General features: G+C 52.7%; 2 protein-coding genes and 1 long non-coding RNA gene across 5 annotated transcripts; 1 reads left to right on the top strand and 2 right to left on the bottom strand.

Annotated features, from left to right (window-relative positions):
• Window positions 1–30,057: 30,057 nt before the first annotated feature.
• On the bottom strand, window positions 30,058–39,006 carry LOC308217133. 3 transcript variants are annotated; one of them, XR_013956187.1, is made up of 7 exons: window positions 37,967–39,006; window positions 37,671–37,863; window positions 37,505–37,579; window positions 36,537–36,686; window positions 34,362–35,817; window positions 33,169–33,999; window positions 30,058–33,056 (listed from the first exon to the last, which is right to left on the bottom strand). It is a non-coding gene; the product is annotated as an uncharacterized lncRNA (long non-coding RNA). The 3 variants fall into 3 exon arrangements; XR_013956188.1 differs by having other exon boundaries at window positions 38,147–39,006; XR_013956186.1 differs by having other exon boundaries at window positions 37,671–39,006.
• Window positions 39,007–39,012: 6 nt separating this feature from the next.
• On the top strand, window positions 39,013–40,502 carry LOC308217847 (G-protein coupled receptor 35-like; the record flags this gene model as incomplete). Its single annotated transcript, XM_080611227.1, is given in 2 exon segments — window positions 39,013–39,487; window positions 39,490–40,502. Coding segments are annotated over 2 exon segments (978 nt in total), but the record flags the coding sequence as incomplete, so codon positions are not given.
• On the bottom strand, window positions 39,177–66,205 carry LOC308217846 (uncharacterized protein; the record flags this gene model as incomplete). Its single annotated transcript, XM_080611226.1, has 9 exons — window positions 39,177–39,203; window positions 42,095–42,226; window positions 42,335–42,428; window positions 42,516–42,944; window positions 43,046–44,261; window positions 45,049–45,166; window positions 45,266–45,335; window positions 64,430–64,611; window positions 66,021–66,205. 5 exons carry the CDS (start codon window positions 66,203–66,205, stop codon window positions 44,139–44,141), a joined length of 678 nt encoding a protein of 225 aa, XP_080467352.1. The 3' UTR covers window positions 39,177–39,203; window positions 42,095–42,226; window positions 42,335–42,428; window positions 42,516–42,944; window positions 43,046–44,138.
• Between the last annotated feature and the right edge of the window lie 2,216 nt (window positions 66,206–68,421).

The following is a 68,421-nucleotide window of genomic DNA, read 5'->3' as shown; positions in this document are numbered from 1 at the left end:
CGGGAAAAAAAGGGAAGGGGGGTCGGGAAAAAAAGGGAAGGGGGGTCGGGAAAAAAAGGGAAGGGGGGTCGGGAAAAAAAGGGAAGGGGGGTCGGGAAAAAAAGACAAGGGGGGCCGGGAAAAAAAGACAAGGGGGGCCGGGAAAAAAAGGGAAGGGAGGTCGGGAAAAAAAGAGAAGGGGGGTCGGGAAAAAAAGGGAAGGGGGGCCGGGGAAAAAAAGGGAAGGGGGGCCGGGGAAAAAAAGGGATGGGGGTCCGGGGAAAAAAAGGGAAGGGGGGTCGGGAAAAAAAGGGAAGGGGGGTCGGGAAAAAAAGGGAAGGGGGGTCGGGAAAAAAAGGGAAGGGGGGCCGGAGAAAAAAAGGGAAGGGGGGTCGGGGAAAAAAAGGGAAGGGGGGTCGGGGAAAAAAAGGGAAGGGGGGCCGGGGAAAAAAAGGGAAGGGGGGCCGGGGAAAAAAAGGGATGGGGGTCCGGGGAAAAAAAGGGAAGGGGGGTCGGGAAAAAAAGGGAAGGGGGGCCGGGAAAAAAGAGAAGGGGGGCCGCGAAAAAAAGGGAAGGGGGGTCGGGAAATAAAGGGAACGGGGGTCGGGAAAAAAAGGGAAGGGGGGTCGGGAAAAAAAGGGAGGGGGGGTCGGGAAAAAAAGGGGAAGAGGGTCGGGAAAAAAAGGGGAAGGGGGTCGGGAAAAAAAGGGGAAGGGGGTCGGGAAAAAAAGAGAAGACTTTAGGGGAGAAAAAGGGAATGGGGGTCGGGAAAAAAAGGGAAGGGGGGTCGGGAAAAAAAGGGAAGGGGGGTCGGGAAAAAAAGGGAAGGGGGGTCGGGAAAAAAAGGGAAGGGGGGCCGGGAAAAAAAGGGAAGGGGGGTCGGGAAAAAAAGGGAAGGGGGGCCGGGGAAAAAAGGGAAGGGGGGTCGGGAAAAAAAGGGAAGGGGGGTCGGGAAAAAAAGGGAAGGGGGGTCGGGAAAAAAAAGGAAGGGGGGTCGGGAAAAAAAGGGAAGGGGGGCCGAGGAAAAAAAGGGAAGGGGGGTCGGGAAAAAAAGGGAAGGGGGGTCGGGAAAAAAAGGGAAGGGGGGCAGGGAAAAAAAGGGAACGGGGATAGGGAAAAAAAGGGAAGGGGGATCGGGAAAATAAGGGAAGGGGGGTCGGGAAAAAAAAGGAAGGGGGGTCGGGAAAAAAAGGGAAGGGGGGCCGAGGAAAAAAAGGGAAGGGGGGTCGGGAAAAAAAGGGAAGGGGGGTCGGGAAAAAAAGGGAAGGGGGGTCGGGAAAAAAAGGGAAGGGGGGTTGGGAAAAAAAGGAAAGGGGGGTCGGGAAAATAAGGGAAGGGGGGTCGGGAAAATAAGGGAAGGGGGGTCGGGAAAAAAAGGGAAGGGGGGCCGGGAAAAAAAGAAAAGGGGGGTCGGGAAAAAAAGGGAAGGGGGGCCGGGAAAAAAAGGGAAGGGGGGCTGGGAAAAAAAGGGAAGGGGGGCCGGGAAAAAAAGGGAAGGGGGGCCGGGGAAAAAAAGGGAAGGGGGGCCGGGGAAAAAAAGGGAAGGGGGGCCGGGGAAAAAAAGGGAAGGAGGGCCGGGGAAAAAAAGGGAAGGGGGGCCGGGGAATAAAGTGAAGGGGTGTCGGGAAAAAAAGGGAAGGGGGGTGGGGAAAAAAAGGGAAGGGGGGTCGGGAAAAAAATGGAAGGGGGGTCGGGAAAAAAAGGGAAGGGGGTCGGGAAAAAAAGGGAAGGGGGTCGGGAAAAAAAGGGAAGGGGGTCGGGAAAAAAAGGGGAAGGGGGTCGGGAAAAAAAGAGAAGACTTTAGGGGAGAAAAAGGGAAGGGGGGTCGGGAAAAAAAGGGAAGGGGGGTCGGGAAAAAAAGGGGAAGGGGGTCGGGAAAAAAAGAGAAGACTTTAGGGGAGAAAAAGGGAAGGGGGGTCGGGAAAAAAAGGGAAGGGGGGCCGGGAAAAAAAGGGAAGGGGGGCCGGGAAAAAAAGGGAAGGGGGGCCGGGAAAAAAAGGGAAGGGGGACCGGGAAAAAAAGGGAAGGGGGGTCGGGAAAAAAAGGGAAGGGGGGTCGGGAAAAAAAGGGAAGGGGGGCCGGGGAAAAAAAGGGAAGGGGGGTCGGGAAAAAAAGGGAAGGGGGGCCGGGGAAAAAAAGGGAAGGGGGGTCGGGAAAAAAAGGGAAGGGGGGCCGGGAAAAAAAGGGAAGGGGGGCCGGGGAAAAAAGGGAAGGGGGGCCGGGAAAAAAAGGGAAGGGGGGCCGGGAAAAAAAGGGAAGGGGGGCCGGGAAAAAAAGGGAAGGGAGGTCGGGAAAAAAAGGGAAGGGGGGTCGGGAAAAAAAGGGAAGGGGGGTCGGGAAAAAAAGGGGAAGGGGGTCGGGAAAAAAAGGGGAAGGGGGTCGGGAAAAAAAGGGGAAGGGGGTCGGGAAAAAAAGGGGAAGGGGGTCGGGAAAAAAAGGGGAAGGGGGTCGGGAAAAAAAGGGGAAGGGGGTCGGGAAAAAAAGGGGAAGGGGGTCGGGAAAAAAAGGGGAAGGGGGTCGGGAAAAAAAGGGGAAGGGGGTCGGGAAAAAAAGAGAAGAGTTTAGGGGAGAAAAAGGGAAGGGGTGTCGGGAAAAAAAGGGTAGGGGGGCCGGGAAAAAAAGGGAAGGGGGGCCGGGAAAAAAAGGGAAGGGGGGCCGGGAAAAAAAGGGAAGGGGGGCCGGGAAAAAAAGGGAAGGGGGGCCGGGAAAAAAAGGGAAGGGGGGCCGGGAAAAAAAGGGAAGGGGGGTCGGGAAAAAAAGGGAAGGGGGGTCGGGAAAAAAAGGGAAGGGGGGTCAGGAAAAAAAGGGAAGGGGGGTCAGGAAAAAAAGGGAAGGGGGGTCGAGAAACAAAGGGAAGGGGGGTCGGGAAAAAAAGGGAAGGGGGGTCGGGAAAAAAAGGGAAGGGGGGTCGGGAAAAAAAGGGAAGGGGGGTCGGGAAAAAAAGGGAAGGGGGGTCGGGAAAAAAAGGGAAGGGGGGTCGGGAAAAAAAGGGGAAGAGGGTCGGGAAAAAAAGGGAAGGGGGGTCGGGAAAAAAAGGGAAGGGGGGTCGGGAAAAAAAGGGAAGGGGGGTCGGGAAAAAAAGGGAAGGAGGGTCGGGAAAAAAAGGGAAGGGGGGTCGGGAAAAAAAGGGAAGGGGGGTCGGGAAAAAAAGGGAAGGGGGTTCGGGAAAAAAAGGGAAGGGGGGTCTGGAAAAAAAGGGAAGGGGGGCCGGGGAAAAAAAGGGAAGGGGGGTCGGGAAAAAAAGGGAAGGGGGGTCGGGGAAAAAAAGGGAAGGAGGGCCGGGGAAAAAAAGGGAAGGGGGGCCGGGGAAAAAAAGGGAAGGGGTGTCGGGAAAAAAAGGGAAGGGGGGTCGGGAAAAAAAGGGAAGGGGGGTCGGGAAAAAAAGGGAAGGGGGGTCGGGAAAAAAAGGGAAGGGGTGTCGGGAAAAAAAGGGAAGGGGGTCGGGAAAAAAAGGGAAGGGGGGTCGGGAAAAAAAGGGAAGGGGGTCGGGAAAAAAAGGGGAAGGGGGTCGGGAAAAAAAGAGAAGGGGGGTCGGGAAAAAAAGGGAAGGGGGGCCGGGGAAAAAAAGGGAAGGGGGGCCGGGGAAAAAAAGGGAAGGGGGGTCGGGAAAAAAAGGGAAGGGGGGCCGGAGAAAAAAAGGGAAGGGGGGTCGGGGAAAAAAAGGGAAGGGGGGCCGGGGAAAAAAAAGGGAAGGGGGGCAGGGGAAAAAAAAGGGAAGGGGGGCAGGGGAAAAAAAAGGGAAGGGGTGTCGGGAAAAAAAGGGAAGGGGGGTCGGGAAAAAAAGGGAAGGGGGGTCGGGAAAAAAAGGGAAGGGGGGTCGGGAAAAAAAGGGAAGGGGGGTCGGGAAAAAAAGGGAAGGGGGGCCGGGAAAAAAAGGGAAGGGGGGCCGTGAATAAAAGGGAAGTGGGGTCGGGAAAAAAAGGGAAGGGGGGTCGGGAAAAAAAGGGAAGGGGGGCCGGGAAAAAAAGAGAAGGGGGGCCGCGAAAAAAAGGGAAGGGGGGTCGGGAAAAAAAGGGAACGGGGGTCGGGAAAAAAAGGGAAGGGGGGTCGGGAAAAAAAGGGAAGGGGGGTCGGGAAAAAAAGGGAAGGGGGGTCGGGAAAAAAAGGGGAAGAGGGTCGGGAAAAAAAGGGGAAGGGGGTCGGGAAAAAAAGGGGAAGGGGGTCGGGAAAAAAAGAGAAGACTTTAGGGGAGAAAAAGGGAATGGGGGTCGGGAAAAAAAGGGAAGGGGGGTCGGGAAAAAAAGGGAAGGGGGGCCGGGAAAAAAAGGGAAGGGGGGCCGGGAAAAAAAGGGAAGGGGGGTCGGGAAAAAAAGGGAAGGGGGGCCGGGGAAAAAAGGGAAGGGGGGTCGGGAAAAAAAGGGAAGGGGGGTCGGGAAAAAAAGGGAAGGGGGGTCGGGAAAAAAAGGGAAGGGGGGTCGGGAAAAAAAGGGAAGGGGGGTCGGGAAAAAAAGGGAAGGGGGGCAGGGAAAAAAAGGGAAGGGGGATAGGGAAAAAAAGGGAAGGGGGGTCGGGAAAATAAGGGAAGGGGGGTCGGGAAAAAAAAGGAAGGGGGGTCGGGAAAAAAGGGAAGGGGGGCCGAGGAAAAAAAGGGAAGGGGTCCGGGAAAAAAAGGGAAGGGGGGTCGGGAAAAAAAGGGAAGGGGGGTCGGGAAAAAAAGGGAAGGGGGGTTGGGAAAAAAAGGGAAGGGGGGTTGGGAAAAAAAGGAAAGGGAGGTCGGGAAAAAAAGGGAAGGGGGGTCGGGAAAATAAGGGAAGGGGGGTCGGGAAAATAAGGGAAGGGGGGCCGGGAAAAAAAGACAAGGGGGGTCGGGAAAAAAAGGGAAGGGGGGCCGGGAAAAAAAGGGAAGGGGGGCCGGGAAAAAAAGGGAAGGGGGGCCGGGAAAAAAAGGGAAGGGGGGCCGGGGAAAAAAAGGGAAGGGGGGCCGGGGAAAAAAAGGGAAGGGGGGCCGGGGAAAAAAAGGGAAGGGGGGCCGGGGAAAAAAAGGGAAGGAGGGCCGGGGAAAAAAAGGGAAGGGGGGCCGGGGAATAAAGGGAAGGGGTGTCGGGAAAAAAAGGGAAGGGGGGTGGGGAAAAAAAGGGAAGGGGGGTCGGGAAAAAAATGGAAGGGAGGTCGGGAAAAAAAGGGAAGGGGGTCGGGAAAAAAAGGGAAGGGGGTCGGGAAAAAAAGGGAAGGGGGTCGGGAAAAAAAGGGAAGGGGGTCGGGAAAAAAAGGGGAAGGGGGTCGGGAAAAAAAGAGAAGACTTTAGGGGAGAAAAAGGGAAGGGGGGTGCGGAAAAAAAGGGAAGATGGGTCGGGAAAAAAAGGGGAAGGGGGTCGGGAAAAAATGAGAAGACTTTAGGGGAGAAAAAGGGAAGGGGGGTCGGGAAAAAAAGGGAAGGGGGGTCGGGAAAAAAAGGGAAGGGGGGTCGGGAAAAAAAGGGAAGGGGGGCCGGGAAAAAAAGGGAAGGGGGGCCGGGAAAAAAAGGGAAGGGGGGCCGGGAAAAAAAGGGAAGGGGGGCCGGGAAAAAAAGGGAAGGGGGGTCGGGAAAAAAAGGGAAGGGGGGCCGGGGAAAAAAAGGGAAGGGGGGCCGGGGAAAAAAAGGGAAGGGGGGTCGGGGAAAAAAAGGGAAGGGGGGCCGGGGAAAAAAAGGGAAGGGGGGCCGGGGAAAAAAAGGGAAGGGGGGCAGGGGAAAAAAAGGGAAGGGGTGTCTGGAAAAAAAGGGAAGGGGGGTCGGGAAAAAAAGGGAAGGGGGGTCGGGAAAAAAAGGGAAGGGGGGTCGGGAAAAAAAGGGAAGGGGGGTCGGGAAAAAAAGGGAAGGGGGGCCGGGAAAAAAAGGGAAGGGGGGCCGGGAATAAAAGGGAAGGGGGGGCCGGGAAAAAAAGGGAAGGGGGGTCGGGAAAAAAAGGGAAGGGGGGCCGGGAAAAAAAGAGAAGGGGGGCCGCGAAAAAAAGGGAAGGGAGGTCGGGAAAAAAAGGGAACGGGGGTCGGGAAAAAAAGGGAAGGGGGGTCGGGAAAAAAAGGGAAGGGGGGTCGGGAAAAAAAGGGGAAGAGGGTCGGGAAAAAAAGGGGAAGGGGGTGGGGAAAAAAAGGGGAAGGGGGTCGGGAAAAAAAGAGAAGACTTTAGGGGAGAAAAAGGGAATGGGGGTCGGGAAAAAAAGGGAAGGGGGGTCGGGAAAAAAAGGGAAGGGGGGCCGGGAAAAAAAGGGAAGGGGGGCCGGGAAAAAAAGGGAAGGGGGGCCGGGAAAAAAAGGGAAGGGGGGCCGGGAAAAAAAGGGAAGGGGGGCCGGGAAAAAAAGGGAAGGGGGGCCGGGAAAAAAAGGGAAGGGGGGCCGGGAAAAAAAGGGAAGGGGGGCCGGGGTAAAAAGGGAAGGGAGGTCGGGAAAAAAAGGGAAGGGGGGTCGGGAAAAAAAGGGAAGGGGGGTCGGGAAAAAAAGGGAAGGGGGGTCGGGAAAAAAAGGGAAGGGGGGCCGGGGAAAAAAAGGGAAGGGGGGCCGGGGAAAAAAGGGAAGGGGGGCCGGGGAAAAAAGGGAAGGGGGGCCGGGGAAAAAAGGGAAGGGGGGTCGGGAAAAAAAGGGAAGGGGGGTCGGGAAAAAAAGGGAAGGGGGGTCGGGAAAAAAAGGGAAGGGGGGCCGGGGAAAAAAAGGGAAATGGGGGTCGGGAAAAAAAGGGAAGGGGGGCCGGGAAAAAAAGGGAAGGGGGGCCGGGAAAAAAAGGGAAGGGAGGTCGGGAAAAAAAGAGAAGGGGGGTCGGGAAAAAAAGGGAAGGGGGGCCGGGGAAAAAAAGGGAAGGGGGGCCGGGGAAAAAAAGGGAAGGGGGGTCGGGGAAAAAAAGGGAAGGGGGGTCGGGAAAAAAAGGGAAGGGGGGCCGGGGAAAAAAAAGGGAAGGGGGGTCGGGGAAAAAAAGGGAAGGGGGGTCGGGGAAAAAAAGGGAAGGGGGGCCGGGGAAAAAAAAGGGAAGGGGGGCAGGGGAAAAAAAAGGGAAGGGGTGTCGGGAAAAAAAGGGAAGGGGGGTCGGGAAAAAAAGGGAAGGGGGGTCGGGAAAAAAAGGGAAGGGGGGTCGGGAAAAAAAGGGAAGGGGGGTCGGGAAAAAAAGGGAAGGGGGGCCGGGAAAAAAAGGGAAGGGGGGCCGGGAAAAAAAGGGAAGGGGGGCCGGGAAAAAAAGGGAAGGGGGGCCGGGAAAAAAAGGGAAGGGGGGTCGGGAAAAAAAGGGAAGGGGGGTCGGGAAAAAAAGGGAAGGGGGGCCGGGAAAAAAAGAGAAGGGGGGCCGAGAAAAAAAGGGAAGGGAGGTCGGGAAAAAAAGGGAACGGGGGTCGGGAAAAAAAGGGAAGGGGGGTCGGGAAAAAAAGGGAAGGGGGGTCGGGAAAAAAAGGGGAAGAGGGTCGGGAAAAAAAGGGGAAGGGGGTCGGGAAAAAAGGGGAAGGGGGTCGGGAAAAAAAGAGAAGACTTTAGGGGAGAAAAAGGGAATGGGGGTCGGGAAAAAAAGGGAAGGGGGGTCGGGAAAAAAAGGGAAGGGGGGCCGGGAAAAAAAGGGAAGGGGGGCCGGGAAAAAAAGGGAAGGGGGGCCGGGAAAAAAAGGGAAGGGGGGCCGGGAAAAAAAGGGAAGGGGGGTCGGGAAAAAAAGGGAAGGGGGGCCGGGGAAAAAAGGGAAGGGGGATCGGGAAAAAAAGGGAAGGGGGGTCGGGAAAAAAAGGGAAGGGGTGTCGGGAAAAAAAGGGCAGGGGGGTCGGGAAAAAAAGGGAAGGGGGGCCGGGAAAAAAAGGGAAGGGGGATAGGGAAAAAAAGGGAAGGGGGGTCGGGAAAATAAGGGAAGGGGGGTCGGGAAAATAAGGGAAGGGGGGTCGGGAAAAAAAAGGAAGGGGGGTCGGGAAAAAAAGGGAAGGGGGGTCGGGGAAAAAAAGGGAAGGGGGGCCGGGGAAAAAAAGGGAAGGGGGGCCGGGGAAAAAAAGGGAAGGGGGGCCGGGGAAAAAAAGGGAAGGGGGGTCGGGGAAAAAAAGGGAAGGGGGGTCGGGGAAAAAAAGGGAAGGGGGGCCGGGGAAAAAAAGGGAAGGGGGGCAGGGGAAAAAAAGGGAAGGGGTGTCGGGAAAAAAAGGGAAGGGGGGTCGGGAAAAAAAGGGAAGGGGGGTCGGGAAAAAAAGGGAAGGGGGGTCGGGAAAAAAAGGGAAGGGGGGCCGGGAAAAAAAGGGAAGGGGGGCCGGGAATAAAAGGGAAGGGGGGCCGGGAATAAAAGGGAAGGGGGGTCGGGAAAAAAAGGGAAGGGGGGTCGGGAAAAAAAGGGAAGGGGGGTCGGGAAAAAAAGGGAAGGGGGGTCGGGAAAAAAAGGGAAGGGGGGCCGGGGAAAAAAAGGGAAGGGGGGCCGGGGAAAAAAGGGAAGGGGGGCCGGGGAAAAAAGGGAAGGGGGGCCGGGGAAAAAAGGGAAGGGGGGTCGGGAAAAAAAGGGAAGGGGGGTCGGGAAAAAAAGGGAAGGGGGGTCTGGAAAAAAAGGGAAGGGGGGCCGGGGAAAAAAAGGGAAATGGGGGTCGGGAAAAAAAGGGAAGGGGGGCCGGGAAAAAAAGGGAAGGGGGGCCGGGAAAAAAAGGGAAGGGAGGTCGGGAAAAAAAGAGAAGGGGGGTCGGGAAAAAAAGGGAAGGGGGGCCGGGGAAAAAAAGGGAAGGGGGGCCGGGGAAAAAAAGGGAAGGGGGGTCGGGAAAAAAAGGGAAGGGGGGCCGGGGAAAAAAAAGGGAAGGGGGGTCGGGGAAAAAAAGGGAAGGGGGGTCGGGGAAAAAAAGGGAAGGGGGGCCGGGGAAAAAAAAGGGAAGGGGGGCAGGGGAAAAAAAAGGGAAGGGGTGTCGGGAAAAAAAGGGAAGGGGGGTCGGGAAAAAAAGGGAAGGGGGGTCGGGAAAAAAAGGGAAGGGGGGTCGGGAAAAAAAGGGAAGGGGGGTCGGGAAAAAAAGGGAAGGGGGGCCGGGAAAAAAAGGGAAGGGGGGCCGGGAAAAAAAGGGAAGGGGGGCCGGGAAAAAAAGGGAAGGGGGGCCGGGAAAAAAAGGGAAGGGGGGTCGGGAAAAAAAGGGAAGGGGGGTCGGGAAAAAAAGGGAAGGGGGGCCGGGAAAAAAAGAGAAGGGGGGCCGCGAAAAAAAGGGAAGGGAGGTCGGGAAAAAAAGGGAACGGGGGTCGGGAAAAAAAGGGAAGGGGGGTCGGGAAAAAAAGGGAAGGGGGGTCGGGAAAAAAAGGGGAAGAGGGTCGGGAAAAAAAGGGGAAGGGGGTCGGGAAAAAAGGGGAAGGGGGTCGGGAAAAAAAGAGAAGACTTTAGGGGAGAAAAAGGGAATGGGGGTCGGGAAAAAAAGGGAAGGGGGGTCGGGAAAAAAAGGGAAGGGGGGCCGGGAAAAAAAGGGAAGGGGGGCCGGGAAAAAAAGGGAAGGGGGGCCGGGAAAAAAAGGGAAGGGGGGCCGGGAAAAAAAGGGAAGGGGGGCCGGGAAAAAAAGGGAAGGGGGGCCGGGGAAAAAAGGGAAGGGGGATCGGGAAAAAAAGGGAAGGGGGGTCGGGAAAAAAAGGGAAGGGGTGTCGGGAAAAAAAGGGCAGGGGGGTCGGGAAAAAAAGGGAAGGGGGGCCGGGAAAAAAAGGGAAGGGGGATAGGGAAAAAAAGGGAAGGGGGGTCGGGAAAATAAGGGAAGGGGGGTCGGGAAAATAAGGGAAGGGGGGTCGGGAAAAAAAAGGAAGGGGGGTCGGGAAAAAAAGGGAAGGGGGGTCGGGGAAAAAAAGGGAAGGGGGGCCGGGGAAAAAAAGGGAAGGGGGGCCGTGGAAAAAAAGGGAAGGGGGGTCGGGGAAAAAAAGGGAAGGGGGGTCGGGGAAAAAAAGGGAAGGGGGGCCGGGGAAAAAAAGGGAAGGGGGGCAGGGGAAAAAAAGGGAAGGGGTGTCGGGAAAAAAAGGGAAGGGGGGTCGGGAAAAAAAGGGAAGGGGGGTCGGGAAAAAAAGGGAAGGGGGGTCGGGAAAAAAAGGGAAGGGGGGCCGGGAAAAAAAGGGAAGGGGGGCCGGGAATAAAAGGGAAGGGGGGTCGGGAAAAAAAGGGAAGGGGGGTCGGGAAAAAAAGGGAAGGGGGGCCGGGAAAAAAAGGGAAGGGGGGCCGGGAATAAAAGGGAAGGGGGGTCGGGAAAAAAAGGGAAGGGGGGTCGGGAAAAAAAGGGAAGGGAGGTCGGGAAAAAAAGGGAACGGGGGTCGGGAAAAAAAGTGAAGGGGGGTCGGGAAAAAAAGGGAAGGGGGGTGGGGAAAAAAAGGGGAAGAGGGTCGGGAAAAAAAGGGGAAGGGGGTGGGGAAAAAAAGGGGAAGGGGGTCGGGAAAAAAAGAGAAGACTTTAGGGGAGAAAAAGGGAATGGGGGTCGGGAAAAAAAGGGAAGGGGGGTCGGGAAAAAAAGGGAAGGGGGGCCGGGAAAAAAAGGGAAGGGGGGCCGGGAAAAAAAGGGAAGGGGGGTCGGGAAAAAAAGGGAAGGGGGGCCGGGAAAAAAAGGGAAGGGGGGCCGGGGAAAAAAAGGGAAGGGGGGCCGGGGAAAAAAAGGGAAGGGGGGCCGGGGAAAAAAAGGGAAGGGGGGTCGGGAAAAAAAGGGAAGGGGGGTCGGGAAAAAAAGGGAAGGGGGGTCGGGAAAAAAAGGGAAGGGGGGTCGGGAAAAAAAGGGAAGGGGGGTCGGGAAAAAAAGGGAAGGGGGGTCGGGAAAAAAAGGGAAGGGGGGTCGGGAAAAAAAGGAAAGCGGGGCCGGGAAAAAAAGGGAAGCGGGGCCGGGAAAAAAAGAGAAGGGGGGCCGGGAAAAAAAGAGAAGGGGGGCCGGGAAAAAAAGAGAAGGGGGGCCGGGAAAAAAAGAGAAGGGGGGCCGGGAAAAAAAGGGAAGGGGATCGGGGAAAAAATGGGAAGGGGGGTCGGGAAAAAAAGGGAAGGGGGGTCGGGAAAAAAAGAGAAGGGGGGCCGGGAAAAAAGGGAAGGGGGGCCGGGAAAAAAAGGGAAGGGGGGCCGGGGAAAAAAAGGGAAGGGGGGCCGGGGAAAAAAAGGGAAGGGGGGCCGGGGAAAAAAAGGGAAGGGGGGCCGGGGAAAAAAAGGGAAGGGGGGTCGGGAAAAAAAGGGAAGGGGGGCCGGGGAAAAAAAGGGAAGGGGGGCCGGGGAAAAAAAGGGAAGGGGGGCCGGGGAAAAAAAGGGAAGGGGGGCCGGGGAAAAAAAGGGAAGGGGGGCCGGGGAAAAAAAAGGGAAGGGGGGCCGGGGAAAAAAAAGGGAAGGGGGGCCGGGGAAAAAAAAGGGAAGGGGGGCAGGGGAAAAAAAAGGGAAGGGGTGTCGGGAAAAAAAGGGAAGGGGGGTCGGGAAAAAAAGGGAAGGGGGGTCGGGAAAAAAAGGGAAGGGGGGTCGGGAAAAAAAGGGAAGGGGGGTCGGGAAAAAAAGGGAAGGGGGGTCGGGAAAAAAAGGGAAGGGGGGCCGGGAAAAAAAGGGAAGGGGGGCCGGGAAAAAAAGGGAAGGGGGGCCGGGAAAAAAAGGGAAGGGGGGCCGGGAAAAAAAGGGAAGGGGGGTCGGGAAAAAAAGGGAAGGGGGGCCGGGAAAAAAAGAGAAGGGGGGTCGGGAAAAAAAGGGAAAGGGGGTCGGGAAAAAAAGGGAAGGGGGGTCGGGAAAAAAAGGGGAAGAGGGTCGGGAAAAAAAGGGGAAGGGGGTCGGGAAAAAAAGGGGAAGGGGGTCGGGAAAAAAAGAGAAGACTTTAGGGGAGAAAAAGGGAATGGGGGTCGGGAAAAAAAGGGAAGGGGGGTCGGGAAAAAAAGGGAAGGGGGGCCGGGAAAAAAAGGGAAGGGGGGCCGGGAAAAAAAGGGAAGGGGGGCCGGGGAAAAAAGGGAAGGGGGGCCGGGGAAAAAAGGGAAGGGGGACCGGGGAAAAAAGGGAAGGGGGGTCGGGAAAAAAAGGGAAGGGGGGCAGGGAAAAAAAGGGAAGGGGGGTCGGGAAAATAAGGGAAGGGGGGTCGGGAAAATAAGGGAAGGGGGGTCGGGAAAAAAAAGGAAGGGGGGTCGGGAAAAAAAGGGAAGGGGGGCCGGGGAAAAAAAGGGAAGGGGGGCCGGGGAAAAAAAGGGAAGGGGGGCCGGGGAAAAAAAGGGAAGGGGGGCCGGGGAAAAAAAGGGAAGGGGGGCCGGGGAAAAAAAGGGAAGGGGGGCCGGGGAAAAAAAGGGAAGGGGGGTCGGGAAAAAAAGGGAAGGGGGGTCGGGAAAAAAAGGGAAGGGGGGTCGGGAAAAAAAGGGAAGGGGGGTCGGGAAAAAAAAGGAAGGGGGGTCGGGAAAAAAAGGGAAGGGGGGCCGGGAAAAAAAGGAAAGCGGGGCCGGGAAAAAAACGGAAGCGGGGCCGGGAAAAAAAGAGAAGGGGGGCCGGGAAAAAAAGAGAAAGGGGGCCGGGAAAAAAAGAGAAGGGGGGCCGGGAAAAAAAGAGAAGGGGGGCCGGGAAAAAAAGGGAAGGGGATCGGGGAAAAAAAGGGAAGGGGGGTCGGGAAAAAAAGGGAAGGGGGGTCGGGAAAAAAAGAGAAGGGGGGCCGGGAAAAAAGGGAAGGGGGGCCGGGAAAAAAAGGGAAGGGGGGCCGGGGAAAAAAAGGGAAGGGGGGCCGGGGAAAAAAAGGGAAGGGGGGCCGGGGAAAAAAAGGGAAGGGGGGCCGGGGAAAAAAAGGGAAGGGGGGTCGGGAAAAAAAGGGAAGGGGGGCCGGGGAAAAAAAGGGAAGGGGGGTCGGGAAAAAAAAGGGAAGGGGGGCCGGGGAAAAAAAGGGAAGGGGGGCCGGGGAAAAAAAGGGAAGGGGGGCCGGGGAAAAAAAAGGGAAGGGGGGCCGGGGAAAAAAAAGGGAAGGGGGGCCGGGGAAAAAAAAGGGAAGGGGGGCCGGGGAAAAAAAAGGGAAGGGGGGCCGGGGAAAAAAAAGGGAAGGGAGGTCGGGAAAAAAAGGGAAGGGGGGTCGGGAAAAAAAGGGAAGGGGGGTCGGGAAAAAAAGGGAAGGGGGGTCGGGAAAAAAAGGGAAGGGGGGTCGGGAAAAAAAGGGAAGGGGGGCCGGGAAAAAAAGGGAAGGGGGGCCGGGAAAAAAAGGGAAGGGGGGCCGGGAAAAAAAGGGAAGGGGGGCCGGGAAAAAAAGGGAAGGGGGGTCGGGAAAAAAAGGGAAGGGGGGCCGGGAAAAAAAGAGAAGGGGGGTCGGGAAAAAAAGGGAAGGGGGGTCGGGAAAAAAAGGGAAGGAGGGTCGGGAAAAAAAGGGGAAGAGGGTCGGGAAAAAAAGGGGAAGGGGGTCGGGAAAAAAAGGGGAAGGGGGTCGGGAAAAAAAGAGAAGACTTTAGGGGAGAAAAAGGGAATGGGGGTCGGGAAAAAAAGGGAAGGGGGGTCGGGAAAAAAAGGGAAGGGGGGCCGGGAAAAAAAGGGAAGGGGGGCCGGGAAAAAAAGGGAAGGGGGGCCGGGGAAAAAAGGGAAGGGGGGCCGGGGAAAAAAGGGAAGGGGGGCCGGGGAAAAAAGGGAAGGGGGGCCGGGGAAAAAAGGGAAGGGGGGCAGGGAAAAAAAGGGAAGGGGGGTCGGGAAAATAAGGGAAGGGGGGTCGGGAAAATAAGGGAAGGGGGGTCGGGAAAATAAGGGAAGGGGGGTCGGGAAAAAAAAGGAAGGGGGGTCGGGAAAAAAAGGGAAGGGGGGCCGGGGAAAAAAAGGGAAGGGGGGCCGGGGAAAAAAAGGGAAGGGGGGCCGGGGAAAAAAAGGGAAGGGGGGCCGGGGAAAAAAAGGGAAGGGGGGTCGGGGAAAAAAAGGGAAGGGGGGCCGGGGAAAAAAAGGGAAGGGGGGCCGGGGAAAAAAAGGGAAGGGGGGTCGGGAAAAAAAGGGAAGGGGGGCCGGGGAAAAAAAGGGAAGGGGGGTCGGGGAAAAAAAGGGAAGGGGGGTCGGGGAAAAAAAGGGAAGGGGGGCCGGGGAAAAAAAAGGGAAGGGGGGCAGGGGAAAAAAAAGGGAAGGGGGGCAGGGGAAAAAAAAGGGAAGGGGTGTCGGGAAAAAAAGGGAAGGGGGGTCGGGAAAAAAAGGGAAGGCGGGTCGGGAAAAAAAGGGAAGGGGGGTCGGGAAAAAAAGGGAAGGGGGGTCGGGAAAAAAAGGGAAGGGGGGTCGGGAAAAAAAGGGAAGGGGGGTCGGGAAAAAAAGGGAAGGGGGGCCGGGAAAAAAAGGGAAGGGGGGCCGGGAAAAAAAGGGAAGGGGGGCCGGGAAAAATAGGGAAGGGGGGCCGGGAAAAAAAGGGAAGGGGGGCCGGGAAAAAAAGGGAAGGGGGGTCGGGAAAAAAAGGGAAGGGGGGCCGGGAAAAAAAGAGAAGGGGGGCCGCGAAAAAAAGGGAAGGGAGGTCGGGAAAAAAAGGGAACGGGGGTCGGGAAAAAAAGGGAAGGGGGGTCGGGAAAAAAAGGGAAGGGGGGTCGGGAAAAAAAGGGGAAGAGGGTCGGGAAAAAAAGGGGAAGGGGGTCGGGAAAAAAAGGGGAAGGGGGTCGGGAAAAAAAGAGAAGACTTTAGGGGAGAAAAAGGGAATGGGGGTCGGGAAAAAAAAGGGAAGGGGGGCCGGGAAAAAAAGGGAAGGGGGGCCGGGAAAAAAAGGGAAGGGGGGCCGGGAAAAAAAGGGAAGGGGGGCCGGGAAAAAAAGGGAAGGGGGGTCGGGAAAAAAAGGGAAGGGGGGCCGGGGAAAAAAGGGAAGGGGGGTCGGGGAAAAAAGGGAAGGGGGGTCGGGAAAAAAAGGGAAGGGGGGTCGGGAAAAAAAGGGAAGGGGGGCAGGGAAAAAAAGGGAAGGGGGGTCGGGAAAATAAGGGAAGGGGGGTCGGGAAAATAAGGGAAGGGGGGCCGGGGAAAATAAGGGAAGGGGGGCCGGGGAAAAAAAGGGAAGGGGGGCCGGGGAAAAAAAGGGAAGGGGGGCCGGGGAAAAAAAGGGAAGGGGGGCCGGGGAAAAAAAGGGAAGGGGGGCCGGGGAAAAAAAGGGAAGGGGGGCAGGGGAAAAAAAGGGAAGGGGTGTCGGGAAAAAAAGGGAAGGGGGGTCGGGAACAAAAGGGAAGGGGGGTCGGGAAAAAAAGGGAAGGGGGGTCGGGAAAAAAAGGGAAGGGGGGTCGGGAAAAAAAGGGAAGGGGGGCCGGGAAAAAAAGGGAAGGGGGGCCGGGAATAAAAGGGAAGGGGGGGCCGGGAAAAAAAGGGAAGGGGGGCCGGGAAAAAAAGGGAAGGGGGGCCGGGAAAAAAAGGGAAGGGGGGCCGGGAAAAAAAGGGAAGGGGGGCCGGGGAAAAAAAGGGAAGGGGGGCCTGGGAAAAAAAGGGAAGGGGGGCCTGGGAAAAAAAGGGAAGGGGGGCCGGGGAAAAAAAGGGAAGGGGGGCCGGGGAAAAAAAGGGAAGGGGGGTCGGGGAAAAAAAGGGAAGGGGGGTCGGGGAAAAAAAGGGAAGGGGGGCCGGGGAAAAAAAGGGAAGGGGGGCCGGGGAAAAAAAGGGAAGGGGGGCCGGGGAAAAAAAGGGAAGGGGGGCCGGGGAAAAAAAGGGAAGGGGGGCCGGGGAAAAAAAGGGAAGGGGGGCCGGGGAAAAAAAGGGAAGGGGGGCCGGGGAAAAAAAGGGAAGGGGGACCGGGGAAAAAAAGGGAAGGGGGACCGGGGAAAAAAAGGGAAGGGGGACCGGGGAAAAAAAGGGAAGGGGGGCCGGGGAAAAAAAGGGAAGGGGGGCCGGGGAAAAAAAGGGAAGGGGGGCCGGGGAAAAAAAGGGAAGGGGGGCCGGGGAAAAAAAGGGAAGGGGGGCCGGGGAAAAAAAGGGAAGGGGGGCCGGGGAAAAAAAGGGAAGGGGGGCCGGGGAAAAAAAGGGAAGGGGGGTCGGGAAAAAAAGGGAAGGGGGTTGGAGAAAAAAAGGGAAGGGCGGTCGGGAAAAAAGGGGAAGGGGGGTCGGGAAAAAAAGGGAAGGGGGGTCGGGAAAAAAAGGGAAGGGGGGTCGGGAAAAAAAGGGAAGGGGGGTCGGGAAAAAAAGGGAAGGGAGGTCGGGAAAAAAAGGGAAGGGAGGTCGGGAAATAAAGGGGAAGGGGGATCGGTAAAAAAGAGAAGATTTTAGGGGAAAAAAAGGGAAGGGGGGCCGGGAAAAAAAGGGAAGGGGGGCCGGGAAAAAAAGGGAAGAGCTTAGGGGAAAAAAAGGGAAGGGGGGCCGGGGAAAAAAAGGGAAGGGGGGCCGGGGAAAAAAAGGGAAGGGGGGCCGGGGAAAAAAAGGGAAGGGGGGCCGGGGAAAAAAAGGGAAGGGGGGCCGGGGAAAAAAAGGGAAGGGGGGCCGGGGAAAAAAAGGGAAGGGGGGCCGGGGAAAAAAAGGGAAGGGGGGCCGGGGAAAAAAAGGGAAGGGGGGCCAGGAAAAAAAGGGAAGGGGGGCCGGGGAAAAAAAGGGAAGGGGGGCCGGGGAAAAAAAGGGAAGGGGGGCCGGGGAAAAAAAGGAAAGGGGGGCCGGGGAAAAAAAGGAAAGGGGGGCCGGGGAAAAAAAGGAAAGGGGGGCCGGGGAAAAAAAGGAAAGGGGGGCGGGGGAAAAAAAGGAAAGGGGGGCCGGGGAAAAAAAGGAAAGGGGGGCCGGGGAAAAAAAGGAAAGGGGGGCCGGGGAAAAAAAGGAAAGGGGGGCCGGGGAAAAAAAGGAAAGGGGGGCCGGGGAAAAAAAAGGGAAGGGGGGGCGGGGAAAAAAAGGGAAGGGGGGGCGGGGAAAAAAAGGGAAGGGGGGTCGGGAAAAAAAGGGAAGGGGGGTCGGGAAAAAAAGAGAAGAGTTTAGGGGAAAAAAAGGGAAGGGGGTTCGGGGAAAAAAGAGTAGAGTTTTGGGGAAAAATAAGGGAAGGGGGGTTGGGGAAAAAAAGGGAAAGGGGGCTGGGGAAAAAAAGGGAAGGAGGGTCGGGAAAAAAAGGGAAGGGGGGTCGGGAAAAAAAGGGAAGGGGGTCGGGGAAAAAAAAGAAGAGTTTAGGGGAAAAAAAGGGAAGGGGGGCCGGGGAAAATAAGGGAAGGGGGTCGGGGAAAAAAGGGAAGGGGGGTCGGGGAAAAAAGGGAAGGGGGGTCGGGGAAAAAAGGGAAGGGGGGTCGGGGAAAAAAGGGAAGGGGGGCCGGGAAAAAAAGGGAAGGGGGGTCGGGAAAAAAAGGGAAGGGGGGTCGGGAAAAAAAGGGAAGGGGGGTCGGGAAAAAAAGGGAAGGGGGGTCGGGAAAAAAAGGGAAGGGGGGCCGGGGAAGAAAAGGGAAGGGGGGTCGGGAAAAAAAGGGAAGGGGGGTCGGGAAAAAAAGGGAAGGGGGGCCGGGAAAAAAAGGGAAGGGGGGCCGGGAAAAAAAGGGAAGGGGGGCCGGGAAAAAAAGGGAAGGGGGGTCGGGAAAAAAAGGGAAGGGGGGCCGGGAAAAAAAGAGAAGGGGGGCCGCGAAAAAAAGGGAAGGGAGGTCGGGAAAAAAAGGGAACGGGGGTCGGGAAAAAAAGGGAAGGGGGGTCGGGAAAAAAAGGGAAGGGGGGTCGGGAAAAAAAGGGGAAGAGGGTCGGGAAAAAAAGGGGAAGGGGGTGGGGAAAAAAAGGGGAAGGGGGTCGGGAAAAAAAGAGAAGACTTTAGGGGAAAAAAAGGGAAGGGGGGTCGGGAAAAAAAGGGAAGGGGGGCGGGGAAAAAAAGGGAAGGGGGGCCGGGAAAAAAAGGGAAGGGGGGCCGGGAAAAAAAGGGAAGGGGGGCCGGGAAAAAAAGGGAAGGGGGGCCGGGAAAAAAAGGGAAGGGGGGCCGGGAAAAAAAGGGAAGGGGGGCCGGGAAAAAAAGGGAAGGGGGGCCGGGGAAAAAAGGGAAGGGGGGCCGGGGAAAAAAGGGAAGGGGGGCCGGGGAAAAAAGGGAAGGGGGGCCGGGGAAAAAAGGGAAGGGGGGTCGGGAAAAAAAGGGAAGGGGGGTCGGGAAAAAAAGGGAAGGGGGGCCGGGGAAAAAAAGGGAAGGGGGGCCGGGGAAAAAAGGGAAGGGGGGTCGGGAAAAAAAGGGAAGGGGGGTCGGGAAAAAAAGGGAAGGGGGGCCGGGGAAAAAAAGGGAAGGGGGGTCGGGAAAAAAAGGGAAGGGGGGTCGGGAAAAAAAGGGAAGGGGGGTCGGGAAAAAAAGGGAAGGGGGGCCGGGGAAAAAAAGGGAAGGGGGGCCGGGGAAAAAAGGGAAGGGGGGTCGGGAAAAAAAGGGAAGGGGGGTCGGGAAAAAAAGGGAAGGGGGGCCGGGGAAAAAAAGGGAAGGGGGGCCGGGGAAAAAAAGGGAAGGGGGGCCGGGGAAAAAAGGGAAGGGGGGCCGGGGAAAAAAGGGAAGGGGGGTCGGGAAAAAAAGGGAAGGGGGGCCGGGGAAAAAAAGGGAAGGGGGGCCGGGGAAAAAAAGGGAAGGGGGGCCGGGGAAAAAAGGGAAGGGGGGTCGGGAAAAAAAGGGAAGGGGGGCCGGGGAAAAAAGGGAAGGGGGGTCGGGAAAAAAAGGGAAGGGGGGTCGGGAAAAAAAGGGAAGGGGGGTCGGGAAAAAAAGGGAAGGGGGGTCGGGAAAAAAAGGGAAGGGGGGCCGGGAAAAAAAGGGAAGGGGGGCCGGGAAAAAAAGGGAAGGGGGGCCGGGAAAAAAAGGGAAGGGGGGCCGGGAAAAAAAGGGAAGGGGGGTCGGGAAAAAAAGGGAAGGGAGGTCGGGGAAAAAAAGGGAAGGGGGGTCGGGAAAAAAAGGGAAGGGGGGTCGGGAAAAAAAGGGGAAGAGGGTCGGGAAAAAAAGGGGAAGGGGGTCGGGAAAAAAAGGGGAAGGGGGTCGGGAAAAAAAGGGGAAGGGGGTCGGGAAAAAAAGGGGAAGGGGGTCGGGAAAAAAAGGGGAAGGGGGGCCGGGGAAAAAAAGGGAAGGGGGGCCGGGGAAAAAAAGGGAAGGGGGGCCGGGGAAAAAAAGGGAAGGGGGGCCGGGGAAAAAAAGGGAAGGGGGGCCGGGGAAAAAAAGGGAAGGGGGGCCGGGGAAAAAAAGGGAAGGGGGGCCGGGGAAAAAAAGGGAAGGGGGGTCGGGGAAAAAAAGGGAAGGGGGGTCGGGGAACTAAACGGGAAGGGGGGTCGGGGGACTAAACGGGAAGGGGGGTCGGGGGACTAAACGGGAAGGGGGGTCGGGGGACTAAACGGGAAGGGGGGTCGGGGGACTAAACGGGAAGGGGGGTCGGGGGACTAAACGGGAAGGGGGGTCGGGGGACTAAACGGGAAGGGGGGTCGGGGGACTAAACGGGAAGGGGGGTCGGGGGACTAAACGGGAAGGGGGGTCGGGGGACTAAACGGGAAGGGGGGTCGGGGGACTAAACGGGAAGGGGGGTCGGGGGACTAAACGGGAAGGGGGGTCGGGGGACTAAACGGGAAGGGGGGTCGGGGGACTAAACGGGAAGGGGGGTCGGGGGACTAAACGGGAAGGGGGGTCGGGGGACTAAACGGGAAGGGGGGTCGGGGGACTAAACGGGAAGGGGGGTCGGGGGACTAAACGGGAAGGGGGGTCGGGGGACTAAACGGGAAGGGGGGTCGGGGGACTAAACGGGAAGGGGGGTCGGGGGACAAAATAGAACACAAGTGGTAAAAAGCAGCCTCAAAGCTCCTCTTCCAGTAAAGGAAATATCCAGACCCCAATACCAAAAACAACAGAACGCACCAAGAAGCGACCTTAAAAGACCTGAACATCTCCTAGAAATAAAACACCTCCGAAAAGAAAGCCTTACAGAAACACTTGTTCATGCACACACTGGGAAACCTGGGCACGTCCCGGAGCTCTTCACACAGCTGATTCCATTGCAGCAAACATTAAAACACACCAGCACAAAGCACCACAAGCCTCCAAAGCGACAAAAGACAAAACAAACCCCAGCGAGCTCACCCAGCTGAAGCCCAAGAGCTGAAAGAGCTCCTCTCTACAGCCCTGTGCCTTTATACCCCAGGCAGCACCCACAGCCCCTCCCTCAAAGCCCAGGGGCAGCGCTTGGCTTTTGGGCTGGTGTCTGTAGCCCAGAGGGGGTCCGAGAGAGAAAAGGGTTCTTGAATAGAGCAAACCCCAGCGTGCTTTCTTGAGGAGCACATCCCTGCTCCAGGATGCCCGAGAGCAGGCACTCGAGAAGCCTTGCGCGGACGGAGCTTTAGGTGGCAAAGCGAGCGCAGGAGCTCTGTGTGTGTAGGTGATGCCTGCGAGAGAAACGCTGTTGGGTTTCCAAAACCACAAAAACTGCTCCGGCGAGCGCTTCCCGGAGGATGGAAAATGGGCGGGGAGCAGCAGTTTCGAAGCCCGTTGCCTGGGCAGCCCCGAAGAATTAAGCGTGTGCTGCCACCATGTGTCCAAACGTCGGTACTGCAGGTGGTGGGGAACGGGAGAGGGAAGCGGCTCCGGGCGCCGCTCGCTGCTGCCATCATGGGTCGGAATCACGGAGCTGATGGGAGGGGGGCGCCGCGCTATGGCCCCGGGCACCGCCCGCAGCTCCCATTCTCTGTCGAAAATGCAGCACTGCAGTGGGTGGGGATGGGGGAAAGCGGCTGGGAGCTGCTTTCCGGTGCTACCGAGTGCCCAAAACGCGGCACGGGAAGCAGGGAAACAGAAGTATGGCGGCGAGAGACGAGCGCTGCTGCCGTCTTGCGGCGAATATTCGGTACTGCAGGAGGTGCAGAAATGCGGCTGCCCGTGTGGCGCCGAACCAATCAGAGCGGAGGGAGGGCCGGGCTAGAAGTGATTGACAGGCTCAACAGCCAATGGGGAGCGAGCGGGGCGGGGCCACGGGGGACCGGAAGTCGGGGGCGGGACTTGCAGTGACTGACAGCCGCCTCAGCCAATGGGGAGCGAGCGGGGCGGGGCCACGGCGGACCGGAAGTCGGGGGCGGGGCTAGGCGTGACTGACAGCCGCCTCAGCCAATGGGGAGCGAGCGGGGCGGGGCCACGGCGGACCGGAAGTCGGGGGCGGGGCTAGGCGTGACTGACAGCCGCCTCAGCCAATGGGGAGCGAGCGGGGCGGGGCCACGGCGGACCGGAAGTCGTGGGCGGGTCTAGGCGTGACTGACAGCCGCCTCAGCCAATGGGGAGCGAGTGGGGCGGGGCCACGACGGACCGGAAGCCGGGGGCGGGGCTTGCAGTGACTGACAGCCGCCTCAGCCAATGGGGAGCGAGCGGGGCGGGGCCACGGCGGACCGGAAGTCGGGGGCGGGTCTAGGCGTGACTGACAGCCGCCTCAGCCAATGGGGAGCGAGCGGGGCGGGGCCACGGCGGACCGGAAGTCGGGGGCGGGGCTAGGCGTGACTGACAGCCGCCTCAGCCAATGGGGAGCGAGCGGGGCGGGGCCACGGCGGACCGGAAGCCGGGGGCGGGACTTGGAGTGACTGACAGCCGCCTCAGCCAATGGGGAGCGAGCGGGGCGGGGCCACGGCGGACCGGAAGTCGGGGGCGGGTCTAGGCGTGACTGACAGCCGCCTCAGCCAATGGGGAGCGAGCGGGGCGGGGCCAAGGCGGACCGGAAGTCGGGGGCGGGTCTAGGCGTGACTGACAGCCGCCTCAGCCAATGGGGAGCGAGCGGGGCGGGGCCGCGGCGGACCGGAAGTCGGGGGCGGGTCTAGGCGTGACTGACAGCGGCCTCAGCCAATGGGGAGCGAGCGGGGCGGGGCCACGGCGGACCGGAAGTCGGGGGCGGGTCTAGGCGTGACTGACAGCCGCCTCAGCCAATGGGGAGCGAGCGGGGCGGGGCCACGGCGGACCGGAAGTCGGGGGCGGGGCTTGCAGTGACTGACAGCCGCCTCAGCCAATGGGGAGCGAGCGGGGCGGGGCCACGGCGGACCGGAAGCCGGGGGCGGGGCTTGCAGTGACTGACAGCCGCCTCAGCCAATGGGGAGCGAGCGGGGCGGGGCCACGGCGGACCGGAAGCCGGGGGCGGGGCTTGCAGTGACTGACAGCCGCCTCAGCCAAAGGGGAGCGAGCGGGGCGGGGCCACGGCGGACCGGAAGTCGGGGGCGGGTCTAGGCGTGACTGACAGCCGCCTCAGCCAATGGGGAGCGAGCGGGGCGGGGCCACGGCGGACCGGAAGTCGGGGGCGGGTCTAGGCGTGACTGACAGCCGCCTCAGCCAATGGGGAGCGAGCGGGGCGGGGCCACGGCGGACCGGAAGCCGGGGGCGGGTCTAGGCGTGACTGACAGCCGCCTCAGCCAATGGGGAGCGAGCGGGGCGGGGCCACGGCGGACCGGAAGTCGGGGGCGGGGCTTGCAGTGACTGACAGCCGCCTCAGCCAATGGGGAGCGAGCGGGGCGGGGCCACGGGGGACCGGAAGTCGGGGGCGGGTCTAGGCGTGACTGACAGCCGCCTCAGCCAATGGGAAGCGAGCGGGGCGGGGCCACGGCGGACCGGAAGTCGGGGGCGGGGCTTGCAGTGACTGACAGCCGCCTCAGCCAATGGGGAGCGAGCGGGGCGGGGCCACGGCGGACCGGAAGTCGGGGGCGGGTCTAGGCGTGACTGACAGCCGCCTCAGCCAATGGGGAGCGAGCGGGGCGGGGCCGCGGCGGACCGGAAGTCGGGGGCGGGGCTTGCAGTGACTGACAGCCGCCTCAGCCAATGGGGAGCGAGCGGGGCGGGGCCACGGCGGACCGGAAGTCGGGGGCGGGTCTAGGCGTGACTGACAGCCGCCTCAGCCAATGGGGAGCGAGCGGGGCGGGGCCGCGGCGGACCGGAAGTCGGGGGCGGGTCTAGGCGTGACTGACAGCCGCCTCAGCCAATGGGGAGCGAGCGGGGCGGGGCCACGGCGGACCGGAAGTCGTGGGCGGGTCTAGGCGTGACTGACAGCCGCCTCAGCCAATGGGGAGCGAGCGGGGCGGGGCCACGGCGGACCGGAAGTCGGGGGCGGGGCTTGCAGTGACTGACAGCCGCCTCAGCCAATGGGGAGCGAGCGGGGCGGGGCCACGGCGGACCGGAAGCCGGGGGCGGGGCTTGCAGTGACTGACAGCCGCCTCAGCCAAAGGGGAGCGAGCGGGGCGGGGCCGCGGCGGACCGGAAGTCGGGGGCGGGGCTAGGCGTGACTGACAGCCGCCTCAGCCAATGGGGAGCGAGCGGGGCGGGGCCACGGCGGACCGGAAGTCGGGGGCGGGTCTAGGCGTGACTGACAGCCGCCTCAGCCAATGGGGAGCGAGCGGGGCGGGGCCGCGGCGGACCGGAAGTCGGGGGCGGGTCTAGGCGTGACTGACAGCCGCCTCAGCCAATGGGGAGCGAGCGGGGCGGGGCCGCGGCGGATCGGAAGTCGGGGGCGGGGCTAGGCGTGACTGACAGCCGCCTCAGCCAATGGGGAGCGAGCGGGGCGGGGCCGCGGCGGACCGGAAGTCGGGGGCGGGTCTAGGCGTGACTGACAGCCGCCTCAGCCAATGGGGAGCGAGCGGGGCGGGGCCACGGCGGACCGGAAGTCGGGGGCGGGGCTTGCAGTGACTGACAGCCGCCTCAGCCAATGGGGAGCGAGCGGGGCGGGGCCACGGCGGACCGGAAGCCGGGGGCGGGGCTTGCAGTGACTGACAGCCGCCTCAGCCAATGGGGAGCGAGCGGGGCGGGGCCACGGCGGACCGGAAGCCGGGGGCGGGGCTTGCAGTGACTGACAGCCGCCTCAGCCAAAGGGGAGCGAGCGGGGCGGGGCCACGGCGGACCGGAAGTCGGGGGCGGGTCTAGGCGTGACTGACAGCCGCCTCAGCCAATGGGGAGCGAGCGGGGCGGGGCCACGGCGGACCGGAAGTCGGGGGCGGGTCTAGGCGTGACTGACAGCCGCCTCAGCCAATGGGGAGCGAGCGGGGCGGGGCCACGGCGGACCGGAAGCCGGGGGCGGGTCTAGGCGTGACTGACAGCCGCCTCAGCCAATGGGGAGCGAGCGGGGCGGGGCCACGGCGGACCGGAAGTCGGGGGCGGGGCTTGCAGTGACTGACAGCCGCCTCAGCCAATGGGGAGCGAGCGGGGCGGGGCCACGGGGGACCGGAAGTCGGGGGCGGGTCTAGGCGTGACTGACAGCCGCCTCAGCCAATGGGGAGCGAGCGGGGCGGGGCCACGGCGGACCGGAAGCCGGGGGCGGGTCTAGGCGTGACTGACAGCCGCCTCAGCCAATGGGGAGCGAGCGGGGCGGGGCCACGGCGGACCGGAAGTCGGGGGCGGGGCTTGCAGTGACTGACAGCCGCCTCAGCCAATGGGGAGCGAGCGGGGCGGGGCCACGGCGGACCGGAAGTCGGGGGCGGGTCTAGGCGTGACTGACAGCCGCCTCAGCCAATGGGGAGCGAGCGGGGCGGGGCCACGGCGGACCGGAAGTCGGGGGCGGGGCTTGCAGTGACTGACAGCCGCCTCAGCCAATGGGGAGCGAGCGGGGCGGGGCCACGGCGGACCGGAAGCCGGGGGCGGGGCTTGCAGTGACTGACAGCCGCCTCAGCCAATGGGGAGCGAGCGGGGCGGGGCCACGGCGGACCGGAAGCCGGGGGCGGGGCTTGCAGTGACTGACAGCCGCCTCAGCCAAAGGGGAGCGAGCGGGGCGGGGCCACGGCGGACCGGAAGTCGGGGGCGGGTCTAGGCGTGACTGACAGCCGCCTCAGCCAATGGGGAGCGAGCGGGGCGGGGCCACGGCGGACCGGAAGTCGGGGGCGGGTCTAGGCGTGACTGACAGCCGCCTCAGCCAATGGGGAGCGAGCGGGGCGGGGCCACGGCGGACCGGAAGCCGGGGGCGGGTCTAGGCGTGACTGACAGCCGCCTCAGCCAATGGGGAGCGAGCGGGGCGGGGCCACGGCGGACCGGAAGTCGGGGGCGGGGCTTGCAGTGACTGACAGCCGCCTCAGCCAATGGGGAGCGAGCGGGGCGGGGCCACGGGGGACCGGAAGTCGGGGGCGGGTCTAGGCGTGACTGACAGCCGCCTCAGCCAATGGGGAGCGAGCGGGGCGGGGCCACGGCGGACCGGAAGTCGGGGGCGGGGCTTGCAGTGACTGACAGCCGCCTCAGCCAATGGGGAGCGAGCGGGGCGGGGCCACGGCGGACCGGAAGTCGGGGGCGGGTCTAGGCGTGACTGACAGCCGCCTCAGCCAATGGGGAGCGAGCGGGGCGGGGCCACGGCGGACCGGAAGTCGGGGGCGGGGCTTGCAGTGACTGACAGCCGCCTCAGCCAATGGGGAGCGAGCGGGGCGGGGCCACGGCGGACCGGAAGTCGGGGGCGGGTCTAGGCGTGACTGACAGCCGCCTCAGCCAATGGGGAGCGAGCGGGGCGGGGCCGCGGCGGACCGGAAGTCGGGGGCGGGTCTAGGCGTGACTGACAGCCGCCTCAGCCAATGGGGAGCGAGCGGGGCGGGGCCACGGCGGACCGGAAGTCGTGGGCGGGTCTAGGCGTGACTGACAGCCGCCTCAGCCAATGGGGAGCGAGCGGGGCGGGGCCACGGCGGACCGGAAGTCGGGGGCGGGGCTTGCAGTGACTGACAGCCGCCTCAGCCAATGGGGAGCGAGCGGGGCGGGGCCACGGCGGACCGGAAGCCGGGGGCGGGGCTTGCAGTGACTGACAGCCGCCTCAGCCAAAGGGGAGCGAGCGGGGCGGGGCCACGGCGGACCGGAAGTCGGGGGCGGGTCTAGGCGTGACTGACAGCCGCCTCAGCCAATGGGGAGCGAGCGGGGCGGGGCCACGGCGGACCGGAAGTCGGGGGCGGGTCTAGGCGTGACTGACAGCCGCCTCAGCCAATGGGGAGCGAGCGGGGCGGGGCCGCGGCGGACCGGAAGTCGGGGGCGGGACTTGCAGTGACTGACAGCCGCCTCAGCCAATGGGGAGCGAGCGGGGCGGGGCCACGGCGGACCGGAAGTCGGGGGCGGGTCTAGGCGTGACTGACAGCCGCCTCAGCCAATGGGGAGCGAGCGGGGCGGGGCCGCGGCGGACCGGAAGTCGGGGGCGGGTCTAGGCGTGACTGACAGCCGCCTCAGCCAATGGGGAGCGAGCGGGGCGGGGCCGCGGCGGACCGGAAGTCGTGGGCGGGTCTAGGCGTGACTGACAGCCGCCTCAGCCAATGGGGAGCGAGCGGGGCGGGGCCACGGCGGACCGGAAGTCGTGGGCGGGTCTAGGCGTGACTGACAGCCGCCTCAGCCAATGGGGAGCGAGCGGGGCGGGGCCACGGCGGACCGGAAGTCGGGGGCGGGGCTTGCAGTGACTGACAGCCGCCTCAGCCAATGGGGAGCGAGCGGGGCGGGGCCGCGGCGGACCGGAAGTCGGGGGCGGGTCTAGGCGTGACTGACAGCCGCCTCAGCCAATGGGGAGCGAGCGGGGCGGGGCCACGGCGGACCGGAAGTCGGGGGCGGGTCTAGGCGTGACTGACAGCCGCCTCAGCCAATGGGGAGCGAGCGGGGCGGGGCCGCGGCGGATCGGAAGTCGGGGGCGGGTCTAGGCGTGACTGACAGCCGCCTCAGCCAATGGGGAGCGAGCGGGGCGGGGCCGCGGCGGACCGGAAGTCGGGGGCGGGGCTTGCAGTGACTGACAGCCGCCTCAGCCAATGGGGAGTGAGCGGGGCGGGGCCACGGCGGACCGGAAGCCGGGGGCGGGGCTAGGCGTGACTGACAGCCGCCTCAGCCAATGGGGAGCGAGCGGGGCGGGGCCACGGCGGACCGGAAGTCGGGGGCGGGTCTAGGCGTGACTGACAGCGGCCTCAGCCAATGGGGAGCGAGCGGGGCGGGGCCACGGCGGACCGGAAGTCGGGGGCGGGTCTAGGCGTGACTGACAGCCGCCTCAGCCAATGGGGAGCGAGCGGGGCGGGGCCACGGCGGACCGGAAGTCGGGGGCGGGTCTAGGCGTGACTGACAGCCGCCTCAGCCAATGGGGAGCGAGCGGGGCGGGGCCGCGGCGGACCGGAAGTCGGGGGCGGGTCTAGGCGTGACTGACAGCCGCCTCAGCCAATGGGGAGCGAGCGGGGCGGGGCCACGGCGGACCGGAAGCCGGGGGCGGGGCTTGCAGTGACTGACAGCCGCCTCAGCCAATGGGGAGCGAGCGGGGCGGGGCCACGGCGGACCGGAAGTCGGGGGCGGGGCTAGGCGTGACTGACAGCCGCCTCAGCCAATGGGGAGCGAGCGGGGCGGGGCCACGGCGGACCGGAAGTCGGGGCGGGGCTAGGCGTGACTGACAGCCGCCTCAGCCAATGGGGAGCGAGCGGGGCGGGGCCGCGGCGGACCGGAAGTCGGGGGCGGGTCTAGGCGTGACTGACAGCCGCCTCAGCCAATGGGGAGCGAGCGGGGCGGGGCCGCGGCGGACCGGAAGTCGGGGGCGGGACTTGGAGTGACAGCCGCCTCAGCCAATGGGGAGCGAGCGGGGCGGGGCCACGGCGGACCGGAAGTCGGGGGCGGGTCTAGGCGTGACTGACAGCCATGATGGCAGCACCGATCCGCTCCCGGAGCCAGACCGAGGCCCCTCCCATCCCCACCCCCTGCAGTTCCGGGTTTCGGACACATGGTGGCAGGAGCGATCGCTGCCCGGCGTCACTCCGTTCCCCTCCCGCATTACGTGCAGTACCGATGTTCGGACACATGGTGGCAGCAGCGATCGCTGCCCGGCGTCACTCCGTTCCCCCCCCGCATTACGTGCAGTACCGATGTTCGGACACATGGTGGCAGCAGCGAGCGCTGCCCGGCGTCACTCCGTGCCCCTCCCGCATTACCTGCAGTACCGATGTTCGGACACATGGTGGCAGCAGCGAGCGCTGCCCGGCGTCACTCTGTGCCCCTCCCGCTTTACGTGCAGTACCGATGTTCGGACACATGGTGGCAGCAGCGAGCGCTGCCCGGCGTCACTCTGTGCTCCTCCCGCTTTACGTGCAGTACCGATGTTGGACACATGGTGGCAGCACACGCTCACTTTTCGGTACCGAAGAGGCAACGGGCTGAGAGCAACGGCCGCTCCCAGCCCAGTTTACAGCCTGCGGGGACACCAACTGCTGCCTGGGGACTTGAAGACTGCACTACTGGGGCGGGGGCTAAGTTGCTAAGGGAACTTTTACTGGAGATTCGTTCAGGCTTGTTCACTTTTATCACTTTGTATTTGCTTTGTCGGAATTTATAAGCGCGTTCTTCCCTTTTGCTTTTTATTCTCTTTACACATTTTTATTCATTCACTTTTTCATTCATGTTTTTTTCAGCTGTCTTTGCTTTTTAATCTCTTTCAGTTACTATTTTTTTAGGCGTCCCATACCTAAAAATACATAAGAAATGGGCAAAAACGGGTTAAAAAAGGGGAAAAAAAATGGTTTAAAACACATTACAAATGGTCAAAAACGGAATAGAAATGGCTTAAAACAGGTAAGAAGGGGGCAAAAATGGCTTAGAAGTAGCCAAAAAAGGCTTCAACTGGCACAGAAATGGGAAAAAATGGTTAAAAATAACCAAAATGCCTTAAAATGGGTTGGAAACGGGCAAAACAGGGGTAGAAGTGGCCAAAAATGGCTCAAAACGGGTTAGAAATGGCCGAAAATGGGTCTGAAGTGGCAACAAATTGGTTTGAAATGGTGATAAATGTTTTAGAAAGAGCCAAAACAGGCTTAAAATGGGTTAGAAGAGGGCGAAAAAGGTTTAAAATTGCAAAACATTTGGTTAGAAATGGACAAAACTGGTTTAGAAATGGCCGAAATGGCTTAGAACGGGTTAGAATTGAGCAAAAAAGGGTTACAAAGGGACCCTTAAAATGAGAAATGGTCAAAAATAGGTTAGAAAAAGACAAAAATAGCCTAAAATGGGTTAGAAATGGGAAAAATGGGTTTGAAGTGGCTATAGGTGCCTTAAAACAAGACAGAAATGGAAAAAAATGATTTGAATAATAGACAAAAATGGCTTTTAACGGGTTAGAAATGGCAAAGAGTTTAGAAATAGCCCGTAAGAGCTTAAAACGGATTACAAGTGGGCAAAACCGAGCTTGAAAGAGCCAAAAAAGGTTTAAAATGGGTAAGAAATGGGCAACAACTGGTTAGAAGTTGCAAAAAATGGCATAAAATGGGCTAGGTCAAAATTGGGTCAGAAATTGCCAAAACTGGTTTAGAAATTGGAAAAAAGAGGTTTAAAATGGGTTAGAAATAGCCAAAAATGGCATAAAACTGGCAAGAAATGGGGAAAATGGGATAGAAATGGCCATAAATAGCTCCTTTGCTCCTTCCTTCCTTTTTTCCCCTCCTTCCTTGCTTCGCTTCTTCCCCTCCCTCCTCCCTCCTCCCCCTCCCTCCTCCCTTCTTCCTCTCCTTCCCCTCCCCTCCTTCCCTCTGAATGCGAGTGAATACAAGAGCAGAGGTTCTAAGACAATCTCATGGGAGAGAAGGTAAGAATACAACTGAATATGGGGAAGAGAATACAAGGGAAGAGAATCTAAAAGATTATTGGAGAAGAGCATCTGGGGAAGAGAAGATCAGGGAACGGAAGAGAATCTAAGATTAGAGAACTGAAGAGCATCCAGGAAGAGAATATAGGGGGAGAGAACAGCATTGAATAGAAGAGAATCTAAGATTAGAAGAGTACAGAAGAGAACCTAAAGAAGCCAAGAGAAAAAACTGAAGAGCACACAGGAAAAGGGAAATCAAGAGAATCTAAGAAAAGGAAATGGAAGAGACTATAAAAGTATATAAGGAAATAGAAGAGAAGGGAATCTAAGAGAAGAATATGGAAGCAAATACAGAAAAGAGACAGGAAGAAGTGAAAAATAAGAAAATGTAGGAGAAGGGAAGAGACTACGAAAAAGGAAAATAAAAGGGGGAAGAGACTCTAGGAGAGCATAAGAGAAGGGAAAAGAATGTAAGAGAAAGGAATATATGAGAATGTAAGAGAATCTAAGATAAGGGAAGAGAATGTAAGAGAAGAGAATTCAAAAGAAAAGAGGTCATCTAAGAGAAGAGAATAGAGAACAGAAGGGAAGAGACTAGAAGAGACGAAGAGAATAGAGGACACCAGAAGAGAGTACGGGAGAATGGAATAGAAGAAAATGCAAAAGGACAGAGGAGAAGGGAGTATAAGAGAACAGAGATTAGAAAAGACTAAGAGAATATGAAAGAATCTAAGAAAACAGAACCGGAAGGGAAGAGACTGTAAGAAAATGGAAGAGACTAAGAGAACATAGGAGAATAGAAAGGAGTACAAGAGACAGGAAGGGAAGAGAGAAAGACGGGAAGGGAAGGGACCAGAAGAGAATGTTAAGAGAAGACAAAACAAGAATGTGCTCCTGGCCTGATAACATCTTTATTTTCTCAGGACAACTATTTAATTGCATTAAAAGCAGGAATCTTTAAATATATATGGTCTTGTCTGTCACGGAGCTTCAAACCTTTGCAGCAGTCAGCAAGCTGTGAGAGGCAGCTGCACCAAGGGAATCCTTTCTCTGAGGCAAGCAGCTGAGCAGTGATCGGTTAGAGCCACCCGTCAATGCTCGCTGTGCAGGGACACTAATGCCATGAACGCGATAAGCTTTGGCAGGAGCCACCCAACAGGAGGGGGTGCTGCTGTGTGCACGGAAGGCAGAGGCAAATCCCCAAAGCGCTTGCTGGGGGTGCACTAAGTAGCAATTACAGGAGTTTGCCATTCCCATCCCCAGCGGCCTTACCTCTTCCTCCCATGCCACTTTGCCACGCTTCAGGGCAGCACCCGAGGACCTTGCCCCTGTACGGCTGGGTTCATCGGCACACTGCGTGCTGGGCAGCAGGCATCACCCGCAGGGCTCTGGGATCACCAGGGTGCGGCAAACGCAGCAGTAGAGAGGGGTCCCTTGGAAATGTGCTGTCTGCCTGCAGGCACCGCTCTGTTATGGTATCTTCTTGAAATCGGGGGCTAAACACGCATCTCTGTCCCTGCGAGAGGTGCCCGGGGCTGCCGGGAAAGCCAATCTGTGGCACAGGCTCTGTGTGTTCTGGTCTGTAAGCCCCCCAGCAGCTACGGTACAGTGGAAGTCTTGTCACTGAACAATGTTGAGCAGATAATACCCTTCAGTGAACTAGAAACCCGCACTAATGCTGCATGCCTGGCAGGCTAGGAAAGGTAGAAACATTTGGGCTTACGCCCATGGAAGCTGTGGCTCGTCCTGCTGTGGTTCAAGTGTCATTGCTCTTATAGGTAAATGGAAAAGCAGCCTCGGGCCTCCTGCTGGGCTCAGGGCTCCATCGGCGGCACCAGAGGAGCTTTGCTTTCAAGAGGTGATACTTGCTATGCTGAGAAGTGACCAGTTCCGATCGGTTGAAAGAAAAGTGAATTTCCCCAGAGCTGGGTGTTGCTCGCATCGGTACTGGTACTTGGGGTAGCAAACAGTGAATGTGAACCACATGCTGAGCAGCCCTCAGCATTTCCAATCAGCCAGTTTCCCCTCCCTGGCTGCATTAAAGTATGTTCCCCCAGATGACTTTAACCTCATGTCAGCAAAGCACTTCAGCTCAAGGTACCAAAGACAAGCTTCAGCAAGGGCACAATCCCACCAGACACACCAAAGAGCGTGAGGACGAGAAGCCCTTCCATAAGGAAGAAGGATAATTGTGGCTTTGGGGGTTTAAAGAGACCCTCAGCAGCTGTAGGGAAACGCCTGCAGTCACTGGGGTTCTAATCCTAGGATCACAGAACGGTTTTGGTTGGAAGGAACCTTTAAAGGTCATCCAGTCCAACCTCCTCTGCAATGAGCAGGGACATCCTCGACTAGATCGGGGTGCTCAGAACCACATCCAGCCTGGCCCTGAAAGTCTCCAGGGACGGTGCATCCACCACCTCTCGGGGCAACCTGTGTCAGTGCTTTACCACCCTCACTACAGAAAAATACCGGGGCTGACCTGCACTTCCTGGTCCTCCCTCCCTCCAGCCCTTGCCTGCTCCTCAGCAGTGCAGCTCCTCTGCTGCAGAGCTGGGATCCCTCTCAGGAAAATCAACTCTTAGCTCTGAAACTGCCCCCCGAGTCTCTGCCCACACAAGCAGATCAGGATGGCAAAGCTTTGTCCATCTGTGTACATCACCTAGACAGAAGCCATCATAAACAAGGACAACACGCTGCGAGCACTGCGGTGCACTCCCAGGGGCTTGGGAAGACTGCACGGGTACTAATTCAACAAAGACAATACCAAGAGCTGTAAACTCTGCTGGTAGTACCCAAATGTCAAGAGGAAACCGGGGACCTGCATTGTTACAACATCCAACAGGACGGTTAGAAACATAGTGGTCATTCCCCAAAGAGCTGCTGCAAAACAGCCTGCAAGCCAATCAATTGCTCTTCAGGCAAAAAGCAATGCAACGATCTCAAATCAGGAAAGCAAATCAAGCTGAGAATTCCTGTGACAATGTTTTCCATTACATGAATGTAATTGACTGGAAGGGAAAAAACTTCTTGAATTAAGCAAGTAAACAAGTTGAACAAAATCATTTCTTCCTCGTTCAAGCAGAGGAGGTGGTTTTGCTCTCATTTACTGGCCCCAGGTACTTCTATATGAGGATCTAGATCTGTCCAGCTGTTAAAGTGTCACTCTGCATTTATGGCAATGTAAGAGGAAACAAAGTCCTGCATCCAGATCTTGGGCCCCAACTCAAGAGGGATGTGGAGCTGCTCAAGTGAGCCAGAGGAAACCATGGCCATGCTGCGAGGGCTGGAGCAGCTCTGCTCTGGAGCCAGGCTGAGAGAGCTGGGCTGGGGCAGCCTGGAGAAGAGAAGGCTCCTGAAGGGGAGACCTGAGAGCAGCTCCAGCGGCTAAAGGGGCTGCAGGAAACCTGGAAAGGGGCTTTGGACAAGGGCCTGAAGGGACAGGCCAAGGGGGAATGGCTTTAACCTGCCAGAGGGGAGACTGAGATGAGCTCTCAGGCAGAAGCTCTTCCCTGTGAGGGTGCTGAGGCGCTGGCACAGGGTGCCCAGACAAGCTGTGGCTGCCCCATCCCTGGCAGTGTTCAAGGTGGACACAGGGCCTTGGAGCAACCTGCTCTAGCGTGAGGTGTCCCTGCCCGCCCGTGGCAGGGGTTGGAACTGGATGAGCTTCAAGGTCCCTTCCAACATGAACCATTCCATGATTCTACAAAATGCAGAAATGGGGAGGACAACTACAGGCAAATTACAGACCAATTGGTGAAAGCAGAGGGCAGATGGATTTCCTCTCTTGGCAAGGTCAGAGGAGCACGTGCTACCATCACCAGACATACCTCCACTCTCCGCTGGTGCTTCCCATTAGCAGAAACCTTTCTTTTCCTTTTGGTCTTGCAGCTGAAAGAAAGAGGTTAAAAAAATCTTCTGGAGCTCTTGAAAGGGTCTGTGCTGGCACACACGATGTCCACACGAGCGCACGCTGCTCTGAAACAAAAGGGTTTATATTTACCGAAGAACAAAAAGTGGGGTTTTCTTCAGCTCAGGAAACCTCTGACGTGAGTCCGCAGCAACCACACCGATGAGGCTGACAGGCTGGTGTGCAGCCTAAAAAGCACGCCCGATCGGTGTGCAGGTCGTGCGTAAAACTCGTTCAAAACAGACACCCTCCTATATGGCATCATACAAGCAGGGTACTGCGGCAGCTGTCCCCGTAAGAAACGGCTTGTTTCACAAACCTATCTATCCTTACGTCACCTTTACGTTCCTCCTCCTTGTGCATAACGAACATAAATTGGTAAGAAGCTTTGATTTTGGAATTTTAATAAAGCTGAAGACACCCAAAGGATTGCACAGCAAAGGGACATTTCAAATGGGTAATGCAGGAAAGAGACGTTCATGGTTGAGCGGTGGGAAGGCAAAAACCCAAACCAAGGTTAAGAGTGTTTTTATCTCGCTGCCATGGAAAAGGTGGCACCTTCAAAGGTCACCCAGGCTGTCTCATGAAATTTTGTAGCATCCCGTGTAGCTGTTCCCCCTGTTTCACACCACAACGAAAACCGCAGACAGAGGCAACGGGCACGAAACGAAACACAGGACAGGAAAGTCCATTTAAACATTAAGAGAAAATGTTTGCCCGCAAGGTGATCACTGGAACAGGCTGCCCAAAGGACTTGTAGAGATCTCCTTGGAGATGTTCAAAACCAGAGGGCACGAGGCACCAGAGTCTGAGCAAGGGGTGGGAGTAAACATCAAGAAGTCCCTTCCAACCTCAGCCACTCGGTGAACAAGGCAGGATGATGGCCTTGGGCTGTCAGTCAGAAGTCCCTCACAGCATCAGCCTCTGTTTGGGAAACACAGTCGCACCTACCACAGGCAAACAGCTCCCACAGCTTTTCTCTGGGGCTCTCCTCACGCGTCTCTTCTGGCCTTAAACGCCTACAGTGACCCTCCCATCCCTCTTCCGTGCTGGACCCAAACAGCTACTGCAGTGTTCCACATAAACACGCTTCCCTGCCCTCCTCCACCGCAGCACCTCACAACTGCCAGACGGCATCTGAGGGGCTTATCAGCGTGTGGTGCAGAGACACTGGATGCAGTCCCACCTTACTCACTGATTACACCCGTAACAACGGTTAGAGCATGGCTGGGTAAGGAAAGAGCAACGGATGTCACCCGCCCGCACTTGTCCCACAAGTATGGTACCTCACGCTGTCCCACACGACAGCTAGACTGGAGAGGCACGGCTCTGACAGACGGACCACTCGTTGGACAAGGAAGGGGCTGGTTGGTCCCACTCGGGTCCTCTCCTCCGCACGGCCTTCCTGGCCAGCTGGGCTGCAGCACTTCCTCTGCCCGATGCCACTGGGTGCCTCCTGGGACAGGGACACCTGGGACCTGTCTGCATCCTGCTCTCTTTCACTCACCACACCACTGCCTGCATGCTCTCACCACTGAGCTCCAGCCAGCAGCTTCTCTCCAATCACAGCTCACAAAGCCAGGAGAACACCCATCCTCCTGTTTTATGAGCAGTCAACTGCCAGTAGCATCACTGCAATCAAGTGTTTCAGCTGGACAGGTACTAGGAGTGAACAGGCGGTGAGACAATTCCCCACCAGCTGTGTTGCACGCTGATCATCAACACCGATTATATAGCCCACCCCTGAGCCCTTCAGGGCCTAGAGCTCTCTCTTATCCCCTCTATTTCTGTCAATGCAGGGTACAAGAAGCGAGGCCTCCTGCCACCCGTGTGAGATACCAAGGCCTCGGTTCACTTGCCAGCCTGAAGCCTCTGCTCAAACGGGAGCGCAGGCTGCAGCCCTGCCACTGGCCCCATTGTGGCCATCTCCAGCTCCATCCCTGCCCCGGGCACCCAACCCATCTTAAGAGGCCACTTCGGTCCAGCAGCCTCCGTCTCAGCAGGGTTGGGGAGACTTTCTTCAGCCTAGAGAGAGGCTACACTCTGTGCCAAGGTGCTTGGGGCGCCCACCTCCCTGCCCAGAGCTCTGCAAGCACAACTCAATCCAGCAGTCAGCGGGAGGGCCCTGCACGGGATGGTCTAATCCCAGGTATCACATCTTCCAGCTTGCTTAGCTGAGGTTTCAGCACAGCTGCTGAGCACCACTGCTAGCCACCAAACACACCGGTTTAGGAAGTGCTGAGGGATGAGATGCTAGACCTCAGTGGAAAGTTCTGCCACCATTTATTTAGCCAGCAGATCGACACTGAAGACCAAACGGGGATAAAATCTCCTACGCAGGAGGAGGAGGTGCCAGAGAAACCCTTAAGTACCAGCGAGCTGTTGGTGCTGGGCACCAGCCCTGTACATGTAGCCTGTGCCCATCCTGCAGCCCCACAGGCTGGCCCTGCTCCTCCTGGCCAGGATGCACGGCTGCACAGCCCCCACATGTCCTGCCTCTGCTGACACCCGCTGCTCATTCTGTGGACCTAAACCTACGGCTAATACCACTTGGGGTTCACTCTCTCTTGCTCTCTGTGCACTGCTGCTCAGGGTCCTGCTGGGGCTGCAGGGAGGCAGAGGAGCATCAGGTACCTGGCTTCTGCGTGGCAGCGCAGTCCCTGCGAGGCAGACATCCATGCGGCAGGTCATCATCTCTTTCAGTTTCTGTCCTTACTCCAGGGTATTCTCTGAGCACTTTACCTGGAAGATCACAGCACATTATTTCCTAACAGGAGCTGCGAACCAGAACCTAAATCCATTCTAACATGGGAAACAAGTGACTCAAAAAACTTCCCTTTTTCGACCAAATGAACCCTTGCATTCACTCCCAGGGTCTTTTGAAGCAGTTCCGTGGTTAGGGTGATGACATTACTGCTTTCAAGGGCTGCAGTGACAGATGAGCCCGAAAGAACACAAGTTTCAAGAAAAGAAAAGAACAAAGTGCTGTGCCTTAGGTCACTGTATTTGAGAGCTGTGAACAACAGCAGCAAGGTCAGAGCAGGCACTTTCCAGATTTCTTCGTGCTGTTTGGAAACAGAGAGGAAAAGCCTCTCACCTAAGTGCTGTGCCCCTCACCTAGAGCTCTCCTGCCCCAGAGGCAGTGTGTCTGCTCACTCCTGGCTGTGCTTCCCTCCCAGGTCAGCTCGCTGCCGAGGCCCTGGCCAGCGGTGCCCATGGTTACATTAACAGCCCTGGGAAGTACTGCCCTGCCCAAGTCTCGTCTCATCTCTGTGCAGCACACGTATTACATCTTTGCTGACAGCTACCCATCCCTTCGAGAGGGAAAACCAGGGCTGTTGCCACAGATGTGGCAGGTCTGAAGGCAGCTGATGCAGAAAATGCCATGCCCTTACCATGCTTCCCACCCCGTTTCCTTCTTCTTCTCCCTCTGCTCAGTTCAGGTCCCTTCCCTCACTCACCACAGCTCCTGTGCTGTCCTTAATCGTTTCATCCGCCACAGTCACCCTTCACCCCTCCGGTACCTGCTCACTTCTGAGCTCCCCACACAAGGAAGGAAGAGGATTTTACATGTAAGGGGTCTGGTGCATCCGCTTTTTCATGGCATCCTGCTGGGAAAACCACTGGATGTTTGCCACCACGGTGCTACTGTGGCACCCACGGTGCCTTCAGCCTCTGCCTTGCTTCTCTTCCTCCAGGCTCTCTTAAGGATCTGCAAGAAGCCTGATACCTGGTGAGCTGCTGGAGGAAACAAACCCACCCTGGCCTTCCACGGAGGGGGACGGCTACTGCCCAGGTCTCCCCAGTCTATGACGGGGGGAAAGCAGGACGTACGCCACAGTGCTGCTGACCTTGTCCACTGAGCCCCAGACTGCTCCTGGGCCTCCAGCAGCAGCAAGATGCTGTTTTACAGCCATCTCCATCCTTTTCTCACAGCTGCACGTTGCTGCCTAGCTCCTCTGATGCTGCAGCCACTTTATCTACCCCACCCTAAAGCATTTCCAGCAGCCGCAGGATATGCTAGCTTATCAAACTGCACCTCTGTAAAGACATTTTGTGCTCAGCCATACCCCATCTGTGCTACATGGCCTGCTTTAAAACTCCCTGCTCATTTCCTCCCTCCTCCCACCAGTCTCTGATCTGCCTGGAGCGCTTCTGAGCCCCGATGCTGGGAACTGCATTTGGGCCACATCTCCAGCCCCAAGGGTGGTGCCAGCCACAGCCCTTTCATGCAGCAGAGCACCACCAGCCCGGTTTGCCTGCCTTGTACTTGAGCACAGAGGCTGCCGCTGGCACTGCAGACCAAGGCTGACGAAAGCAATCTGGGCATCGGCCACGCCAGCAAAGACATCTGCCTGACGCACCTAATGAGCATAACAATGTGGCAGCTTCAGCCTTTGATGTAAGCTATTTCCCTACTGCTACTTACTGTAGTTCAGAGAGGTTTTCCTCAGGTGACAGCCAACGGCTTCCTTCCAGGGTGCAGGCAGCGAGCAGCAAGCCTCTGTTGGGAAACCCAGAGCTGAGCACACAAGAACTGAAGTGAGCTCTCTGCAGGAGTCACGTTAGTGCCTGTCAGTGCCTAAGACACTTACATAGCCCCCAGCAACTGAGTTATTTGGGTCTTTATCGGTCAGTGAAGTCTGATTTTGCAGCAAGTGCTCTCACCAGCTGACCACAAGGAGGTTTCAGTTGCTTGCAGAGGCAAATAACTGCTTAACCAGGCCTGTTCAGTCATGGTGCTCCTTCCTAAATCTCGGAAAGCTGTAGGGTGTCACCATCAGTCTCCTGTAGGAATGGCAAAAAAACAGACTTCAGATTCAAAGGTTAAATTCCTTCCAAAGTGCATTTAGATGCAAGCAGAAATTCAGTGACGTATACACAGAATCACCAGTTCAGAGAACTGTTCCTTCTGCAGGCCACACACAGCCACTGTGCGCAGGATGGGGTCCGAGAAAAGCTGGTTTTTATCAGCCCGTGAACTCACACTCTTCACATAACCAATTCCTTGCAGAACAGCCTGCAGCCAGTGTGACGCAGGCTCAGTAGCTACTACATACATCTGACGGACCTCGCAGGGTGGCAGAATGCCTGCCCTGAGCAGGAGCCATCTCATGCAGCCCTTAATGGCAAGTTCCTTGTTTTGCACTGGTGGTCCCTCTTTCAGGTGCGTCTGTCTGCTTTACATCCACAGAATCGAACTCTCTCCTGGAATGCATGGGCTTAAAATCACGTTAATGCTTGCACCCCCCACTGCCCTCACAAGGAGTGGACAGCTACATGCCTCACTCACTCACTTAGGGTTTCAAGCATGCCTTTGGGATGCAGGAACTCAGATGCATCTCTCTTCCTCAGCTCTGAGCAGGAGCTCCAGGTTCGCAAGGCAGCCCAAAGGCTCAGAAACCTACTCAGAGCAGAGCACGAGCATGGCCACCAAGTGAGATCTGCTATGCCCCTCCAGGCCTTCACACCACTCCTCTTGTCTCCCAAGCCAGCAGACCTGGTAGAAGAGCTTTTGCTCCTGGGTTGCGCTGGGCTTTAGGTTAGGTTGCTGCAATCCCTGCCGAGCTCATAACCAAGCTAAGGGTAATCTTACCTCATTTGCACAGCCTGGCTTAAGGAATCCCATTGTCACGGGATGCCCTCACTGTCTATAGGGGTTCTTCTCACTGCTATTCCACCCCTCCATTCAAGATGCCACTATTTAATCAAGACTGTCTGCCGTGTCCTATTGCAAGTGTACTTGGAGATATTTACACCTAAACTGAGTAAATATAAACAAAGCTTGACACAGGCTGCATCCCAGTTAGAGGCTGACTGAGAAGGCCAGCTTCGGAGACTCAAATTCACATTTGTGATGGGCAAAGTAAGTAGTTACTTAAATACCTTGTTTTCTATGGCATATGCATCTATCAGGAGGTCGGAGGAAAGTCTTACCATGTCTTTTCCTATTTCAGGTCTCCTAACACCACACAACTTCTGCACAACAGGACAAGGAATGTGTCCAGCAACTGCAGTATCACAAGTCTGGAGCTTTACCACCATGTCCGTCTCTTTGAACTTGCTCTGTGTAACATCATTTTCTTTTTTGGAGCTCCATGTAATGCCCTTGCCCTCTGGGTGTTCTTCTGCAAGATAAAGAAGTGGACAGAAACAAGGGTGTATGTAATCACCTTAGTCTTTGCAGACTGCTTTGTCATCTGCACCTTGCCTTTCATGGCTTATTTGCTCTGGAATAAGTCAGCCCGAGATGAACTCGGCCAGTTTACAGAGACAACGTATTTCATCACCATGTTAGTGAGTATCTACGTAATTACATTTATCTCCATTGACCGATACATTGCCATAAAACACCACTTGAAAGCCAGGGCCTTCAGGTCTCCACCAAAGGCAGCCCTTCTCTGTGGGTTTCTGAGATAATCCGTGCCATTGCACAGATCTGGCAGAGCCAATCCACCCTCTGCTTCCAGAAGGGTACCGCCGTGCCTGCTGCTCTGAGCCTGCTCTCCATGTGCTTCATTTTTATTCTTCCGTTAGCAACCTTGACTTTTTGCTCCACAGAAGCGATCGGGAGCCTCAAAAGATGCCTGAACACCAATTCACCAGAGGAGACATCAATCCAGAAAGCTGCTCACATTATTTGTGCAAATCTGATTGTATTTCTAGTATGTTTTCTGCCAGCCTTCTTTGGGTTACTTGCCAGGTTCGTAATGGAGAGCGTTGAAGCTACCTGTTTCACGCTCCACGTTATGAAGAACATCTCCTCCATGACAAGCTGTGGTGCCACATCTATCTGCTGCCTGGATAGTGTCTGCTACTACTTTGTGACCAAGCAGTTCCATGAAGCCCTTCTACCGCCCAAAACCAGCAGTGAAAAAGCAGATCAAATCCACCTCTTGCAGACACACACTTGCTAATGGAAAGCACGGGGTGGAAGCAGGGAGGCAAGAGGGATGAAAAACAGCAAACCCTTCCCCCCCAAAAAAAAAAAACATCTCTGCAACATCAGGATAAGACACATCCTCAGTGTTATTGGGATAACTGTTGCTCTTTCTCTCTGGAGAGATCACAGAGTCATAGAATAGTTTGGGTTGGAAAGGACCTTCAAAGCTCCTCTAGCCCACCATCCCAGCCAGCAGATCAAGTCACGACACAAACAAGGTGTTGCTCAGTGTAGGTGTTAAGAGCCACCACTGCTGCTGAAGTTTGAGCCAAAGGAAATGGGACCTTCTCCAGTACTTGCAATCATCGTAGGTACAGGCGTACCTGCTAAAAAGGGGCAACCCTCTCCAAAAGGCCTGGTATTAACGTGAATTTTGTCCTTCCGTCCCCAGTGACTTGACTCCAGCTTTGACTATGGTCTTAGATCACTGGATCACAGCTTCAAGAGGGAGAGCCATGTTGGATTGAGAGTAGATGCTAAGGCCACTGTCTCCACCATGCACTTATTTGTACATAACATGCAACTAAACAAAGGAAACTGAGCACCCATACAGCAATACACAAATCCACTTCAGGTACTGCTATATAGATGGTCACTTAAAACCAAGAAAAAACCCATGTACTACAACGCCAAACCGAATACATCTGTGCTGCGCACACCAAACCATACACTGGCAGTTTCCTGACTGTCCCAGGAGATGACAGTCCTGTTTGGAAACATCCTGAAGGCCTAAGCACCCTTTGATTTGCCTATCCCACAGTGCCCTTAGTCATCCTCCTTGTAGCATGTGTGGGTAAATGCCTTCCCAAACCTTCGCTCGCGAAGCCAAGCCATCAATCAATCAATCAATATAATTTCAAAGCTTGCAGCTATTACCAGGACACAGCTATTGCTGTGCATGGAGGAAAGACACTGGCCTGAGACTATTGCCCCATTCCTGCCCTTTAACACTCCTATCAGCTTGTGCCAACACCCTGGCGGTTTGTGAGACTAAAATCATTGTGGGTATAAATAAAGCCGTTACTGCATGGAAAAACAGAGCCCCGCAAAGCATTCTAGACCCCAGAAGAGAACTTTTTCCTTGTGCCTATCAGGTATAAATCTGTCAAGATCTGATCTTCCTCCCTGGATCCCGGACCACGCACCAACGTCAATGGCTGGCTTTCCAACTGCAAATCTCCTCCGTAATACCTGCGCTTGCTGACTACGCACCGGGTATCCTCCAGCCCCACAGGGAAGTGACAACAGAGCAGCTCAAAACAGTTAAGCCACAAATGGAAATCCTGGGGCACTAGAAGGAAGTGCCCCATCCAGTCAGCACGGGAAACATTACAGAGTTGTTGAAATGCATGCGATAGCTGTATCTCCTTTGGCTCCACGGTCCCTGACTCTGAGTGTCTTCCGACTTGTAAATACCTAAAATATTCTTCCAGGGAATGCAAATCCATATTCTGCTCCTTTAAACCTACAGACAACTAACTTTCTTGGTGACACCTTACAAACGGCTCCCTAAAAGTGTCCTGTCACCTTCTAGTGTCTGCAGGCCACACGCCAAAACCACTGTCTAGGCACCAGCCAAACAACATATGAAACAATCATCCCCATCACAGAAAACACCCCTCATCCCAACAGCAGATCTAACTGCTTTGTGTCAACGCCTCGGCACAGGACCCAGCACGAGGGAAGCTCCGCAGAAAAACGGATGAAACCCTTCGGGTCGTTCAGTTGATCATTTACGTCCCAGTTTGCTTTGACGCGTTATTTAATGCTCTGACATTAATGGTCTTTCACTGCAAGCACAGCGCACGTGACCAACTTCATCACAGCACACGCTGCTCGCTCCTCCTCCTGTCTTTTAAAGTCTCTTTTCAAAGAGAGCAAAAGAAACCAGACACAAATTGTGCCTGAACTTAAAAACCATCCATTGCTTAAGGAGGTGCGTGAGTGCTGTCACCCTTGTAGCTGTCAGCAAATACACTGCTATTAACTATCCTTGGAGAGCAAGGGGCTTAGGGTCCCCGTTAGCCCATTCTCCGTTACGGTGTGCTGTCAATGCTCGTGACAGGCATCACTTACGTGTGCAGGCAAGAGGTGTTCAGCAAGGAAGACGTCTTCTGCTTTCAGAAATAGCGCACACGGCCTTCAGAAACGCTCTTTCCTGTAGGATCCCCTTCTGGGCTTCTGCATCTCACCGGTTACAACGAATGCCTGTTCCAAACAGATCATCATGAAAACGTTCGCTACTTTGAAGAGAGATGAAGGTTGAGCCATATCAACCTGTTCTCCTACTGTTAACCCAGAAAGCAAACTACTTACTTCTTCTGCAACCCCTGTCACTGTTCACCGTTTCTGCCTGTTGACATGGGGCACCTTGTCCAATCCCCAGGGAGCTCCAATGAAGTTGTCTCCTCTGAAATACAAAACAGCAACGCGTTTGTGACTGTGGCCTCCTCGACAGGCCTCGTAGGATGGCAAATAAAAACTGCTGTTGAGATACCATTTGCTACTGGTTTATAGCCACAGCATTTCAGAGCAATTTCTTCTTCCCCAAGCGCAGACTTTTCCAATCCAGGAAGGATCACAGACAAGGCACTCTATCAAATAAACTAAACAGCTTCCATGGTTTCAGCCCAGCCAGCAGCTAAGCACCACACAGCCGCCCGTTTACTCCCTGGCGATGCCCAAACCGCTGCAAACGTGCTAGAACATTTGTAGTTGGCATTCCTACACGTAGCCAAGCTTGCTGCATACAGAGCTGTATGGAGTGAGCGTTTGTCTCTTGCAGGAAGCAAACTGAGGCCTCCCACTGCTCGTGTTCTACATTAAAAACATTAAGTGTTTCTTTTTCTCCTTGTAAAATAGAAATTTCCTGACTTCACAACCCCAGTCATCACGAAGGAATGGTTTTTGTGGTTTGCACTGACTGCTAGGAAAAAAAAAAGGGAAGCATTTTTAGCGAGTGGGAATAAAGCTATTTCACAGGATTATAGCTATAAATAAACATTCATTCAGTAAATGGAACAGCACCTTTGCCACAACAAACCACGGAACCTGGCCCACAACAAACCAGCAGCCATCACACAGCACTGCAATAGCAAACCATGAGGACAGCGACGCTCCGATCCACACATCTTTCTGATTTCCCTGCACACTAGCCTCGCTCACAACAGGAGGGAGCAGCAGCCACAGTCCATCAGAGCTCCAACAAGCAGGGCTGGACCACTGCATTCTCCCGACCTTTCTGTCCCTCGAAAGGAAAAGATGCTGGCAGCGGCTTAAACTTTAAATGAGAAAATTGAGGCTGCAGTAAATCTTAGGCTGTGGGGAGCAGGGGGGACACAAATAAGATGCAAAACTAACATGCGAGGAAAGCAATCCAGAGTCTTGCTTCTATGTGAGCAGCCATCAGATTCAGCAGTTTTGGCCCTTCTAAGCAGGAAAGGCAGGGGCTGCCATGAGGCGTTATTTCACGGTGTTGATGCTGTGGGAGCATGGAGAGGGCTATAGTACAGAGAGCCCTGCAAGGCAGACAAGGCCAAGATCTTCCCCGACAGAAAAAGGAGGCAGGAAGCCCATCCAACCTGTCTATCAGCAAACCGTACCAGGAGCACAGGAAAACCTCACGAGAAGGCCTTTCTCCGACTGAGAAACAACCTCAAGCAGGACATCAGGCAGAGCTTACGAGGGAAGGGAACATGACTCTACAAAACACAGTCAAGTCTTAGAGATCAAGAAGTACAAAGATCAAACAGGTCTCAGCAAATTCTTCCCTTAGACATGAAAAGCTACCTACAAATTACAAGCAAAGAAGTGAGATCACCTAGTACTGCCACTGTTAAAACCAGCAAACTTGTCCAGCTATGCCCTGAGAACCACCCTATTGCTTTGTCACAGCTTTCAGTAAGGACGAAGAACCCAAAAAGTCCAGAAGTTTAAAGGAATCGGCACATGAAATCTCACACCAGCAACAAGGCTTTTAAATAAGCCAGACAAAATAGGGTCAGGGGGCAAAGACCACCAAACAGAGCCCCTGCTCTTCGCACGGGTGCTGGTTCCCAGTAGTGCCCCCACACTACCCTGATGGAGAGCTGCCAGCAAGGACGTGAGAAAACAGCACACGTCACCTGCACCGCGCCACACGGTGACAGCGCTCACAGGGCTGAGACAGGCTCAGAACTGCTGGGGCAGGGGAAAACACCAAGGGAGCATCACTGGTCCAAGGCGGAGGTGACAAAACCTGCAACTGGATGGAAGAAAGGAGCCATAAGGAGCCGAGGTGGAGAAAAGAGAAGCGTGAGGATCCTGACCCAGTGGTGTCCAGGAACCAGACAGAGACCCAAGAGCCACATCAGGAGACGCGCAAGGTCTCTGCAGGTAACGCTTCATCGTAGCTTTGCCTACCGGTAGCTGCTGTTGAGCTGCTCTGACATATCCTGGTGAACCCCATGATCACAACCAGCTCTTTTGCGCCTGGTAACATGATTTGTCCCTCCCTTGAAGCCTCCCCAGGCTCACGGGAGACACAGCTGCTCTTGCCTGGTGACCGCAGCACCAAGCTGCGGATGGGAAGCATCATACCAAAGAGATGTTAGGAGTTGAGCTCCCGTCAGGCTTGATTTTGCCTGCTCATGCTTAATACTGCTAGGGATTGCCTTGTTACAGACAATAGGAACGTGTGGACAACATCTGAGGATGACGCAAAGTGAAGCGCTTTCTCTGCGCTGGTGAAACTATCACGACCCAGGAGCTGGGTGACTTTGAAAACTACAGTACTGACAAGGACCATGACATGAAAACGACAGTGGCTGGGGATCAACGAGCTGGGCGTACTAAGTCACTCACTAATTTCCAAGCTTCCACCAACAAGCAGCCTAAGAAAGGCAACAATCAGTCCCTGCAAACGCAAGAGAAGCATTTAAACCAAGCTCTATACTGAGTATGCTCTAATAACAAGGCATTAATCTCAAAGGCTGGTTTGTAATGCACAGACAGACAATGCAGAAACACTTCTGAAGCTGCTTTAAGACAACCTGGAAAGTGGGAAGGGCAAATGCGCTTGCCCAAGACGGCAGTTCAGGGTACTGCAACCACAGAGCAGTCACAACGTCGGCAGGTACAGGGGCACAGTGCCACGTGTTCTCAGCATTGCTGGTGGAACGGAAATATGGAACAGGAGAGAATTACTGTGAGTCAGACTGAAAACCTGTTCTAACAATCACAGAACTGTCTGGAAACCACAGCACTCACCGCTCTGCGAACGGGACTGTGGGCCCATTCAGGTGGCAGTCCCCACACCGACTCCAGCAGGAGCAGTGGTCTACAAGGCAGAGAGAAGACCTCAGGATGCTTTAAACCCCCCAACAGCTCCCCTCCAAGAAATGCGCACAGCCTCTTGGCCAAGGAAGGTCAATGGGCATTGCCCAGCGGGGTATCAGGCACTGGAAAGGAATTGAAACAAAAACCCCCAGACCATTGCCAGAGGAACTTGCAAGGCAGGTGTCCAAAGCGGGGGAAACCAGGAGAGCAGCAGCAGCAACTGAAATCCTCGCTGACAGTCTCAGCAAAGGCTGTGATGAGCTGGGTGGGGTCCCCCAGGGCACAACACAGCAAGGTCTATTGGCAGAGCAAAAGGAGGGCAAGGAGCCCTGCCCCTGCCCCTGCCGCAGACCTCACTCATTTCCTGGAGAGAGAAGTTCGCTCTCCACGAAATCTTTTAGCCCCTTAAAGCTACAGGGAACAGGCTCATTTCCAACCTAACTGCAGGTTTAGATCAGAGCAAAGGAACAGGGAATTCCTCGGCTACTTTCTAAACGGCTATTTCCATCTGCACCCCTTTCCCTACCAATACAGGCACAGGGTGAATTAAGGACCTCCGGGCAACCCCCCCCCCGGGGCTTTACTCCCCCCAGTACCGAGCACCGGGCGCTGGGAAGCTTCCCGCGCCGGGCGGCCAGCGCGCGGGAGACGCCCCTCAGCGCCCCCCCAAGGGACGCGCGGCCGGGCTCGCTCGCCTCCCCGATAACCCCGGACCCCCGCTGGGCTCGGATCTCACCGGCTGCCGCCGCTGCCGGGACCCGGACCCTGCCCGCCGCCATGCTGCTCCCGGCCGCTGCGCAGGCGACACCGAAACGGCGCGCGGAGGGACCGGAGCCGGCGCGCGAACACCGGGCTGCGGCCACGACCACCCCGCGCGCCCGCCCCCCAACCCGGCGCCGCGGCGGCCATTGCTCACCGGGAGCCACCGGCCACCACGTGACACCGGCCACTTCCGGGGGCAGCGGCGGGGACCAAGGCAGCACCACGGCTCATGCGCGGAGCCCGCGCTGCAGTACCCAACTCTGGACACAGGACGGCAGCAGCGAGCGGCGCCCGGCGCCCCCCGGCGTCGTACTGCAGGCAGTGGGGGTCGGCGGGGTGCAACGGCTCCGGGTGCCGCTCGCCGCTGTCGTCATGGGTGGAAATCTCGGTACTGATGGGGGGGGGGGGGCCGCGCTATGGCCCCGGGCACCGCCCGCTGCTCCCATTCTCTGTCGGAAATAAAGCATTGCAGTGGGTGGGGATGGGGCAGGAGCGGTGGGGATTGGGGGAGAGCGGCTGGCGGCCGCTTTCCGGTGCTACCGTGCGTTCAAAACGCGGCACGGCAGGCGCGGAAGCACAAATACGGCGCCGGCAAACGATCGGCGCTGCCATCACGTGGCCAATATCCGGTACGGCACGCGGGGCAGAAAGGCGGCTGCGCTTGCGGCGTTGAACCAATCAGAGCGGCGGCAGGGCCGGGCTACGAGTGATTGACAGGCGCCTCGGCCAATGGCGACAGCAGGGGACACACGGCAAACACAGCGGCAGAGGGGCCGCGCTACGAGTGACTGACAGGGACCGCAGCCAAAGGCCCCTGCAGAAAGCTATTGCCAATCGGGAAGGGAGAGGGGGCACGCTACGAGTGATTGACAAACACCTCAGCCGATGGCTTCAAAAGGGCTGGGAACGGAAAAACAGCTTAAAAACGGCAAAAAAAAGTTGAAAATTGGTTAGAAATGGGCAAAGAGAGGTTAGAAGCAGCCAAAGGCAGCTTGAAACCGGTAACAAATGGGCAAAAATATGAGAAAAATGGCCACAAATTATTTCGAAATAGAAAAACAAGATTTAAATGGGTTACAATTGAGCAAAAAAGGGTCACAAATAGCACAAACCAGTTTGGAAATAGCTAAGAAAAGCTTAAAACAGGCTAGAAATAGCCCAAAGCTGTACAGAAACAGCCAAAAAAGACTTAAAATGGGTTAGAAATGGGGAAAAATGGGTTAGAAATAAGCAAAAACGGCTTAGAGATAGCCAAATAAGGTTTAAAACAGGCAAGAGATGTGCAAAAATGGAATAGAAATGGCCAAACCGGTTTTAGAAATAGCCAAAAAAGACTTACAATGGGTTAGAAATGGGAAAAAATGGGTTAAAACAAGGTAGGAAAAGGGGAAAATGGGTTAGAGATGGCAAGAAATTGGTACAGACCTGGACAAAAATGGTTGAGAAATGGCCAAAATGGCTTAAAAAGAGTTCAAATTGGGCAAAAAAGGCTTAAAAATAGCACAAACCAGTTTAGAAATAGCTAAGAAAAGCTTAAAACAGGCTACAAATAGCCATAAACTGTTCAGAAATAGCCAAAAAAGACTTGCAATGGGTTAGAAACGGGGAAAAATGGGTTAGAAATAGCCAAATGAGGTTTAAAACAGGTAAGAAATGTGCAAGAATGGAATAGAAATGGCCCCAACCAGTTTAGAAATAGCCAAAAAAGACTTACAATGGGTTAGAAATGGGCAAAAATGGGTTAAAACAAGACAGGAAAGAGCAAAAATGGGTTAGAAACGGCAAGAAATTGGTAAGAACTGGACAAAAATAGTTGGGAAATGGCCAAAATGGCTTAAAAAGAGTTCAAATTGGGCAAAAGGGCTTAGAAATAGCCCCAACCAGTTTAGAAATCATAGAATCATAGATTAGTCAGGGTTGGAAAGGATGTAAAGATCATCTCGTTCCAACCCCCCTGCCATGGGCAGAGACACCTCACACTAGAAAAGCTTAAAACAGGCTACAAATAGCCATAAACTGTTCAGAAGTTGCCAAAAAGACTTACAATGGGTTAGAAATGGGCAAAAATGGGTTAAACCAAGTTAGGAAAAGGGAAAAATGGGTTAGAAACGGGGAAAATTGGGTTAAAACAAGTTAAGAAAGGGGAAAAATAGGTTAGAAACGGGGGAAAAAGGGGTTAAAACAAGACAGGAAAGGGGAAAAATGGGTTAGAAATGGCAAGAAACGGGTAAGAACTGCACAAAAATGGTTGGGAAAGGGCCAAAATGGCTTATAAAGTGTTCAAGTTCGGAAAAAAAGGCTTAGAATGAAACAAAGGGGGCCATAAAATCATAGAATATATAAACTTTTAGAATTAGTTGTAAGTAATGCTAAGTGTAATGGCTTTGTAACAGTAGCGGTGGAAAATTACTGAGGGGCATGATATGTAGAGGGAAAAATAGAGCACAGCTAGAGAAAACACTGAGAATTCTTGTGCAAGATAAGTCGTTCTAGTTGACATAGTTTTAAGAAAAATAGTCTAGAATAACGAGACACAGGGATGAGGAGTATCCGGGAATGGCAGGTGTCCAGCATGGGCTACAGTTCAACTTACTGATAAGTAGGAAGCTAGAAGGATGATTATGTCTTTGGTGTTAACGATCCAGTTAAGCTGGTACGAGCATCTACTGCGCGTGCGCCAAAGGCAGCCAGAAGTGATGAAGATTGCTGGAAGAAGTAAAGGACCCTCACAGACCCCTACCACAATTTTGTACGCATGCGGGGAACTCTCTGGAAAATTCTGTAATCCATACGTAACCTCACGCATATGTATGTATGCCCAGCATCTATATAAGGCAGTGTATGGAGCAATAGGGGAGACACACGTTAGGAGGAGCTATCCCCCGTGTCTCCCGGCGCCGCAATAAAGAATACCTGCTTGTCAGCTTGAAAACTTTGTTGGCAAGTTTGTTCCTGGAGTTTCCTCCGAATCAATTTGGCACCCCAGATGGGACCCTCTCTGCTCGGCTGCAGGACCCGCTGAGGACAGGGCTCCCTAGGGCGCCCTCGGGAATTTTTCCCGCAAGGGACCCCTCGACTCATTCGGATCGCTGCGGGAGCAGACAAGGACCACCTCTTCGAAAAAGGTATTCTCTAAAGAACAAATTGGTAATTGGGTTGGTTTGGTAAGCGTACGCAAGGTTTGGAAGCCTTCCGTCAATCGAGAGAGAAAATCTCGTAGGTAAAGGCGTATACCCGGCTGCTAGCGTCCGTTCGGTATACACCCACAAGAAGCAGGGGGCATCTTGTGGTTTGGGTCCTACAAGACGCAGGGGGTGCCTTGTGGAAATGGTCATCAACAGCACATAAGGGATTTGATTCAGTGATGCTGTCAGCGTGGGTCCCTGTACAGGTTAGTCGAATCACCCTCCGATACAGTGGGCTGTCCAGTACGGTTCCCACAGTGGGACACTGACAGGCTGGTCGGACACAAGGGTCTCGTCCTTCTTGGGACACTGACAGGCTGGTCAAATATAAAGTATTCAAGGAAACCCCCCTTATAATGTTACAGTATGGTCTGAGCCATAGGGGTTAGGAAGTATTGCTTTTGATTCTGTTGGTATTCGACTTATTTTGTGGCTTGTTACAGTAATGATTCTGGTCTCGTGATTTTGGTATTGGTGACAGGATGTTATAACTGTGTTATTAATTGTTGTTTGTGTTTGATTGAATTTTAGTGTCTGTCTCTGTCTCAAGTGGTGTTAACTGTGTGGAGTGAGCCTGTGGGATCCCGTGTGTGTGTGTGTGTGAGTGTGAGGTTGATAATGGAAAATCAGTAGAGTGGATGGAGTGATCTTGAAATCACTCTTGAAATGTCCTTTAGGGTGCATTTTGGCACATTGGAAATAACTGGGAGGGTCTCCTGGGGGCTCGGTAGTAAAATACTGTAACCAATGGTGGCCTTTGTATACTTTGGAAGATCAGGAAAAATGGCCTAAAATTGGAACTCTGAACTATGATATGTTGCTACAATTAATGTTGTTTTGAGGCGGCAAGGAAAATGGGATGAAGTAATGTATGCAGGTATGTTTTCCACTTTAAGGAACCATCCGGAGTGACAGACTGAATGCAAAATTAATATAGCTCTGCCAGACCCCTTAGTTTTGTCTTTGGAAAAGGGCAGGGAAAAACTGAAAGTTAAGATGGAGAGATGTTGTTCAGCTTGTGATATTGGGGAAAGATGGTTAAAGGTAAAAAACTGTCATTAGGAAGATAGGTGGGAAAATTCTGTATCACAAGTACCTCCGAGAGGAGCACCCTCTGCATCTGTCCTGTCAGATATTGATAAGGAGGAAGAGACTGCTGTCACTGGCAACAAGCAGCAGATTCACATTCAGAGTTACGAAGGGGTTAAACCAGAAGCGCTGTTGCAGAGGCAGGCATCTGCAGCCCCTGCAGAGCAGGGTGTGAGGAAAACAAAACAAACCAAAAACCCAGGGGGGAAAGGAGCGGCGCGGCTCCTGCGTTTGAGCGTGGGATGAGGGATGTCGGACAGAGGTGGGGGAGTGGAACCGGATCGGTGTGCGTGCTATGGGGAGTTTGCGCGTTGGAAGTGAGACTGCCCTGGTGGGGGGAGCGCCATGGGGTGGCTCCGGTGACTGAATTGGAACCAGACTGACAGGGACCTGGGGAATCTCCTCTAGCAGATCCGCTGCTTAAATTAAAACTAGGGACTAGAGGAAAGAAAGTGGAATTTTAGTGGGTACAGGAGCAACGTATTCAGTGTTAAATCAGAGAGAAAAGAATTTGTTACAGCTGTGGGAGCTACTGGCCACCGAGAAAAAGGAAAAAGATTAGGAAAAAAAAAAAAAAAAAAAGGGCATTCTTTCTGAAACCCTTAAAGTACAAACTGGGAAAACAAATGGGAATGCATCAATTTTTATGCATGCCAAATTCTCTAAAAGCTTCATTAGGGCGAGAAGCAACATTTAAAGGAGGCAAAATGGGATTAAGAGTTAAAAACGATCAATTAATTGCAGTTTTGAGTTGACAGAAAAGCGAACAGGAGAACCTCCCCGAAATAGAAGAAAACCTTAATCAGGTGTATCTGGGAGTATGGGCATCTGAAGTTTCAGGTAAGGTGAAAAATGCTTTGCCTGGTACAGTGGAAATAAAAAGGTGGGAGGGCCTGCCCAATTAGAATAAAACAAAATTAGAAGATCAAAGGGAATCAAAAAATCATTGATAAATTTTAAAATATAGATTATTAATTGCATGTGAATTGGAATATAGTACTCCTACCTGGACAGCAAAGAAATACGGTGGGAGAAGTTGCAGATTGGTTCAGGATCTCAGAGCAATCAACAAAATTGCAGAGGATATTCGTTCAGTAGTAGCTAATTCATATGACTTATTGACTAAATTGAATAATAATCAGAAATGGTTTGCCATCCTGGATTTAAAGGACGCTTTCTTTTGCTTACCATTAGCCAAAGAAAGCCAGAATTTATTTGCTTTCGAATGGGAAAATCCTGACACAGGAAGAAAAACTCAGTTAACTTGGACGGTATTACCACAGGGGTTTAAAAACAGCCCAACAATTTTTGGAAATCAGTTAGCACGAGAACTGGAATTGTGGAAACCACCTACTGAGACGGGGACTCGGTTACAATATGTGGATGACCTATTAATTGCCGCAGAAACAAAGGAAGAATGTATCCAGTAGACAGTGGAATTATTAAATTTTCTGGGACTGAGTGGTTATCGGGTATCCAGACAAAAGGCCCAACTAATCCAAACCCGAGTTTCCTACCTAGGATATGAAATAACAGGAGGACAGAGGGAGCTTGGAACTGCCAGAAAAGAAGCCATTTGGCAGACTCCACGACCATCAACTGTCAAGGAGCTCCAGACATTCTCGTGCATGGCTGGATGGTGCAGACTATGGATCCATAACTACGGTGTTCTGGTAAGACCACTGTATGAACTGTTGAAGGGAAACCCTCTCTGTTTGGATTGGACTGATTCAGCAGAGGAAGCTTTTAGGAACCTAAAGATAGAATTAATGAGAGCTCCAGCTCTAGGACTGCCGGATGTGACTAAACCCTTTTGGCTATATTCCTATGAAAAACAAGGAATAGCTTTGGGGGTCCTTGCTCAGAAACTAGGACCCTACAGAAGGGCAGTGGCATATTTTTCAAAACAGCTAAATGAGGCGAGCAGAGGATGGCCCGGATGCCTGAGGGCTGTGGCAGCAGTTGTCATGAATATCGAAGAGGCTCGCAAATTCACCCTGGGACAAAAGATCACTGTACCGGTGTCCCATGTTGTATCAGCAGTCCTGGAGCAGAAAGGAGCCCACTGGTTATCTCCTTCACGCTTTTTGAAATACCAGGCCAGCCTTGTGGAACAGGATGATATAGACACTGTGGTCACTAATGTTGTGAATCCAGCATCGTTGTTGCAGGAACAATCAACAGAACCACTACTGCCTGGCCACCACAGAGACTGTATATTCAAGCCGACCAGACTTGAAAGAAAAACCTCTGGAAGATGCCGATTCCTGGTTTACTGACGGTAGCAGCTTCGTGAAAAATGGTGAACGTAAGTCAGGATATGCCATTACCACCACCTCACAGGTAATAGAAGCACAGCCCCTACCTGCAAACACCTCCGCTCAGAAGGCAGAAATAAGAGCGCTAACGAGGGCCTTGGAATTGGCTAAAGACAAAAGGATAAATATCTGGACTGATTCTAAATACGCATTTGGTGTGGTACACGCACATGGTGCTATCTGGAAAGAGTGAGGGCTTTTGAACACACAGGGGAAACAGATTAAACATGCTACAGAAATTCTACAACTACTAGAAGCTGTCCAGCTACCTAAGGAAGTGGCTATTATGTATTGCAAGGGACATCAGCAAGGCAATTCTGATCGGGAAATTGGAAATAATTTGGCCGATTTTGAAGCCAAACAAGCAGCTGAGCAATCTCAAATCATGTCCTTAATCCCTGATGGCAAACTAGTAATTGAAGAAGCTAAACCTAGGTATTCAAAGGAGGATAGAAAATTGATTGAAGATCTAAAAGGACAGGAAAATGAAGAGGGTTGGGTTCAGATATCTGATGGGCGAATTGTAATTCCTTACAATCAGCTCTGGAAGTTAGTTCAGGAAGAGCGTAACAAAACTCATTGGGGTAGCAACTCTCTGTATAAATATTTAGACAGGCGAATTGTAGGAAGGAATCTGTACACTATAGTTCAATTAATAACAAAACAATGTCAGCTATGTCTTAAGAATAATCCTAAAACTGAAAATAGAAATCAAACTGGGATAATTGGGAGAGGAAATTATCCGGGACAACAGTGGCAAATAGATTTTTCTGAGTTACCAAGGAAAGGGGGTTATCGATATTTGTTGGTGTTAACAGATACTTTTTCAGGCTGGCCAGAAGCATTCTCTTGTAGGATAAACAATGCAAGACAAGTGATCAAAATACTATTAAATGAGATAATACCTCGTTTTGGAGTACCAGCGGCGATCTCTTCTGACCGAGGTTCACACTTCAGTGCGAAATTATTGCAAGAAACTAGAAATTGATTGGCAGCTACATGTTCCATACAGGCCTCAGGCCAGTGGGCAAGTAGAAAAGATGAATCATCTGATCAAACAGCAGCTTAGTAAAACATGTCAAGAAACAAATTTATATTGGTATCAAGCCTTACCACTGGCTCTATTGAGAATTCGAACTGAACCGCGGTCGAAAGAGGAGGTTAGCCCATTTGATATTCTGTATGGGAGGCCATATCAGTCCCAGTTTAAAGGAGAAAGCCTTCAGGAAGTGGGGGAAGGCTATCTCCGACAGTTTCTGATCCATCTAGGAAAACAATTGGAGGAGATAAATCAGAGAATAATAGGGACAAGAGCTAGAGGTTTAGATTATCCGATCCATCCTTTCAGACCTGGAGACTGGGTTTATGTTAAGAATTTTTCGGGAGATCCTCTGCAGGAGAAGTGGAGTGGACCGTACCAGATATTATTGACCACCTTTACGGCAGTGAAGATAAAGGAACAACCTGCTTGGATACATTATTCCAGAATAAAGAAAGCATCAGAGCCGGAGAAAGCATGGCAGATCGAATCTTCAGGACCCTTACGTATGAAATTGCGTCGGTCATAATTTGGACTTACATGATAACTGACACACAAGCTTGGGACCAGAACTTATATCTGAAATTAGTGCAGAATGTTACTAATGTTCTTAATCGTAATGACTGTTGGATATGCGCACAGTTGCCTAAATCAGGAGAAAGTTTAAATCTTCCATTCATTGGGGTTCCAATTCCTAACGCTATTTCATGGACAAATTTGTGGGTGAACACCAGCAATCTATATCTGAGGGAAAAATTAAAATTTGAAACAGTTAATCCTAATCTAGGTAATAAATATTATACTTGTGCACAGAGATGTATTACACCAGGGAACAGGGCAAAAGATCACATCTGTTTAAATACTACACATGTAGGTCACCATTCCAATTGTAATCACACTTCCAATATAGATGGTATCGTAGTTCAGTGGTGGCCTGTTCCTAAAGGAAAAGGATGGTATTGGTTATGTGGGGAAAATGCTTATAAGGCTCTACCCCCCAATTGGAAGGGAACATGCACCTTAGGTGTTGTAATACCTAATATTACTCTTATTGATAAGTACTCTCCCAGAACCTGGATTAGAAGTTTTGTTAGAAGGATTAAGCGAGGGTATAACCCTATTATTGAACGACACACCGCATTTCATAGTTTTGTAAGAGGGCTAATTCCATCTTTAGGAGTGAGCGAGTTAGAAAAGGCAATTGTGACTATTTCAGCAACCGTAGAAGAAATGGAAAATAAAAATGTTGATATAGTTCGAGCAGAGCAACAGGAAATAACCAGCCTATCTAAAGTGGTATTACAAAACCGAATGGCTCTAGCCATGTTACCAGCAGCACAAGGAGGGGTTTGCTCTGTAATCAAAGTTGTTGTTCCTATATAGATCAAAGTGGCAGAATTGAAACAGATCTAAAGGAAATTTGGAAACAAACTAAGATACTTCATGAAATGGCCAAGGATGATACCTCCTGCAGTTTTGAAGAAATATGGGGAAAATTTATTTCATGGTTACCTAATCTCTCCTGGTTGAGGCAACTGGTTGCAGGAATATTAATTGTTTTAATAGGGACTACTTGTAGTATGATACAATGTTCCTTCTGGTGTTGTAAGCAATCTATGATAAATTATGAAGATTGGAAAAGGAATGAAATTAAGCACCAAGTAGAAACGGGAAGTTACTTCAAAAGAACCTTTGATGATAATAATAATATGTAAAGTGTTGAAAAAGAATTTGCAAGAGGTTAGAAAAAGGGGGGATTGAAACAAAGGGGGCCATAAAATCATAAAATAGAATATATAAACTTTTAGAATTAGTTGTAAGTAATGCTAAGTGTAATGGCTTTGTAACAGTAGCGGTGGAAAATTACTGAGGGGCATGATATGTAGAGGGAAAAATAGAGCACAGCTAGAGAAAACACTGAGAATTCTTGTGCAAGATAAGTCATTCTAGTTGACATAGTTTTAAGAAAAATAGTCTAGAATAACGAGACACAGGGATGAGGAGTATCCGGGAATGGCAGGTGTCCAGCATGGGCTACAGTTCAACTTACTGATAAGTAGGAAGCTAGAAGGATGATTATGTCTTTGGTGTTAACGATCCAGTTAAGCTGGTACGAGCATCTACTGCGCGTGCGCCAAAGGCAGCCAGAAGTGATGAAGATTGCTGGAAGAAGTAAAGGACCCTCACAGACCCCTACCACAATTTTGTACGCATGCGGGGAACTCTCTGGAAAATTCTGTAATCCATACGTAACCTCACGCATATGTATGTATGCCCAGCATCTATATAAGGCAGTGTATGGAGCAATAGAGGGAGACACACGTTAGGAGGAGCTATCCCCCGTGTCTCCCGGCGCCGCAATAAAGAATACCTGCTTGTCAGCTTGAAAACTTTGTTGGCAAGTTTGTTCCTGGAGTTTCCTCCGAATCAAGAAATAGCCCCAACCAGTTTAGAAATAGCTAAGAAAAGCTTAAAACAGGCTACAAATAGCCATAAACTGTTCAGAAGTTGCAAAAAAAGCCTTACAATGGGTTAAAAATGGGGGAAAATGGGTTAGAAATAGCCAAATGAGGTTTCAAACAGGTAAGAAATGGGCAAAAATGGAAGAGAAATGGCCAAAAATGGTTTTAGAAATAGCCAGAAAAGACTTACGATGGGTTAGAAATGGGGAAAAATGGGTTAGAAATGGGGAAAAATGGGTTAGAAATGGACAAATGAGGTTTAAAACAGGTAAGAAATGTGCAAAAAATGGAATAAAAAAGGCCAAAAATGGTTTAGAAATAGCCAAAAAAGTCTTACAATGGGTTAGAAATGGGCAAAAATGGGTTAAAACAAGACAGGAAAGGGCAAAAATGGATTAGAAATGGCAAGAAATGGGTAAGAACTGGACAAAAATGGTTGGGAAAGGGCCAAAATGGCTTATAAAGAGTTCAAATTGGGCAAAAAAGGCTTAAGAAATAGCCCCAACCAGTTTAGAAATAGTTAAGCTTAAAACAGGCTACAAATAGCTGTAAACTGTTCAGAAATAGCCAAAAAAGACTTACAATGGGTTAGAAATGGGGAAAAATGGGTCAGTAATAAGCAAAAATGGGTTAGAAATAGCCAAATAAGGTTTAAAACAGGTAAGAAATGGGCAAAAATGGTTTAGAAATGGCCAAAAATGGTATAGCCAAAAGAGTTACAATAGGATAGAAATGGGGAAAAATGGGTTAAAAATAAGCAAAAATGGGTTAGAAATAGCCAAATAAGGTTTAAAAGAGGTAAGAAATGGGAAAAACGCAATAGAAATGGCCAAAAATGGTTTAGAAATAGCCAAAAAAGACTTACAATGGGTTAGAAATGGGAAAAATGGGTAAAAACAAGACAGGAAAGGTCAAAAATGGGTTAGAAATGGCAAAAAACTGGTAGAGACCTGGACAAAAATGGTTGGGAAAGGGCCAAAATGGCTTAAAAAGAGTTCAAATTGGGCAAAAAAGGCTTAGAAATAGCCCCAACCAGTTTAGAAATAGCTAAGAAAAGCTTAAAACAGGCTACAGATAGCCATAAACTGTTCAGAAATAGCCAAAAAAGACTTACAATGGGTTAGAAATGGGGAAAAATGGGTTAGAAATGGGGAAAAATGGGTGAAACCAAGTTAAGAAAAGACAAAAGTGGGTTAGAAATGGGGAAAAATGGGTTAAAACAAGTTAAGAAAGGGGAAAAATAGGTTAGAAATGAGGAAAAAGGGGTTAAAACAAGATAGGAAAGGGATAAAATGGGTTAGAAAGGGCAAAAAACTGGTAGAGACCTGGACAAAAATGGTTGGGAAAGGGCCAAAACGGCTTATATAGAGTTCAAATTGGGCAAAAAAGGCTTAGAAACAGCCCCAACCAGCTTAGAAATAGCTAAGAAAAGCTTAAAACAGGCTACAAATAGCCATAAACTGTTCAGAAATTGCTAAAAAAGCCTTACAATGGGTTAGAAATGGGCAAAAATGGGTTAGAAATGGGCAAAAATGGGTTAGAAATAGCCAAATAAGGTTTCAAACAGGTTAAGAAATGGGCAAAAATGGAATAGAAATGGCCAAAAATGTTTTTAGAAATAGCCAAAAAAGACTTACAATGGATTAGAAATAGGCAAATGAGGTTTAAAACAGGTAAGAAATGTGCAAAAATGGAATAGAAATGGCCAAACCAGTTTAGAAATAGCCAGAAAAGACTTACAATGGGTTAGAAATGGGCAAAATTGGGTTAAAACACGACAGGAAAGGGCAAAAATGGATTAGAAATGGCAAGAAACTGGTAAGAACTGGACAAAAATGGTTGGGAAATGCCCAAAATGTCTTAAAAAGAGTTCAAATTGAGCAAAAAAGGCTTAGAAATAGCCCCAACCAGTTTGGCAATAGCTAAGAAAAGCTTAAAACAGGCTACAAATAGCCATAAACTGTTCAGAAATAGCCAAAAAAGACTTACAATGGGTTAGAAATGGGGAAAAAATGGGTCAGTAATAAGGAACAATGGGTTAGAAATAGCCAAATAAGGTTTCAAACAGGTAAGAAATGGGCAAAAATGGAATAGAAATGGCCAAAAATGGTTTTATAAATAGCCAAAAGACTTACAATGGGATAGAAATGGGGAAAAATGGGTTAAAAATAAGCAAAAAATGGGTTAGAAATAGCCAAATAAGGTTTCAAACAGGTAAGAAACGGGCAAAAATGGAATAGAAAAGGCCAAAAATGGTTTTAGAAATAGCCAGAAAAGTCTTACGATGGGTTAGAAATGGGGAAAAATGGGTTAAAAATAAGGAAAAATGGGTTAGAAATAGCCAAATGAGGTTTAAAAGAGGTAAGAAATGGGAAAAACTGAATAGAAATGGCCAAACTAGTTTAGAAATAGCTAAGAAAAGCTTAAAACAGGCTACAAATAGCCATAAACTGTTCAGAAATAGCCAAAAAAGCCTTACAATGGGTTAGAAATGGGGAAAAATGGGTTAGAAATGGGCAAAAATGGGTTAAAAATGGGCAAAAATGGGTTAAAACAAGACAGGAAAGGGCAAAAATGGGTTAGAGATGGCAAGAAATTGGTATGAAACAGACAAAAATGGTTTGGAAATGGCCAAAATATCTTAAAAAGAATTCTAATTGGGCAAAAAAGGCTTAGAAATAGCCCAAACCAGTTTGACAATACCTAACAAAAGCTTAAAACAGGCTACAAATAGCCATAAACTGTTCAGAAATAGCCAAAAAAGACTTACAATGGGTTAGAAATGGGCAAAAATGGGTTAGAAATGGGCAAATGAGGTTTAAAACAGGTAAGAAATGTGCAAGAATGGAATAGAAATGGCCAAACCAGTTTAGAAATAGCCAAAAAAGACTGACAGTGGGTTAGAAATGGGCAAAAATGGGTTAAAACAAGACAGGAAAGGGCAAAAACGGGTTAGAAATGGCAAGAAATTGGTAAGAACTGGACAAAAATGGTTGGGAAATGCCCAAAATGGCTTAAAAAGAGTTCAAATTGGGCAAAAGGGCTTAGAAATAGCCCCAACCAGTTTAGAAATCATAAAATCATAGAATAGTCAGGGTTGGAAAGGATGTAAAGATCATTTCGTTCCAACCCCCCTGCCATGGGCAGAGACACCTCACACTAGAAAAGCTTAAAACAGGCTACAAATAGCCATAAACTGTTCAGAAGTTGCCAAAAAAGACTTACAATGGGTTAGAAATGGGGAAAAAATGGGTCAGTAATAAGGAACAATGGGTTAGAAATAGCCAAATAAGGTTTCAAACAGGTAAGAAATGGGCAAAAATGGAATAGAAATGGCCAAAAATGGTTTTAGAAATAGCCGAAAGTCTTACGATGGGTTAGAAATGGGGAAAAATGGGTTAAAAATAAGCAAAAATGGGTTAGAAATAGCCAAATGAGGTTTAAAAGAGGTAAGAAATGGGAAAAACTGAATAGAAATGGCCAAACCAGTTTAGAAATAGCTAAGAAAAGCTTAAAACAGGCTACAAATAGCCATAAACTGTTCAGAAATAGCCAAAAAAGACTTACAATGGGTTAGAAATAGGCAAAAATGGGTTAGAAATGGGAAAAAATGGGTTAAACCAAGTTAGGAAAAGGGAAAAATGGGTTAGAGATGGCAAGAAATTGGTATGAAACAGACAAAAAAGGTTGGGAAATGGCCAAAATATCTTAAAAAGAATTCTAATTGGGCAAAAAAGGCTTAGAAATAGCACCAACCAGTTTGGCAATAGCTAAGAAAAGCTTAAAACAGGCTACAAATAGCCATAAACTGTTCAGAAATAGCCAAAAAAGACTTACAATGGGTTAGAAATGGGGAAAAAATGGGTCAGTAATAAGGAACAATGGGTTAGAAATAGCCAAAAAAGGTTTCAAACAGGTAAGAAATGGGCAAGAATGGAATAGAAATGGCCCCAACCAGTTTAGAAATAGCCAAAAAAGACGTACAATGGGTTAGAAATGGGCAAAAATGGGTTAGAAAAGGGCAAATGAGGTTTAAAACAGGTCAGAAATTTGCAAGAATGGAATAGAAATGGCCAAACCAGTTTAGAAATAGCCAAAAAAGACTGACAATGGGTTAGAAATGGGCAAAATTGGGTTAAAACACGACAGGAAAGGGCAAAAATGAATTAGAAATGGCAAGAAATTGGTAGGAACTAGACAAAAATGGTTCAGAAATGGGCAAAATGGCTTAAAAAGAGTTCAAATTGGGCAAAAGGGCTTAGAAATAGCCCCAACCAGTTTGGCAAGAGCTAACAAAAGCATAAAACAGGCTACAAATAGCCATAAACTGTTCAGAAATAGCCAAAAAAGACTTACAATGGGTTAGAAATGGGGAAAAATGGGTTAGAAATGGCCAAAAATGGTTTTAGAAATAGCGAAAAGACTTACGATGCGTTAGAAATGGGGAAAAATGGGTTAGAAATGGGCAAAAATGGGTTAAAACAAGACAGGAAAGGGCAAAAATGGGTTAGAGATGGCAAGAAATAGGTATGAAACAGACAATAATGGCTTGGAAATGGCCAAAATATCTTAAAAAGAGTTCTAATGGGGCAAAAAAGGCTTAGAAATAGCCCCAACCAGTTTAGAAATAGCCAGAAAAGCTTAAAACAGGCTACAAATAGCCATAAACTGTTCAGAAATAGCCAAAAAAGCCTTACAATGGGTTAGAAATGGGGAAAAATGGGTTAGAAATGGACAAAAATGGGTTAGAAATAGCCAAATGAGGTTTAAAACAGGTAAGAAATGTGCAAAAATGAATAGAAAAGACCAAACCAGTTTAGAAATAGCCAAAAGACTTACAATGGGTTAGAAATAGGCAAAAATGGGTTAATACAAGACAAGAAAGGGCAAAAATGGGTTAGAAATGGCTAGAAATGGGTAAGAACTGCACAAAAATGGTTGGGAAATGGCCAAAATGGCTTAAAAAGAGTTCAAATTGGGCAAAAAAGGCTTAGAAATAGCCCCAACCATTTTGGCAATAGCTAAGAAAAGCTTAAAACAGGCTACGAATAGCCATAAACTGTTCAGAAATAGCCAAAAAACACTTACAATGGGTTAGAAATGGGGAAAAAATGGGTCAGTAATAAGGAACAATGGGTTAGAAATAGCCAAATAAGGTTTCAAACAGGTAAGAAATGGGCAAAAATGGAATAGAAATGGCCAAAAATGGTTTTAGAAATAGCCAAAAGACTTACAATGGGATAGAAATGGGCAAAAATGGGTTAAAAATAAGCAAAAATGGGTTAGAAATAGCCAAATAAGGTTAAAAACAGGTAAGAAATGGGCAACAATGGAATAGAAATGGCCAAAAATGGTTTTAGAAATAGCCAGAAAAGTCTTACGATGGGTTAGAAATGGGGAAAAATGGGTTAAAAATAAGCAAAAATGGGTTAGAAATAGCCAAATGAGGTTTAAAAGAGGTAAGAAATGGGAAAAACTGAATAGAAATGGCCAAACCAGTTTAGAAATAGCTAAGAAAAGCTTAAAACAGGCTACAAATAGCCATAAACTGTTCAGAAATAGCCAAAAAAGACTTGCAAAAATGGGTTAGAAATGGGCAAAAATGGGTTAGAAATGGGCAAAAATGGGTTAGAAATGGGCAAAAATGGGTTAAACCAAGTTAGGAAAAGGGAAAAATGGGTTAGAAGTGGCAAGAAATTGGTATGAAACAGACAAAAATGGTTTGGAAATGGCCAAAATATCTTAAAAAGAGTTCTAATGGGGCAAAAAAGGCTTAGAAATAGCCCAAACCAGTTTAGAAATAGCTAACAAAAGCTTAAAATAGACTACAAATAGCCATAAACTGTTCAGAAATAGCCAAAAAAGACTTACAATGGGTTAGAAACGGGCAAAAATGGGTTAGAATAGGGAAAAAATGGGTTAAACCACGTTAGGAAAAGGGAAAAATGGGTTAGAAATGGGGAAAAATGAGTTAAAACACGACAGGAAAGGGCAAAAATGGATTAGAAATGGCAAGAAATTGGTAAGAACTGGACAAAAATGGTTGGGAAAGGGCCAAAATGGCTTAAAAAGAGTTCAATTTGGGCAAAAAAGGACTTAGAAATACCCCAAACCAGTTTGGCAATAGCTAAGAAAATCTTAAAACAGACTACAAATAGCCATGAACTGTTCAGAAATAGCCAAAAAAGACTTACAAAGGGTTAGAAATGGGGAAAAATGGGTTAGAAATGGGCAAAAATGGGTTAGAAATGGGCAAAAATGGGTTAGAAATGGGCAAAAATGGGTTAAACCAGGTTAGGAAAAGGGAAAAATGGGTTAGAGATGGCAAGAAATTGGTATGAAACAGACAAAAATGGTTTGGAAATGGCCAAAATATCTTAAAAAGAGTTCTAATGGGGCAAAAAAGGCTTAGAAATAGCCCCAACCAGTTTAGAAATAGCTAAGAAAAGCTTAAAACAGGCTACGAATAGCCATAAACTGTTCAGAAATAGCCAAAAAAGACTTACAATGGGTTAGAAATGGGGAAAAATGGGTTAGAAATGGGCAAATATGGGTTAGAAATAGCCAAATAAGGTTTCAAAGAGGTAAGAAATGGACAAAAATGGAATAGAAATGGCCAAAAAAGGTTTTAGAAATAGCCAGAAAAGACTTACGATGGGTTAGAAATGGGGAAAAATGGGTTAAAAATAAGCAAAATTGGGTTAGAAATTGCCAAATGAGGTTTAAAACAGGTCAGAAATTTGCAAGAATGGAATAGAAATGGCCAAACCAGTTTAGAAATAGCCAAAAAAGACTTACAATGGGTTAGAAATGGGCAAAAATGGGTTAGAAATTGGCAAAAATGGGTTAGAAATGGGCAAAAATGGGTTAAACCAAGTTAGGAAAAGACAAAAATGGGATAGAAATGGGGAAAAATGGGTTAAAGCAAGACAGGAAAGGGCAATAATGGATTAGAAATGGCAAGAAATGGGTAAGAACTGGACAAAAATTGTTCAGAAATGGACAAAATGGCTTAAAAAGAGTTCAAATTGGGCAAAAAAGGCTTAGAAAAAAACCCAACCAGTTTGGCAATAGCTAAGAAAAGCTTAAAACAGGCTACAAATAGCCATAAACTGTTCAGAAATTGCTAAAAAAGCCTTACAATGGATTAGAAATGGGGAAAAATGGGTTAGAAAAAGCCAAATAAGGTTTCAAACAGGTAAGAAATGGGAAAAAATGGAATAGAAATGGCCAAAAGTGGATTACAATGGGTTAGAAATGGGGAAAAATGGGTTAAAACAAGTTAAGAAAGGGGAAAAAGAGGTTAGAAATGGGGAAAAATGGGTTAAAACAACGTCGGAAAGGGCAAACATGGGTTAGAAATGGCAAGGAATGGGTAAGAACTGGACAAAAATGGTTGGGAAAGGGCCAAAATATCTTAAAAGAGTTCAAATTGAGCAAAAAAGGCTTACAAATAGCCCCAAAGCAGTTTAAAAATAGCTAAGCTTAAAACAGGCTACAAATAGACATAAACTGTTCAGAAATAACCAAAAAAGACTTAAAATGGGTTAGAAATGGGGAAAAATGGGTCAGTAATAAGGAACAATGGGTTAGAAATAGCCAAATAAGGTTTCAAACAGGTAAGAAATGGGCAAAAATGGAATAGAAATGGCCAAAAATGGTTTTAGAAATAGCCAAAAGACTTACAATGGGATAGAAATGGGCAAAAATGGGTTAAAAATAAGCAAAAATGGGTTAGAAATAGCCAAATAAGGTTTAAAAGAGGCAAGAAATGGGAAGAACGGAATAGAAATGGCCAAAAATGCTTTAGAAATAGCCAAAAAAGACTTACAATGGGTTAGAAATGGGAAAAAATTGGGTTAGCAATTGGGAAAAATGGGTTAAAACAAGGTCGGAAAGGGCAAAAATGGGTTAGAAATGGGGAAAAAATGGGGTACAAATGGCCCAAAATAGCTTAAAACGGAGATTATAAGCGTCAGAGAGACTGTAAACCTTGGAGTCCCCAACCAATGGGAAAACAAGGGAGGGAACTTGTGGATGGGATAAGAAATAGAAACCCAAGGTCTGCCTTCGCTGTGAGTGCCTCCTTGCCAGGACACCCGGTTTTGCAGTGCTGTTCAAGAAATGGCTGCTTCGCTGCTGCGCCTGACCGAGGCCTGCCTGAACCTCGCCACCATTTCTCACCATTCAGCTTCTCAGACACCAAAACCCAAGACCCATTCCCCCAGCGTGAAGCTCACCTGAGTCTCCAACTTCTCCTCTGCTGGGACTCTGCTCTGGGAGGGGCAGCTTTTGCCTGACCTGGAGACCGCTGCTTCTCTTTTCCCTGCTCTTCGCTGGCATCTTCCGCACGGCCGTCTGGGCTTGCTTCTTCCCCTTTCTCTTCTTTACCCATCTCTGCCGCACGTTCTTGTTCTTCTTCCTGCTCAACGCAGGCAAACCAAGGGGAAAACATGACACCTGTGTCTCTAACGTGGAAATCCCAAGCGAGCGCTTCACACAAGAGACAATCCCCTGCAAAAACCCGTACGTACGAAAACCAGCGCTCACGGCGACTGCAGCCATGGGCGAGGGCCTGTGCTTGAGCTACAACAGCAACTAAGAGTCACCTCGGCGCAGGACGTGACTCCGTGACGAAGCACGGAGCCTGCTGGACACCTGCACAGACAACGCACGGCCAGGAGCCTGTCCCCAGAGCACCAGGACAACCCAGAAAGCAGAGACTTCCCCAGAAACAAGTCCTGCAACATTCCCAACTCCTCCTCACGTACCCTCCTGGGACACTACACTCATTGTCAGCCGCACGCAGTGACCGGTCAGCTCAGACATATTCTGTCCTGGAGGGCGCTGGACGCACGGGCTGCGCACTGGGCCATCCACAGCTGTCTCACTCTCTGAAAGCACTAGGATTCAAAGGGCATTTGTAAAGCTTTAATGAGAGAAACTCCGTTTAACCTTTAGACGGCATCATTTTTAGATGGCAGAAAACGCCGTGAGCAAGCTCCCGCATCTAAAGCCTTCAGCTCGACGGCCAGGGCAAGTCAGCAGCAGAGCAAATAAAGGTTCTGCCCGTTCTCAACAGGTTGAGACTCAAAATCATTCAGCATAAACAGAGAAGCCCTAAAGCCACCCAGCCTGGTAACTCGATGCGTCTCCTGCTGCGAGCACCTTGCAACACAGATCGAGATCTGGATCGGCTCCCTCACCACGCTGTCTCTGCACCTAGAATACGAAGCATTTCTGAAGAAACCTGAAGACTTTACTGGAGCAAGGCAGGTGTCCAAAGCGGGGGAAACCAGGAGAGCAGCAGCAGCAACTGAAATCCTCGCTGACAGTCTCAGCAAAGGCTGTGATGAGCTGGGTGGGGTCCCCCAGGGCACAACACAGCAAGGTCTATTGGCAGAGCAAAAGGAGGGCAAGGAGCCCTGCCCCTGCCCCTGCCGCAGACCTCACTCATTTCCTGGAGAGAGAAGTTCGCTCTCCACGAAATCTTTTAGCCCCTTAAAGCTACAGGGAACAGGCTCATTTCCAACCTAACTGCAGGTTTAGATCAGAGCAAAGGAACAGGGAATTCCTCGGCTACTTTCTAAACGGCTATTTCCATCTGCACCCCTTTCCCTACCAATACAGGCACAGGGTGAATTAAGGACCTCCGGGCAACCCCCCCCCGGGGCTTTACTCCCCCCAGTACCGAGCACCGGGCGCTGGGAAGCTTCCCGCGCCGGGCGGCCAGCGCGCGGGAGACGCCCCTCAGCGCCCCCCCAAGGGACGCGCGGCCGGGCTCGCTCGCCTCCCCGATAACCCCGGACCCCCGCTGGGCTCGGATCTCACCGGCTGCCGCCGCTGCCGGGACCCGGACCCTGCCCGCCGCCATGCTGCTCCCGGCCGCTGCGCAGGCGACACCGAAACGGCGCGCGGAGGGACCGGAGCCAGCGCGCGAACACCGGGCTGCGGCCACGACTACCCCGCGCGCCCGCCCGCCCGCACCCCCCCGAACCCGGCGCCGCGGCGGCCATTGCTCACCGGGAGCCACCGGCCACCACGTGACACCGGCCACTTCCGGGGGCAGCAGCGGGGACCAAGGCAGCACCACGGCTCATGCGCGGAGCCCGCGCTGCAGTACCCAACTCTGGACACAGGACGGCAGCAGCGAGCGGCGCCCGGTGCCACACCGCCCCCTCCCCCCTCCCCTCATGTGACCGGTGTTCGATCTCTATGGGATCTGTTTGAGTCTCTACCCATTGCTGCGCATCTCTGGCACAGCTCCTTGTACAAGGCTACTTACACCACATTGACAAGTGCTTCCTAAGAGATACCTAAAAACCAATTGCAAAATTATCACTGAGCTGCTAAAAAACAACTCAGTTAATACCCACGCAACTTCTTACCTAAAGACTCTTGATAAGCTCAGAACTTGTAACCTCCAACCCAAGAAAACACACAAGCTTGGCCTCTAATCATGGTGCACGTAAGCTTGCACTTTAGATACTCCACCTGGCCCAACTACAGACCAGAAGTAGAACAACTCCCAGACAAACACGCACACACAAAGAACACTACAGACTCTGTGACACCAAAGAGAGAGAAAAACATACAGTGGTAGACTACCTCCCACCTGGAACACAAGACCTGCCCAGATCATCTGCACAGCCACAAGAGCAAGGCAACAGGGCTCCTCAGGAGCCCGAGAACAAAGTCCAACACTACCACGCGATTCCAGAAACAACCACCAAAACTGACACGATGGACAGGCAAAAACCCCAACTTAAAGACCTACAAGCATAAAAATGCACAGACAATGTCCTAAGCAATGAACAGGGACATCAAGAGAACAGAGATTTGAAAAGAGCCTAGAGACACGAAGACACTGCCTCAGACACTAACTCTAGATATAATCTCATACCCACTCCCAAGCAGACTCTCGGGCCCTGACTCATTCATTCCAAGCTTCTTCCCACAGCTCTTCTGGCCATTCACACACATCTTCAAGAGCAGAGAGCTACACTGCAATGATAAAACCCCACCACATATGTTCCAGAGTTCAAGAATTCCAGGGGACAGAAAACCAGAGACAAACATACAACTCTCAACTACTTTACTCATATCGGAAACTACAGAGATAGTAAAGGCTACTTCTCATCATGTTTGCTTCTCTTCCCAACCCCAAGGACCCCGTGAAGACCATCAGCAAACCAGCTCCGAGAATCATCATCGCGGCAGTGCGAGGCGGCAGGCTCAACCTCAGCGGGCGTCCCCGCGCAGGCAACCTTCGCCTGGGTGGGATGAGCTTCTGCCTCCCTCGCACAGCATGAGGCTCGGGCTTCCAGACTCACAAAAATGCACGCTCATTGCCACGCAGGGGGCCAGCCCACGTGGGAAGGAGCGGCCACCGAGAGCTACGGAGGTCTCCAAGGGTCGGGACTTTTCCAGGCACTTCTAAAGCACAACTTTCTGGGTAGGAACCAAAGCTCGACTTCTCGGGAAGCAGACAAAGCAGAACGCTCCGGGGAGGAGCCAAAGGGGACCAACAGTACTCTCCCACCTTTGTGTGTTTCGCCACAGACCGTGACCAATCATCCCTCACGCAACACCCCGGACTTAAGCCCCACAAACGTCACCTTTTCATCCTGGCATTTCACTCCGAGTCCCTACCTTCACTAGAGCTGACCCTTCCGCTCCCAGGTACCTCCAAATGTGTCCACAACATTCAACAGCATTTATTGCCTACTCATCCTGCTCCATCCTAAAGAAAAGTAAAACCCTTGCCCCTACAGTCAGGACATGGCCAGAGGTTCAGCATGGACTCCCACTATTGGTGTTCCACCTGCCCCCAAATTCAGATCATGGGCAGAGTAGCTCCAAGGAAAACACACACCCACACATAACACTACAGACATTGTGACCCCAAAAAGAGAAAACTCTCCAGTGGAAAAGTACCTCTCAGATGGAACACTACATCTGGCCAGACAACCTGCAGACCTGCAGGAGCAAGGAAACTGGGCTCATGAGGAGCCCCAGAACAACGTCTGACATAAACAAGTGATTCCTACGCTGACCGCCAAAACTGACACAGTGGACGCACAACAAGCCCGACTTCAAGACCTACAAGCATGAAAACACAGGGACAAAGCCCTATCCAATGATCAGGGATGCTCAAAGAACCGAGCTTAAAAGGCAGCCTGGAGCAAAGCCCCAGAAGACTACTGACTCTAAGACAAAAGCTGTGTCATGC

This window comes from Psittacula echo (genome assembly GCF_963264785.1).
Source record: "Psittacula echo genome assembly, chromosome: 2".
In the NCBI taxonomy this organism is placed as follows: Eukaryota; Metazoa; Chordata; class Aves; order Psittaciformes; family Psittacidae; genus Psittacula; species Psittacula echo.
Note: the sequence above shows the minus strand (reverse complement) of the source record. Positions and strands in the feature narration are given on the sequence as shown.